We start from the raw sequence: 72,089 nt of genomic DNA, 5'->3' as shown, positions 1-72,089 counted from the left end.
ACTCTGTCCAAAATTTTGCTTGTATTGCATCAGAATACAAAATTTGGGAAGGAAGAAGGCAAAACCAACTCAGACCCAGAAAACATTTAGGAAATTGCCACACAAGAAACCACAAATCAGCTGAGGCACCCAAAACAATGACAGCAAGCCAGAAGTGGAGCAAGCCAACAGCTGTGCCCTGATTGAAAAAGAACCTTCCTCTTGTGCCCTGAACTCAATACGCCAGCCTCAAAACCAAAGCTCACATCAGAAAATTCATTACAAACCATGATAAATAAGAAAAAAAGAAAAAAGCCAAAGAAATGCAAGAGTCCTTTGTGATATTTGGCAGGATTTAGACACAAAGAAACTGGCTGTTTCCAGATTCATCCCCCCCTTCCACAGACTGACTTTGGAATTCTGATTGAATTCACCTCAAGATCGCTCTCACACTCCATTTGGAGGGAATTAGAATCTGTCCCCTCAGCAGAAGCGTTCCATGTCATTTTCCAAAACACAGAATCTCATCTTGGTTGTGTTGCCTATGGATTTTTAATCCTGAATGGTAAATTTGCTGTGTTTTTTTTTTTTCTTTCATAATGGCTACTCTGTCCAAAATCTTGCTTGTATTGCATCAGAATACAAAATTTGGGAAGGAAGAAGGCAAAACCAACTCAGACCCCGAAAACATTTAGGAAATTGCCACACAAGAAACCACAAATCAGCTGAGGCACCCAAAACAATGACAGCAAGCCAGAATTGGAGCAAGCCAACAGCTGTGCCCTGATTGAAAAAGAACCTTCCTCTTGTGCCCTGAACTCAATATGCCAGCCTCAAAACCAAAGCTCACATCAGAAAATTCATTACAAACCATGATAAATAAGAAAAAAGAGAAAAAAGCCAAAAAAATGCAAGAATCCATAATGATAAAAGCCTTGATTTAGTTGCTAGGAAACCGGCTGTTCCCGGATTCATCCACCCCTCCAGCTGACTGCCTGTGGAATTCTGACTGAATTAACCTGAAAATCACAGTGAAACTCAGTTTGGAGGCCATTAATATCTGTCACCTCAGCCAAAGTGTTCCATTTTATTTTCATAAACACAAAAACTCACCTTGGTCATGTTACCTGTAGATTTCTAAGCTTCAAACACCTATTTGTTGTGTTTTTTCTTTCATAATGGCTATTCTGTACAAACTCTTCTTTACATTGCATCAGAATACAAAATTTGGGAAGGAAGAAGGCAAAGCCAACTCAGACCCTGAAAACATTTGGGAAATTGCCACACAAGAAACCACAAATCGGCTGAGGCACTCAAAACAATGACAGCAAGCCAGAAGTGGAGCAAGCCAACAGCTGTGCCCTGATTGAAAAAGAACCATCCTCTTGTGCCCTGAACTCAATATGCCAGCCTCAAAACCAAAGCTCACATCAGAAAATTCATTACAAACCATGATAAATAAGAAAAAAGAGAAAAAAGCCAAAGAAATGCAAGAATCCATAATGATATTGGGTTTGATTTAGTTGCAAGGAAACCGGCTGTTCCCAGATTCATCCACCACTAAAGCTGACTGCCTGTGGAATTCTTACTGAATTAACCTGACAATTGCAGTGAAACTCAAGATACCAAATTTCAGCTGAGGCACCCAAAACAAAGACAATAGCCAGAATTGGAGCACACTAACAGCTGTGCCCTGTTTGAAAAAGACCATTCCTCCGGTGCCCTGAACTCAAAATGCCAGCCTCAAAACCAAAGCTCACATCAGAAAATTCATTACAAACCATGATAAATAAGGGAAATGTGAAAAAGCCAAAGAAATGCAAGAGTCCTTTGTGATATTTGGCTGGATTTAGACACAAAGAAACTGGCTGTTTCCAGATTCATCCCCCCTTTCCACAGACTGACTTTGGAATTCTGATTGAATTCACCTCAAAATCGCACTCACACTCATTTGGGAGGGAATTAGAATCTGTCCCCTCAGCAGAAGCGTTCTATGTCATTTTCCAAAACACAGAAACTCATCTTGGTTGTGTTGCCTGTAGATTTCTAATCCTGAAAGGGCAATGCGCTGTGTTTTTTTTTTTTTTCTTTCTTTCATAATGGCTACTCTCCAAAATCTTGCTTGTATTGCATCAGAATACAAAATTTGGGAATAAGAAGGCAAAACCGACTCAGACCCAGAAAGCATTTAGGAAATTGCGACTCAAGAAACCACAAATCGGCTGAGGCACCCAAAACAATGACAGCAAGCCAGAATTGGAGCAAGCCAACAGCTGTGCCCTGATTGAAAAAGAACCTTCCTCTTGTGCCCTGAACTCAATATGCCAGCCTCAAAACCAAAGCTCACATCAGAAAATTCATTACAAACCATGATAAATAAGGGAAATGTGAAAAAGCCAAAGAAATGCAAGAGTCCTTTGTGATATTTGGCAGGATTTAGACACAAAGAAACTGGCTGTTTCCAGATTCATCCCCCCCTTCCACAGACTGACTTTGGAATTCTGATTGAATTCACCTCAACATCGCTCTCACACTCCATTTGGAGGGAATTAGAATCTGTCCCCTCAGCAGAAGCGTTCCATGTCATTTTCCAAAACACAGAATCTCATCTTGGTTGTGTTGCCTATGGATTTCTAATCCTGAAAGGTCAATTTGCTGTGTTTTTTTTTTTCTTTCATAATGGCTACTCTGTCCAAAATCTTGCTTGTATTGCATCAGAATACAAAATTTGGGAAGGAAGAAGGCAAAACCAACTCAGACCCCGAAAACATTTAGGAAATTGCCACACAAGAAACCACAAATCAGCTGAGGCACCCAAAACAATGACAGCAAGCCAGAAGTGGAGCAACCCAACAGCTGTGCCCTGATTGAAAAAGAACCTTCCTCTTGTGCCCTGAACTCAATATGCCAGCCTCAAAACCAAAGCTCACATCAGAAAATTCATTACAAACCATGATAAATAAGAAAAAAGAGAAAAAAGCCAAAAAAATGCAAGAATCCATAATGATATAGGGCTTGATTTAGTCGCTAGGAAACCGGCTGTTCCCGGATTCATCCACCCCTCCAGCTGACTGCCTGTGGAATTCTGACTGAATTAACCTGAAAATCACAGTGAAACTCAGTTTGGAGGCCATTAATATCTGTCACCTCAGCCAAAGTGTTCCATTTTATTTTCATAAACACAAAAACTCACCTTGGTCATGTTACCTGTAGATTTCTAAGCTTCAAACGCCTATTTGTTGTGTTTTTTCTTTCATAATGGCTATTCTGTACAAACTCTTCTTTGCATTGCATCAGAATACAAAATTTGGGAAGGAAGAAGGCAAAGCCAACTCAGACCCTGAAAACATTTGGGAAATTGCCACACAAGAAACCACAAATCGGCTGAGGCACTCAAAACAATGACAGCAAGCCAGAAGTGGAGCAAGACAACAGCTGTGCCCTGATTAAAAAGAACCATCCTCTTGTGCCCTGAACTCAATATGCCAGCCTCAAAACCAAAGCTCACATCAGAAAATTCATTACAAACCATGATAAATAAGAAAAAAGAGAAAAAAGCCAAAAAAATGCAAGAATCCATAATGATATAGGGCTTGATTTAGTTGCAAGGAAACCGGCTGTTCCCAGATTCATCCACCACTAAAGCTGACTGCCTGTGGAATTCTGACTGAATTAACCTGACAATCATAGTGAAACTCAAGAAACCAAATTTCAGCTGAGGCACCCAAAACAAAGACAATAGCCAGAATTGGAGCCCGCCAACAGCTGTGCCCTGTTTGAAAAAGACCATTCCTCCGGTGCCCTGAACTCTATATTGCAGCCTCAAAACCAAAGGTCACATCAGAAAATTCATTACAAACCATGATAAATAAGGGAAATGTGAAAAAGACAAAGAAATGCAAGAGTCCTTTGTGATATTTGGCTGGATTTAGACACAAAGAAACTGGCTGTTTCCAGATTCATCCCCCCCTTCCACAGACTGACTTTGGAATTCTGATTGAATTCACCTCAAAATCGCACTCACACTCATTTGGGAGGGAATTAGAATCTGTCCCCTCAGCAGAAGCGTTCTATGTCATTTTCCAAAACACAGAAACTCATCTTGGTTGTGTTGCCTGTAGATTTCTAATCCTGAAAGGGCAATGCGCTGTGTTTTTTTTTTTTTTTCTTTCATAATGGCTACTCTCCAAAATCTTGCTTGTATTGCATCAGAATACAAAATTTGGGAATAAGAAGGCAAAACCGACTCAGACCCAGAAAGCATTTAGGAAATTGCCACACAAGAAACCACAAATCGGCTGAGGCACCCAAAACAATGACAGCAAGCCAGAATTGGAGCAAGCCAACAGCTGTGCCCTGATTGAAAAAGAACCTTCCTCTTGTGCCCTGAACTCAATATGCCAGCCTCAAAACCAAAGCTCACATCAGAAAATTCATTACAAACCATGATAAATAAGGGAAATGTGAAAAAGCCAAAGAAATGCAAGAGTCCTTTGTGATATTTGGCAGGATTTAGACACAAAGAAACTGGCTGTTTCCAGATTCATCCCCCCCTTCCACAGACTGACTTTGGAATTCTGATTGAATTCACCTCAAAATCGCTCTCACACTCCATTTGGAGGGAATTAGAATCTGTCCCCTCAGCAGAAGCGTTCCATGTCATTTTCCAAAACACAGAATCTCACCTTGGTTGTGTTGCCTATGGATTTCTAATCCTGAAAGGTCAATTTGCTGTGTTTTTTTTTTTTTCTTTCATAATGGCTACTCTGTCCAAAATCTTGCTTGTATTGCATCAGAATACAAAAATTGGGAAGGAAGAAGGCAAAACCAACTCAGACCCAGAAAACTTTTAGGAAATTGCCACACAAGAAACCACAAATCAGCTGAGGCACCCAAAACAATGACAGCAAGCCAGAATTGGAGCAAGCCAACAGCTGTGCCCTGATTGAAAAAGAACCTTCCTCTTGTGCCCTGAACTCAATATGCCAGCCTCAAAACCAAAGCTCACATCAGAAAATTCATTACAAACCATGATAAATAAGAAAAAAGAGAAAAAAGCCAAAAAAATGCAAGAATCCATAATGATATAGGGCTTGATTTAGTCGCTAGGAAACCGGCTTTCCCGGATTCATCCACCCCTCCAGCTGACTGCCTGTGGAATTCTGACTGAATTAACCTGAAAATCACAGTGAAACTCAGTTTGGAGGCAATTAATATCTGTCACCTCAGCCAAAGTATTCCATTTTATTTTCATAAACACAAAAACTCACCTTGGTCATGTTACCTGTAGATTTCTAAGCTTCAAACACCTGTTTTTTGTGTTTTTTATTTCATAATGGCTATTCTTTACAAACTCTTCTTTGCATTGCATCAGAATACAAAATTTGGGAATAAGAAGGCAAAGCCAACTCAGACCCAGAAAACATTTAGGAAATTTCCACTCAAGAAACCAGAAATCGGCTGAGGCATCCAAAACAATGACAGCAAGCCAGAATTGGAGCAAGCCAACAGCTGTGCCCTGATTGAAAAAGAACCTTCCTCTTGTGCCCTGAACTCAGTATGCCAGACTCAAAACCAAAGCTCACATCAGAAAATTCATTACAAACCATGATAAATAAGGGAAATGTGAAAAAGCCAAAGAAATGCAAGAGTCCTTTGTGATATTTGGCAGGATTTAGGCACAAAGAAACTGGCTGTTTCCAGATTCATCCCCCCCTTCCACAGACTGACTCTGGAATTCTGATTGAATTCACCTCAAAATCGCTCTCACACTCCATTTGGAGGGAATTAGAATCTGTCCGCTCAGCAGAAGCGTTCCATGGCATTTTCCAAAACACAGAATCTCACCTTGGTTGTGTTGCCTATGGATTTCTAATCCTGAAAGGTCAATTTGCTGTGTTTTTTTTTTTCTTTCATAATGGCTACTTTGTCCAAAATCTTGCTTGTATTGCATCAGAATACAAAATTTGGGAAGGAAGAAGGCAAAGCCAACTCAGACCCCGAAAACATTTAGGAAATTGCCACACAAGAATCCACAAATCAGCTGAGGCACCCAAAACAATGACAGCAAGCCAGAAGTGGAGCAAGCCAACAGCTGTGCCCTGATTGAAAAACAACCTTCCTCTTGTGCCCTGAACTCAATATGCCAGCCTCAAAACCAAAGCTCACATCAGAAAATTCATTACAAACCATGATAAATAAGAAAAATGGAAAAAAGCCAAAAAATGCAAGAATCCATAATGATATAGGGCTTGATTTAGTCGCTAGGAAACCGGCTGTTCCCGGATTCATCCTCTGCTCCAGCTGACTGCCTGTGGAATTCTGACTGAATTAACCTGAAAATCGCAGTGAAACTCAGTTTGGAGGCAATTACTATCTGTCACCTCAGCCAAAGTGTTCCATTTTATTTTCATAAACACAAAAACTCACCTTGGTCATGTTACCTGTAGATTTCTAAGTTTCAAAAGCCTATTTGTTGTGTTTTTTTTATTTCATAATGGCTATTCTGTACAAACTCTTCTTTGCATTGCATCAGAATACAAAATTTGGGAAGGAAGAAGGCAAAGCCAACACAGACCCTGAAAACATTTGGGAAATTGCCACACAAGAAACCACAAATCGGCTGAGGCACTCAAAACAATGACAGCAAGCCAGAAGTGGAGCAAGCCAACAGCTGTGCCCTGATTGAAAAAGAACCATCCTCTTGTGCCCTGAACTCAATATGCCAGCCTCAAAACCAAAGCTCACATCAGAAAATTCATTACAAACCATGATAAATAAGAAAAAAGAGAAAAAAGCCAAAGAAATGAAAGAATCCATAATGATATTGGGTTTGATTTAGTTGCAAGGAAACCGGCTGTTCCCAGATTCATCCACCACTAAAGCTGACTGTCTGTGGAATTCTGACTGAATTAACCTGACAATCCCAGTGAAACTCAAGAAACCAAATTTCAGCTGAGGCACCCAAAACAAAGACAATAGCCAGAATTGGAGCACACCAACAGCTGTGCCCTGTTTGAAAAAGACCATTCCTCCGGTGCCCTGAACTCTATATTGCAGTCTCAAAACCAAAGCTCACATCAGAAAATTCATTACAAACCATGATAAATAAGAAAAAAGAGAAAAAAGCCAAAAAAATGCAAGAATTCATAATGATATTGGGTTTGATTTAGTTGCAAGGAAACCGGCTGTTCCCAGATTCATCCACCACTAAAGCTGACTGCCTGTGGAATTCTGACTGAATTAACCTGACAATCCCAGTGAAACTCAAGAAACCAAATTTCAGCTGAGGCACCCAAAACAAAGACAATAGCCAGAATTGGAGCACACCAACAGCTGTGCCCTGTTTGAAAAAGACCATTCCTCCGGTGCCCTGAACTCTATATTGCAGCCTCAAAACCAAAGGTCACATCAGAAAATTCATTACAAACCATGATAAATAAGGGAAATGTGAAAAAGACAAGGAAATGCAAGAGTCCTTTTTGATATTTGGCTGGATTTAGACACAAAGAAACTGGCTGTTTCCAGATTCATCCCCCCCTTCCACAGACTGACTCTGGAATTCTGATTGAATTCACCTCAAAATCACACTCACACTCATTTGTGAGGGAATTAGAATCTGTCCCCTCAGCAGAAGCGTTCTATGTCATTTTCCAAAACACAGAAACTCATCTTGGTTGTGTTGCCTGTAGATTTCTAATCCTGAAAGGGCAATGCGCTGTGTTTTTTTTTTTCTTTCTTTCATAATGGCTGCTCTCCAAAATCTTGCTTGTATAGCATCAGAATACAAAATTTGGGAATAAGAAGGCAAAACCGACTCAGACCCAGAAAACATTTAGGAAATTGGCACTCAAGAAACCACAAATCGGCTGAGGCACCCAAAACAATGACAGCAAGCCAGAATTGGAGCAAGCCAACAGCTGTGCCCTGATTGAAAAAGAACCTTCCTCTTGTGCCCTGAACTCAATATGCCAGCCTCAAAACCAAAGCTCACATCAGAAAATTCATTACAAACCATGATAAATAAGAAAAAAAGAAAAAAGCCAAAGAAATGCAAGAGTCCTTTGTGATATTTGGCAGGATTTAGACACAAAGAAACTGGCTGTTTCCAGATTCATCCCCCCCTTCCACAGACTGACTTTGGAATTCTGATTGAATTCACCTCAACATCGCTCTCACACTCCATTTGGAGGGAATTAGAATCTGTCACCTCAGCAGAAGCGTTCCATGTCATTTTCCAAAACACAGAATCTCATCTTGGTTGTGTTGCCTATGGATTTCTAATCCTGAAAGGTCAATTTGCTGTGTTTTTTTTTTTTTCTTTCATAATGGCTACTCTGTCCAAAATCTTGCTTGTATTGCATCAGAATACAAAATTTGGGAAGGAAGAAGGCAAAACCAACTGAGACCCCGAAAACATTTAGGAAATTGCCACACAAGAAACCACAAATCAGCTGAGGCACCCAAAACAATGACAGCAAGCCAGAATTGGAGCAAGCCAACAGCTGTGCCCTGATTGAAAAAGAACCTTCCTCTTGTGCCCTGAACTCAATACGCCAGCCTCAAAACCAAAGCTCACATCAGAAAATTCATTACAAACCATGATAAATAAGAAAAAAGAGAAAAAAGCGAAAGAAATGCAAGAATCCATAATAATATAGGGCTTGATTTAGTCGCTTGGCAACCGGCTGTTCCCGGATTCATCCACCCCTCCAGCTGACTGCCTGTGGAATTCTGACTGAATTAACCTGAAAATCACTGTGAAACTCAGTTTGGAGGCAGTTAATATCTGTCACCTCAGCCAAAGTGTTACATTTTTTTTTCCAAAACACAAAAACTCACCTTGGTCATGTTACCTGTAGATTTCTAAGCTTCAAATGCCTATTTGTTGTGTTTTTTATTTCATAATGGCTACTCTATACAAACTCTTCTTTGCATTGCATCAGAATACAAAATTTGGGAAGGAAGAAGGCAAAGCCAACTCAGACCCTGAAAACATTTGGGAAATTGCCACACAAGAAACCACAAATCGGCTGAGGCACTCAAAACAATGACAGCAAGCCAGAAGTGGAGCAAGCCAACAGCTGTGCCCTGATTGAAAAAGAACCATCCTCTTGTGCCCTGAACTCCATATTGCAGCCTCAAAACCAAAGCTCACATCAGAAAATTCATTACAAACCATGATAAATAAGAAAAAAGTGAAAAAGCCAAAGAAATGCAAGAATCCATAATGATATTGGGTTTGATTTAGTTGCAAGGAAACTGGCTGTTCCCAGATTCATCCACCACTAAAGCTGACTGCCTGTGGAATTCTGACTGAATTAACCTGACAATCGCAATGAAACTCAAGAAACCAAATTTCAGCTGAGGCACCCAAAACAAAGACAATAGCCAGAATTGGAGCACACCAACAGCTGTGCCCTGTTTGAAAAAGACCATTCCTCCGGTGCCCTGAACTCTATATTGCAGCCTCAAAACCAAAGCTCACATCAGAAAATTCATTACAAACCATGATAAATAAGGGAAATGTGAAAAAGCCAAAGAAATGCAAGAGTCCTTTGTGATATTTGGCTGGATTTAGACACAAAGAAACTGGCTGTTTCCAGATTCATCCCCCCCTTCCACAGACTGACTCTGGAATTCTGATTGAATTCACCTCAATATCGCACTCACACTCATTTTGGAGGGAATTAGAATCTGTCCCCTCAGCAGAAGCGTTCTATGTCATTTTCCAAAACACAGAAACTCATCTTGGTTGTGTTGCCTGTAGATTTCTAATCCTGAAATGGCAATGCGCTGTGTTTTTTTTTTTCTTTCATAATGGCTACTCTCCAAAATCTTGCTTGTATTGCATCAGAATACAAAATTTGGGAATAGGAAGGCAAAACCGACTCAGACCCAGAAAACATTTAGGAAATTGGCACTCAAGAAACCACAAATCGGCTGAGGCACCCAAAACAATGACAGCAAGCCAGAATTGGAGCAAGACAACAGCTGTGCCCTGGTTGAAAAAGAACCTTCCTCTTGTGCCCTGAACTCAATATGCCAGCCTCAAAACCAAAGCTCACATCAGAAAATTCATTACAAACCATGATAAATAAGAAAAAAGAGAAAAAATCCAAAAAAATGCAAGAATCCATGATGATATTGGACTTGATTTAGTCTCAAGAAAACCGAATGTTCCCGGATTCATCCACACCTCCAGCTGATGCCTGTGGAATTCTGTCTGAATTAACCTGAAAATCACAGTGAAACTCATTTTGGAGGCAATTAATATCTGTCACCTCAGCCAAAGTGTTCCATTTGATTCTCCAAAACACAAAAACTCACCTTGGTCGTGTTACCTGTAGATTTATATTCTTCAAATGCCCATTTGTAATGTTTTTTATTTCATAATGGCTACTCTGTCCAAACTCTTGTTTGTGTTGCGTCAGAATACAGAATTTGGGAATGAAGAAGGCAAAGCCAACTCAGACCCAGAAAACATTTAGGAAATTGCCACACAAGAAACCACAAATCGGCTGAGGCACCCAAAACAATGACAGCAAGCCAGAATTGAAGCAGGCCAACAGCTATGCCCTGTTTGAAAAAGACCATTCCTCCTGTGCACTGAACTCTATATTGCAGCCTCAAAACCAAAGCTCACATCAGAAAATTCATTACAAACCATGATAAAAAGAAAAAAGAGAAAGAAGCCAAAGAAATGCAAGAGTCCTTTGTGATATTGGGCTTGATTTAGTTGCAAGGAAACCAGCTGTTCCCGGATTCATCCACCCCTCCTAGCTGACTGGCTGTGGAATTCTGATTGAATTCACCTGAAAATCGCACTCACTCTCGATTTGGAGGAAATTAATATCTGCCCCTCAGTGGAAGGGTTCTATGTCATTTTCCAAAACCCAAAAACTCATCTTGGTCATGTTGCCTATGATTTCTAATCATGAAAACCCAATATGTTCTGTTTTTCAATTTCCTGATGGATCCTCGTTCTAAACCCTTGTTTGTATTGCATCAGAATACACAATTTGAAAAGGAAAAAGGCAAAACCAACTCAGACCAACAAAGCATTTAGGAAAAAGTCGCTCAAAATGAAAAATTGCCTGAGGCACCCAAAGCAATTACAGAAAGCCAGAATTGGAGAGAAACAACAGCTGTGCCCTAATTGAAAAAGACCATTCCTCTGGTTCCCTGAACTCCTTAAGCCAGCCTCAAAACCACAACCCACATCAGAAAATTTATTACAAACCATGATAAATAAGAAAATGTGAAAAATGCAAAAAAGAAAAAGAAATGCAAGAGTCCTTCGTGATATGGCGCTTGTTTTAGTACAAGGAAACCAGCTGTTTCCGGATTCATCCACCCCTCCCAGCTGACTGACTGTGGAATTCTGATTGTATTCACCTGAAAAGAGAGAACATTTATAAGTATATTGGGACTGTGGAACCTGTCATTTACCAATCACATGTTAGACTGAATCATAGACCAAATATAGGGAAGAAATCCTATGCATGTAAACCTTGTAGGAATTCATTCAGTATTAAATACCCTCCATCACAGCACTCATATTGTGGAAAACCCTCATGTGTGTAATGATTGTGTGGAAACCACTCACCAGAAGTCAGATCTCATTAGACATCAGAGAATTCACACAGGGTTGAAATCTTACAAATCTAATGACTGTGGGAAGTTCTTTGGCCAGAAGAAACACCTCATAAATCATCAGAGAATTCACACAGGTGAGAAACCTTTTGAATGTAATGACTGTGGAAAATCCTTTGGCCAGAAGGCAAACCTCATAAATCATCAGAGAATTCACACAGGTGAGAAACCTTATGAATGCAATTACTATGGAAAATCCTTTGGCCAGAAGGCAAACCTCATAAATCATCAGAGAATTCACAGAGGGGAGAAACCTTATGAATGCAATCATTGTGGAAAAGCCTTTGCTGAGAAATCAAAGCTCACAAAGCATCAGACAATTTGTACTGGGGGAAACCTTATGATTGCAATGACTGTGGAAAAACCTTTGCTGAGAAGTCAAACCTCAGAAAGTATCAGAGCCTTCACACCATGGAGAAAGCTTATAAATGAAATGACTGTGGAAAAGCCTTTGGTCCCATCCTTGCATACCAAGGATAAATCCCACTTGGTCTGGGTGGATGATCTTTCTGATGCATTGTTGGATTCAATTGGCCAGAATTCTGTTGCAGATCTTTGCATGTATGTTCATCAGGGAAATTGGTCTATAATTACTTTCTTTGTTGCACTTTTTTCAAGTTTAGGAATGAAGGTGATGTTGGCTTCATAGAAAGAATTTGGGAGAATCGCCTCTCTCTCAATTGTTTTGAATAACTTGAGAAGAATTGCAGTTAGTGCTTTAAATGTCTGTTAGAATTCAGCAGTGAAGCCTTCCAGTTTTGGGGTTTTCTTGGTAGTGATGGTCTTTATTACTGGTATCATTTCCATCTGGTTATGTGTGTGTTTAGGTTTTCTATATCTTTGTTGCTCAATTTAGGTAGGTTTTATGGATGGAAGGATGGTGGAAAGCCTCTTTGCTGTACCTCATAACTCATAAGATATCAGAGTATCCACACAGGGAATTTTCTACTTGACCTTTTTGTGCAAGTTATATCTCATGAAATATTAGAGAATTCACCAAGGGGAGAAATGCATGAATATAATACATGTGAATAGCCTTTGTGGTGCAAATCAGACCTCATCAAACATAAAAGAATTCTCATGGGGAGCAATTTTATGAATGTAATGACTCAGAGCCTTTTACCATAATTCAGCCCTCATTGTACATCATCAAATTCATATAGGGAAAAACTCCTTTGAAAGTAAAATCCCTTTAATTAGAAGCCATACCTCATAAGACAACAGGGAATTCACATGGGAGAGAAACCTTATGGGTGTAATGAGTGTTGGAAAGCTCTGCCCAAATCTCTCCTTATATCAGAATGCACAACATATATATCTAATGAATGAAATAAATGTGAGAAAGTCATTTCACATAGGTAATGCCTCATAATCCATCATGGAATTTGAACAAGGGAGAGACCTTAACAATATAATGAATGTGGAAGAGCTTTTCTCCAAAATTCATGTAAGTATTGTGACAAAACCTTTTGCTGGAAATCACATCCTATCCAACAGAGACTCATGTAAAGGAGAAAGCTTATAAATATTATTAGAGTCAGAAGTCAATGGTACATCAGAGAATTGACACAGGTGGTTTCTTAGGCGTATACTGATTGTGCAAAAACATTTTCTTTATTTCAGGCTTGTATAGACACAGAATTCACAAAAGGTGATAGTCTTTGCATGCTGTAAATACAATAAAACCTTTAGCCAGAAATTAGACATCAACAGACTTCAGAGAATTCATAAGGAACAAAAGTCTATGCAATGAATTTGGAAAATGTATTTCTGTTATAAATCAGTCTTCAATTCCCATGAATAGACTCACAAATGAGAAAACATGCATGCATAGAAAAGTTTTGTACCATAAATTATCTCTAGATGGTAAACTAATATATCACACAAAAGAAATATCATGAGTGTAATGGAATTGGGAAACCCTTTGCTATAAGGCAGATTTCCAGAAAGCTTAGCAAGATTACAGAAAAGTCTCTGAAAATGTAACATGTCTGAAAGATTTGTTGGCATCACAAACTGGAGGATAGCTCAAGTGCATGTGTTTTTGTGCCTGGCATCCAAATTGATATCTCTTTTTCTTTGATGAATTCCTTGTTTATTTATTTAGCAGATTTAGAGACAAAGGATTCCTGTCCATTGATTTACTACTATATGCCCACAATTGCCATGGTAAAGTATATGGCAAAAACTGAGTGCTGGGGGCTGTGAATCTGATTCATCACTGATAACATTGAAGACATTGGTTCCTGGTTCTTATGCTGCTATGCATGGAAATGTTTCTCTAATTTCATTTTCAAATAGTTCATTGTTAATATAAAGAAATGCTTCTAATTTTTAAAATTTCATTGAAATAATTTGTGATTAATGTGTCCTAGTCATGCATTATTACAGGGTGTAGTGCAATATTTGCACACATTTATGCAGTAAAAAGTGATCAAGCTAAGCAACTACAGTTTTATTAAGTTTTTAAAGAGTTATTTATTTGAAAGACAGAGTTACAGAGAGAAGTAGCAGCAGAGAGAGAGAGAGGTCTTCCTCTGCCGGTTCACTCCCCAGATGGCCACAATGGCCGGAGCTCTGCCAATCTGATTCCAGGAACCAGGAGCTTCTTCCAGATCTCCCACTTGGGTGCAGGGACCCAAGGACTTGGGCCATCTTCTACTGCTTTCCCAGGCCATAGCAGAGAGTTGAATCAGAAGAGGAGCAGCCAGGACTAGAACTGGTACCCACATGGGATGCTGGTGCTTCAGGCCAGGGTGTTAGCCCACTGTGCCACAATGCTGGCCCCCAAGCAACTACAGTTTCTAATTCTTCTCCATGATTTGAGACTACCAGCTCCTCTCCTTCAGTTCTTTACACAGAACCTAATATGGTTGAATGTAGTCATCTCATTATATTATGGAACACCAGAAGTTCTTTCTGCCTCTTTGATTTTTGATACCTATTATCCAATCCCCCTCTATCCCTAGCTGCTTCCCTTCTCAGCCTCTAGTAATCACAGTTCTGTGTTCAGATCCATTATTTTCTTTCACTTCCACATGCGACAAGGACCAGGTGACATTTGTGTTCCTGCTTCTGTCTTATTTCAATTAATTTAATAATATTTTGTTCTTTTTTTGTATCTAAAAGAGGTTGCCCTGTCCATTGTTTTTCACTGATGGACAGCTAGATTGGTTTCAAATCCTGGCTGCAGTGAACTGTGTTATAGTGGCTGTGTTATGGGAAAATTGCTGTATCTTTGATATGCTCTCCTCCTTTCCTTCTAATAAAATTTCCTTATTCTATATAGCCAAGAGCAAGATAACTCTCACATGGTAGGTCAATTTTTATCTTAGTTTAATTTTTGTTATTTATTTGAAAGAGTTACAATAGAGGTAGAGACACAGAGAGGTCCTCCATTAGCTGGTTCGCTCTACAGATGACTACAAAGGCCAGAGTTATGCCATTCTGAAACCTGGAGACAGGAGCTTCCTCTGGGTCTCCCACATGGGTGAATGGGCCCAAGGACTTGGGCCATCTTCTACTGCTATCCCAGGAGATAGCAGAGAGCAGTATTGGAAGAAGAGCAGCTGGAACTAGAACTGGCACCCAAATGGGATGCTGGCCCTTCAGGCCAGGGCTTTAACTCACTGCACAACAGCGCCAGCCCCAATTTTTATCCTTTTTAAGGAATGACCATACTGTTCTGCATAACATCTGTACTAACTTGTGTTTTCACCCACCATATATGATGGTTTTCTTTTCCCATGTGCTCTCTAGCATTCGTTATTTTTTATCAGTTTGGCATAAAAATGATATAGTATTGTTCATGTTTTTGTGTATTTTGAAATCAGTTAATTTGTTTATTAAATCTTTATTATTTGAAAGGTGGATTTAGAGAGAGAGGGAAAGACATAGATAGCTTTCATCTGCTGGCTCACACCCCAGAGAGTTTCAACAGTTGAGCCTGGGGCATGCTGGAGTCAGGAGCTTCATCCAAGTCTCCCACATGAGTGGCAAGGACCTGAGTCCTTCGTCCATCTTCTGCTGGTTTCCCAGGTGTTTAGCAGTGAGCTAAATTGGAAGTGGAGATTCCTAAACTCAAAGTGGAACTCAGATGTTATGCTGGCCTCACAGATTGCAGCTTTCCCCACTTGGCCACAATGCCAGCCCCTCTATCAATTTAATTCCTCAAAAATAGCTCAGTAATGTTGGCATCTATCTCATTTTGTTTTTTCTCTGTTATTATTCAACTTATTGATGTCTTATTTTTGTTCACATTATTCCTCTCAATTGCTCTACCTGAGGTGAGTAGGGCTGCTGTGTTGCTTAAATGAAGTGTATGCTTTAGATTACTCATTTAATGAGTGCATGTCATTCACATAGCACTTCACTGAAGTTCTACTATGTCCCAAATCCTCTTCTAGGCACAGAATTTAGACCACTTTTCTCTTAGGCCCAGATCTTGCCTTTAACATACTACTTGGAATTTAGTAGCTCATGAAATCTGCAGACTGCATAAATGAATGAATATTTTGAGGGCTGTGCTTTTGTGGAGGAACTTCATAGGAGACCGAAGGAATAAAATAAATCAAAAGTATCCACAGTATATAGAATGTATACTATTTTACAAGTCACAGAGAAGAAGAAGAAGAAGGAAAGTAGTAAGACTAGAAAGTTTGTGGCAAGACTAACAGGCGCTGGTCAAGAACTTAATAAGCACATTAGGAAAGCAGTAAGGTTTCTTTTTTTTTTTTTTTTTGAGGAAAAGTTTTTATTTCTAGTGATGAAATTGGCTACAGAACATTATGAAAGTTTAAAAATACAAAGAGAAATTGTCTATAATTAATAGATTCAAAATTTGACAATCAGTGAATATCATTATTAGTCATTACCAACAACAGTTATTGATTTGAAAGGCAGAGTGACAGGAAGAGGGAACCACTGCTTCACTCCCCAGACACTTGCAATAGCCAAAGCTTGACCAAGCCAAAACCAGGAACTGGGAATTCATTCTGGATGTCCCATTTGGGTGCAGGGACCCAAGCACTTCTGCCATCCTCCGTCTCCTCCCAGGGTGCACACTAGCAGAAACTTGCCTCAAAGCAGAGAAGCTACCACTCAAGCCAGACATTTGTATATGGGATGTGGGTGTGTGGTGGTGATAGCAAGCCCTCATAGATAAAAAAAAAAAGACAAAGTTATTTCTATGCCAAGGAAATTACTCTGTAGTCTTTCTCTTATAAACTACGTATTGCTGAACCTAGATAATTTTTCCTTTATTTAACAATGACATGAAAATGTCAGTTGAGTTGGCTTTCCTGAAGACCTTGTTTCTTGAATATTAGTGGCTAGTTGAGATAAATTCTTTTCATCTCTTTCTCGCTTCGGCAGCACATGTGCTCGCTTCGGCAGCACATATACTAAAATTGGAACGATACAGAGAAGATTAGCATGCCCCTGCGCAGTAAGGTTTCTTTACCTCCCTGTAGACTCTGCTCTCCAGAGGTGAACAGGGTCCTCTAAACCCACTTGCTGCACACACAAACACCTGAGTGTTGTATTCTCCCACAGGTGTTGGAGACTGATATGGTGTTCTGATTTATATTTACATAATGGCTAGTGACATCGGGCATATTCACATGTTTTGACCATGTACATTTCTTCTGAGAAATGTCTATTCAGATCCTTGCCTGTTTCTTCACTGTATTTTTTGGAGTTTTTCCAATTCATGTAAATGTTCTGGAAATCTGTAAACATTCAGAGTTTTAATTTTTCCTGCCATCTGTTCATTGTATCTACACTCTGATGTTTACTTTGTTGTGAAGAAGTATCTTAGTTGGATATACTCAAATGTCTCTGTTTTTATTTTTGTGACTATTGCTATTGGAATCTTACCCAAAAGCTATTGTGTGTTGACAATATTTAGAGTTTCCCTATGTTTACTTGGGTTTGGGTCTTATGATTACATTTTAATTCACTGTGAGTTCACTTTCACATAGTGTAAGAGATGTTGGAGTCTCTTTTCAGGCTTCTACATATGGATAATCAAGTTCCTCTGCACCACTTGTGAAAGAGATTCTTCTTTCTCCAGTTCATTTTAGTTCCTTTGTTAAATATGAGTTGCTGGTAGAAATTTGGGTTTATTTCTATGCTACCAAGTCTTTTCCATTGAACTATGTGTCTGTTATTATATCAGTGCTAACACTTCTTTTTTTTTTTTTTTTTTTTTTTTTTTTTTTTTTTTGCAGTATATTTATTTGAAAGGCAGAGTTACAGAGAGGTAGAGGCAGAGAGAGAGAGAGGTCTTCCATCCACTGGTTTACTCCCCAAATGGCCACAATGGCCGGAGCTCTGTTGATCTGAATCCAAGTGTCAGGAGCTTCTTCCAGGTCTCTATGCAGGTGCAGGGGCCCAAAGACTTTGGCCATTTTCTACTTTTTTCTCAGGCTATACCAGAGAGGGGTATAAGAAGTGGAGCAGCTGGGAAACATACTGGCACCCATATGAGATGCCAGCACTGCAGACGGTGACTTTACCTGCTTTGTCATAGTGCTGACCCCTGTAATATGTCTTAAAATATGGTGTGATGTCTCCAGCTTTTTTTTGCTTTATAATATTGCTTTAGATGTTAAGCATCTCTCATGTTTCTATGTGAATTTTAGCATCATTTTTTCTAGCTCTGAGAACATCGTTGGTATGTTGATTGGGATTGCATTGAATTTGCAAATTGCTTTTGGTAGTATGGATATTTTGGTATTATTCTTCCCATTCACAAACATAAGTTTTCTGTGAGACTGTCAAAAAGCCTTGACAAAAATTGGACTTTATTACACAAAAATTCATCACTTTTTGGGATCATTTAAATCCATAATTTTGCACTAATATTTGATAAATAATTAAAGACTTTGAGCATTTTAGTAGGAGAAATTAAAATATTTATCAATTTATTCAAATATTGTTTAGATGTGATATTCAAATATTGTTTAGAGCCATTGTCTATATTCCCTCTAAATTACGATCTTTTTGCTTTTTGCCTGTTAAACTTGTCCCTTGATTCAAGAACCCTTTTTAATGTAATGTAAACTGAAAATGTCATTTCATAAGCTAAAAAAAATGACAAAGAAGGAAAAAGAAGGGAGGGAGGTTGAGTATATAATTATGTTCTCCGAATTTTTTCTATAAAACATATTGAATCATTTAAAAGCTAATGAAAATTAAACTCAAAATTGGACCATTATGACCAATATTTAAAACAAGTGATTAAAAACTGTAGATGTCTTCAATTTTGATTATCATTCTTCTTTAGAATATCTGAAAGAAATCCGGCTTCTCACTTTAAAATATACCAGTGTGTTAGAATTCAGTATTAAATGACTTTGTTTAAAAGTTTTATTTAATCTATTGCTTTAAGTAGTAATACTATGGCCATTGTAAAACAAAATCCTTATCATTTTTCATAAAACAGGAAGGGCCTTTAAAACATCATCACTAAAAATATTAAGAGACCTAAAATATAACATTCTTAAAACCCAAGTGATACCATTCAAAATTTTCAAATATGCAGGGATAGTTCATGTCAAGTAACTAAATAATTGTTAAGTGTATATATGGAATAGCTTCTATAAATTCTTTTGGCAAGGGCTGGCACTGTGCCATAGTGGGTGAGGCTGCCACCTGCAGTGCTGGTATTCCATAGGGGCATCAGTTCAAGACCTGGCTGCTCCACTTCCTATCCAGCTCTCTGCTATGGCCTGGGAAACACTATAAAATGGTACAAGTCCTTGGGCCCCTGCAACTGCATAGGAGACCAGGAAGAGGCTCCTGGTTCCTGCCTTCCAGTCAGCACAGCTGCAGCCATGGAGGCCAACTGTGGAGTGAACCAGTGAATGGAAGACCACTCTCTCTGCCTCTCCTTCTCTCTCTGTGTAATTCTGACTTTCAAATAATATAAATAAATCTTTAAAAAATTCTTTTGGCAAATAGATGAAGCTATTTGTTATACATTTCAAATAAATAGCAAACATACTAGAAAAATATATTGAATAAAATTTAAGCAACTCATAGCTATACACAGAAATTTCTCACCATAACAACATAGCAACCACTAAATTTCCAAATTCAATTTTCCACAACTTAGAATCTTTAACTCCAGAAGGAGTACAAAATTGACAGAACAGTGGCCTATGTATCAGGATACCTAATGCTAATACAGAATTATCCCTGCCACAACTTACCTATGTGACCTTGAACAATTCACTTTACTTCTCTGGGCTTGGCATTTAGCATCCTCATGTGATAAAGGAGGCTTGGATAAGATCAGTTGTACTCTATCTTGAGACTTCAATGATCTCTCAGTTTCCAAACAGGCACCTTAAGGGAAAGTAAACCTTTAGATCAAAGCTTACATTTTTAAATATAAATATATTTTAAACTGTTTCTACAACTAGTACAAAACAACACATTCAAATGTGTACCATGCCACTTTTCAATATTTGGGAATAATTAATGCATCATTTTAGAGCATTGTCTTGAGGCCAGTGCTGTGGTGTAGCTAGTAAAGCCACTGCATGCAGTGGGGGCATCCCATATGGAGGCCGGTTCAAGTCCAGGCTGCTCCATTTTCCATTCAGCTGTCTGCTATAGCCTGGGAGAGCAGTAGGAAGTTGGCCCAAGTCCTTGGGCCCCTGAATCTGCATGGGAGACCCTGAAGAGGTCCTGGCTCCTGGTTTCAGATTGGCATATCTCTGACCTTTTAGGTCATCTGGGGAGTGAAAAAGCAGATGGAGGAACTCTCTCTCTTCCTCTTGTTCACTATCTGTGTAACTCGGACTTCCAAATAAATAAATAAATAAATCTTTTAAAAAATCAAAAGAATATTGTCTGGCACACAGTGAACCACTAAGTACAAGATATTATTAGTAATATTAGATTGAAATATTGAAATAAACTAGGCAATAAGCCTTAAGATGCAAATTAATACCAAGAAATATAATCTCAAATTTCTGTGTTCAACAAGGTAGTCTCTTTTCACTACTAACTTTATACTAAATAAGATATTTTGATATTTTGTTAAGAGTAAATTTATCGGGGGCCAGCGCCGTGGCTCACTTGGTTAATTCTCCACCTGTGGTGCTGGTATCCCTTATGGGCAAAGTGTTCTAGTCCTGGTAGCTCCTCTTTCAGTCCAGCTTTCTGCTATGGCCCGGGAAGGCAGTAGAGGATGGCCCAAGTGCTTGGGCCCTGCACCCGGATGGGAGACCAGGAGAAAGCACCTGACTCCTGGCTTTGGATGGGCACAGCTCCAACTGTGGCAGCCATCTGGGGACTGAACCAATGGAAGGAAGGCCTTTCTGATTTCTCACTGTATATAACTCTACCTGTCAAATAAAAAAAATTATTAGTTTTTCATAAAAACTGCAGTATTGAAAAAGTTCTAAAATCCCTCTAATTCTAAATGTCTGTGACTGCTAACTCATTAGCACATATTGCATTCTTTACATCTGGGTAATCATGATAATTCACTTTTAAATGATTAACAGATCTGCTGTTATATATAAATACATGCTTTTCCGAAAATCATACAATAAGCAGGCTACATACTTTACTTCAAGTAGAACTGCCATATCCAGTCCTACAATTGTAAATAAGACAGTTTCAATTGTTCAGCATTATCAATTATAAATTCCAATCGTGTAGCAATACTCATAAGAATTTAGGGGGCTGATGCTGTGGAGTAGCAAGTAGAGCTGTGGCTTGCAGTGCTGACATTCCAATTGGGTGCCAGTTCAAGTCCTGGCTACTCAAATTACTATCCATCTTTTTAGGCAAGTAAGACTTACTATCCAGCAGTAGAGGATGGCCCAGGCCCTTGGGCTCCTGCACCTGCATAGGAGACCCAAAAGAAGCTGCTGGCTCCTGGCTTTGGATTGGCAGAGCTCCAGCCATTGTGGCCAAATGGGGAGTGAACCAGTGGTTGGAAGACTGCTCTCTCTCTCTCCTTCTCTGTGTAACTCTGATTTTCAAGTAAAATAAATGAATTTTTTTAAAAAAAGGATGAAATAAAAAGGAAGATGAAGATTACAAAATTGTTTAAATTTTTAATAAATATAAATTTCCAAAGTACAGCTTTTGGATTACAGTGGCTTCCCCTCCCCCAAAACATCCCTCCCACCCATAATCCTCCTATTTCCTGCTTCCTCTCCCATCCCAGAAGATTACAAAATTGTATGAAGGACATTTGTACAGTAAACAAATATACTGATTTCCAATGCAATATTTGAATACTTGAAGCAGGAACGCTAAGTACTTCTTTGCCAAAATAACATGTTTTCTCCAGTGTAAAACCCATTTGCCATCCCAATACAAAAAGGGATTTGGGGCAAGAAGGAAAAAAGAAGTCCACACATGCAGAAATTTTAAGCAAAACAAAATAGAGAATGTATTTAGTTTCATGTAAATCACATGAGAATTAATAGTATTCTACCAATTTGCAACAAATATTTTTAACTTTAATGAATGAATGAATTTTCAGTTACATAGCAGGAAACTTCTACCCTCTCCCATAAAACTGAAAGAGAAACTTTTTAAAAGTAAAAACTGATGAAAGAATTCTGCAATACATGTTAATGTTAAGTAGCCCAGCAGAGTTTATTTAGAAATACAAACACACACACAGAAAATAAATACATTAAAATCTTACTGAATAGGTCAGTAATAGTTCAGGATCCAATATGTGTGCAAAAGATTCTGGATTTCCCAGTCACTTTGTATAGGAAATGATGTGCTTTGCTATGTAGCATGTAAGTTTAGATTCCTGAACACCTCCACTTTGCTTCTTACCCTGAATCCCAGCAAATACAGGAACACAGCTGTTGAGTCATTCATTTTCTGGATTTGGGAATATCAAAGAATTAATGAGTATAGAAAGTTGTACAGCAAAGACCAAGAATATCCAAGGGAGGTCAGGAAAATCAATTGAACAAGTCAAAATACTATGAATGTATACTGAATGCTCTGTTTTTAATATGTCTTACTTACCTAAAAAGACATGAGGGCTATTGCTCTCTCTCTCTTAATACAACTAAGGAGAAGATATCACCAATGCTCAAGAAAAATGAATACACAGCAGAGCTAATACAAAATCCCCAAATTCCAAAATAGAAAAACTGGATATGCACTCCTTACACACACCCTGAAGTGGCAATGAAGTAGAACAAATCTAAAATTAGAAAAAAATATTTTTTAAAAGATTTATTTATTTATTTGAAAGTCAGAGTTGCACAGAGAGAGGCAGAGAAGAGAGAGGGGTCTTCCATCCACTGGTTCTCTCCCCAGTTGGCTGCAATGGCCAGAGTTGTGCCAATCCAAAGCCAGGAGCAAGGAGCTTCTTCCAGGTCTCCCACATGGGTGCAGGGGCCCAGGACTTGGGCCATCTTCTACTGCTTTCCCAGGCTATAGCAGAGATCTGGATCCATATGAGCTGCCAGCACTGCAAGTGGTGGCTCTACCCACTATGCCACACCGCTGGCCCCGAAAATTCTTGTCAAATTAAGAACATTTAACCTTTGTTTTAGAGTGCATTATTAAAATATCTAAACTGGGGGAATACATAATTTCTTTCTTTAGAAATCAGAAGAGAAAAAGAACACTTCAAGCCTACTGTGACACCACACAGAAGGAATGGAGAATCATGATCTCAATTAGCCTAGGGACAGAATAAAAGGGAGGGAAATAGGAACAACAGAATTAAGATGAATAAGCTTTGACAGCTGAGGGAATCTGAATGTAAAGAAAAGGCATGCAGTTAACTGAAACAATAGAGATAATTCTGAGAGGAAAAAACATTGTTAAGTCATATTAATGGGGCCAGAGCTGTGACTTAGTAAAGTAAAAAAAAAAAATCTAAAATTTGTTTTTAAATTATATAATTAAAAAAGATAAAAAAAGATGTTCAATCTTAAGTCTCTACAGCATAAGATATACATCAATTTTCCCAGGTTCTATTTGCATTTATTAACAAAGTTTCATGGGTGTAATCACTAAAGTGGCTCCAATAAGTCTTTTTATAAAAATTATTTTTTATTTTGACAGGCAGAGTGGACAGTGAGAGAGACAGAGAGAAAGGTCTTCCTTTTTCTGTTGGTTTACCCCCTAGTGACCGCTGCGGCCAGTGTGCTGCGGCTGGCACATGGCGCTGATCCAAAGCCAGGAGCCAAGTGCTTCCTCCTGGTCTCCCATGCAGGTACGGGGCCCAAGCACTTTGGCCATCCTCCATTGCACTCCTGGGCCATAGCAGAGAGCTGGACTGGAAGTGGAGCAACTGGGACAGAATCTGGCTCTCCCAGCAGGACTAGAACTTGGTGTGCCTGCACCGCAGGTGGAGGATTAGCTTATTGAGCCATGGAGCCTGCCTCCAATAAGTCTTAACCTGGGATGCAACTAAATTTAACAAGGATACTCAATAGGAATTTTAGAAGAATTCCAAAATATGTATCAGAATAAAAATAAATACTTTACTTGGTACATCTCATTTTAACTATACTATTGTCTAAATTTCCAAATGTCAGATGTACTAAAAAAATCCCCAAAGCAGCAGAGTTGGTCCGACATGATGAGGAATAAAATAAAGAAAATGAGAATTCGCAGATCCCAGATTAAAATAACCAAGAAGGCCCAATAAAAGAAAACTCAATGTCTTCATACACTAACATTTATTACCTCAGATTTATTTAACAAAAAGGTGATTATTCCAGCTACATCCCATTAGGTAGCCCAATTTTACCTGCTAAATCCATTTAAAAAAAGCACCTCATGATATATTACTAAAATCATATTGCTATATGCCATCCACCATGTCCACTGTACCTTATACCTAATGTTAACAGATCTGATGAAAATCAGTAGATAAATGATGTGTCTTAACCACGTGTGGGAAATGTCTTTTGTTCAACGTTTTTCCAAAAACCCCTCAGTCTCAGTTTGCCTTCACATTGAAAAGACACTTCTGAGGTTTACTAATCAGTCCAGCTTCTTCGGGCCTCCCTCCAATGAAAGGGGCTAAAATCCATCAAAATAAACTCTAGGCACTGTCCTTGTGCTCCCAGTGACTTTTTCACTCTAGGGGCTCACAAACCTTCTAAATTCTTTAGATCACCTGTGCTGTCCATTAGTTCTCAAAGACTATGATGCAAGTAATTTCCCCTCTTGGAACCTTGTTATTAACTGTGCTGTATGAGAAATGAAGTCTCCTACACACCTTGTGCTTACGATTCTCCAAACCATGTTGCCTGCTAGGACTTTGGCCATGAATATAGGACAGCAATACCTGAACATGATTACTGAGATCTCCTTAATAAAGGATAGACTGGGGCCAGCACTGTGGTGCAGTGGTGTAATCCTTTACCTGCAGTGCTGGCACCCCATATGAGCACCAGTTCTAGTCCCCATTTCTCCTTTTCCCATCCAGCTCTCTGCAATAGCCTGGGAAAGCAGTAGAAGCTGTTCCAAGTGCTTTGGTCCCTGCCAAAATGTGGGAGACCTGGAAGCTCCTAGCTCAGATTGGCCCAGCTGCAGACATTGCAGTCATTAGGGGAGTAAATGAGCATATGGAAGACCTTTCTCTCTGTCTCTTCCTCTCACTGTCTGTAAGTACACCTGTCAAATACGTAAATAAATTCTATATATATATATATTTACATTTATTTATATATATTTATGTATATAAATATATTCATATATAAAATATATTATGCTTTATCATATATTATATAATATATAATAATTATAAACAGATAATATTATATAATTTATTATAACTATTATATATATCATATATATATATTATTGAGATGACTTCAATAGCCAGAGTGTGGCCAGGTTGAAGCCAGGAGCTCCTCCTCCAATGTGTGTGGCAGCAACCCAGGCACTTGGACCATCTTTCACTGGTTTTTCAATCCATTGGTATGGAGCTGGATCAGAAATAATTATATATTTATATATAAATAAATTCATATATAATATTTATATATAATTATATATTATATATTTATGATAATTATATGTAATTCTATATTATGTATAGAAATATATAATATATATTATAATATATAAATATATATATGATGGATCAAAATGCGGCATTCTCCATTTGGCAGAAGAGACAGGCTCCAATATCTACTGTCTATGTCAGTATGTCAGTATAATGCAGGAGGTAACCCCTCTACCAAATAAGAAAAGCTATTTCAGTTCAGCTGGACATCATTCTGCTGACTGTTGACCTTATTACTGTTAGTCTGGATGCTTTCATTGGTTGCAATCCAGAGACCCAATTTTCCCATAGATATAAACATCAGCAAACATGAAAATTTGGTAAGAAAAGCTTAAACTGAGAGTTATGATTAATAACTATTTTAACAAAATTTCTCAGAACCCATCTAATCCAAACCTTGGACAATTGGGAGCTGTTGTACTTGGCCCACCCATAATTGAAATGGATTCTAAATCCTTCAACTGCAAGGAGAGTATCATAGACATTAATGCTCCAAACGGATCCAGTTCCCTGCTAATGTGTCTGGAAAAGCAGCACAGGGTGACTCAAATATTGGGGCTCCTGCACCCATGTGAGAGACCTGGAAGAAGCCCCTGGCTCCTGATATCAGTCTGGCCTAGCCACAGTCACTGCAGCCATTTGAGGAGCGAACAAACCAGGAGGAAGATCCATCTCTCCCACTCTCTCTTTCTAGTGCTGCCTTTCAAATTCATAAATAGACCTTTAAGAAAGTCGATCACTTCAATAAATTTGTCATTGCTCAGTCATGATTACTTTTACTACCTTAAATTCTTTTTCAAAAGATTTATTTATTGGAAAGGCAGAAAGAGGAGCTGGTGGTTGTGGTGCAGTGGACAAAGTTGCTATCTGTTACATTGGCATCCTCTACGTGCACCAGTTCAAGTACCAGCTATTCCATTTCTGATCCAGCTCCTTACCAATGGACTGAAAAAGCAGGGAAAGTTGGCCCAAGTGGCTGGGATGCTGCCACACACATCGGAGGAAAAGCTCCTGGCTTCAACCTGGCCACACTCTGGCTATTAAAGTCATCTCAAAAATGAATTAGGTGGTGGAAGATTTCTGTCTCTCCCTCTCTCTGTAACTCTTTCAAATAAGTAATTAAATATTTTAATATGATAAAAAATGGCAGAGAGACACAGAGACAAAGAGAGAAGGAAAGAGAAGCAGAGAGATCTCCCATCTGCTGGTTCACTTTCTATATGGCTACCACTGTGCAAGACCAGGTTTCAAGTCCCCATTGAGGTTACAGTTCTCCAAATTAGATGACAAGAAGGAAAGAATTTGAGCTATTATCCATTGCTTCCCAGGGATATTAACATGAAACTGATTTGGAAGTGGAGTACCCAAAACTCAGATTAGCACTGCAATATATGATGCGGGCATCTGTTGTGATGGTTAACAAATTGGAAAACCTAGAGGAAAAATCAACAGATTCCTGGACATACACAATATACCAAAATTGAGTCATGAAGACACATAGAAAAGCTAAACAAATCAAAAACCAAGACAGAGATTGGATGAGTAATAAAGACCCTCCCAACAAGGAAAAGTCCAGGATCAGACAGCCTCACTATTGAATTCTACAAGTCTTTTAAAGAACTAATGATTCTCAAACTATTCAACACAATTGAAAGAGAGACAATCCTCTCAAACTCCTTCTATTAATCTGACAATGACTCATTCTATCATTTATTTATACATAATGTTGAGAAAATCAGAAGTATTTGTTAGGACTTCTGCTAAAATGCACTAGATTTATAATTTTTAAATACATCTTTCCTAGATGTAATGCAGTCCTTTGCTACTTTAGAGTATCAGAAATTTAAAATGTTGGACTGGTGCTGTGGTGGAGCAGGTTAACACCCTCGCCTGAAGCTCCAGCATCCCATATGGGGGCCGGTTCAATACTCAGCTGCTCCACTTCTGATCCTGCTCTCTGCTATGGCCTGGCAAAGTAGTAGAAGATGGCCCAAGTCCTTGGGCCCCTGTACCGATCTGGGAGACCTGGAACTAGCTCCTGGCTCCTGGCATCGGATCAGCACAGCTATGGCAGTTGCAATCAATTAGGGAGTGAACATCAGACGGAAGACCTCCCTCTTTCTCTCTGGTTCTCCTCTCTGTCTGTAACTCGACTTGTAAATAAATAAATAAATAAATCTTTAAAACAATTAAGAAATTTAAAAAGGGAAAAGTTTTTAAAAAATGTATTTCTTTATTGTGAGGCAGAGTGACAGATATAGAGAGGAAGAGAAAGAGAGGTCTGCTATCCACTGGTTCCCCCCTAAATGGCCAGAATGGCTGGAGCTGGGCCGATCTGAAGCCAGGTGCCAGAAGCCAGGAGCCAGCAGCTTCCTCCAGGTCTCTCACATGGGTGCAGGGGCCCAAGCACTCAGGGCATATTCCACTGCATTCCTAGGCCATTAGCAAAGAGCTGGATTGGAAGTGCAGGAGCAGGGACTCAAACTGGTGCCCATGTGGGATGTTGGTGCTGCAGGTGGATGCTTAATCTACTATGCCACAGAATGGGCCCAGGGAAAGGTTTTAGGAAGACATCTTTCATGTAGACTAGGCTGCAATATTGCAAGGTAAGGTTTAGCTTTTATTTCCACACATCAGTATTCATCTTTTAGCAACTATAAATACTGAATATCATACATATAGACATAAATATAGGTAACTGCAGATTTTGTTGTCATTCTTTCTAATTCTCTTTTAATGTCTGCTAATAGGCCATCTTATGGATTATTATATTGATGTTATCTGTACACAACCATCAGGCATTTCCACTGTTGAATGTGTTTATGTGTACAGGTAGTTTTGTTTGTGTGTACATGAATGCACATTTGATGGAGATAGCACTGACAGTAATAATGTGAGAAATCCTAATGCTGATTTCAAACTTTCTATCCTCCGCAGAGATGGCTGTCATTGAAGTAGACCACAGGACCCCTTTGCTGTTGTGGACTGAAATGTGCCTCCCTAAAACTCAAACACTGAAGTGCTAACCACCAACATAACTCTACCTGAAGAAAGTGCTTTTAAGCAGATCAAATGATAGATGTGTCTGTCACATCAGAGAAGGGCTTCTGGAAAAATCGAGCCTATTAGCACCTTGATCTGATATTTTCAAGCTCTACAACTCTGAGAAGTAAAATTCCATGATTTAAATCATATTCTCTGTGGTATTTTCTTAGCAAATTAATATATCCTCATTTCTGCTAGCATTTTCTGCTGTCATCTAGAAGGTCCTCGTGATTAGCAGAGAAATATAGAAAGTAAAAACTATGATTTTAGATTACCAAGTACCTACTAACATAAAAAAAAAAAGATATCCCAGAAGCAACCTACTACCATCCTCCAGGACCCAGAAAAAAAAAAAAAAAAACAGGAATGAGTCAAGTTGTGGGGCAGTAGAAAAGTGAATAATGAAAGATCACAGCAGAAGTAAATAAGGAAGGGTTTGATGCTGTGGTGTAGTAGGTTAATGCCTTGTCCTGCTGTGCATGTATCCCATATGTTGTTGCTCGAAGACCAGGTTCTCCACTTCCAATCCAGCTCCCTACTAATGCACCTGGGAAATTGGTGGAAGATGGACCATGTTCTTGGGTGCTGGCACCCACATGAGAGACTTGGAAGAAGCATCTGGCCTTTCAAATAAAGAAATCTTAAAAAAAATAGAAGCAGTGTTAGCACTGTTGGAAAAACAGACACATAGTTCAATGGAAAAAATAGGCAGCTGAAATAAACTGACTTTTCTACAGCCAACCCCTATTTAATAAAGGAAAGAAAACAAACAGGAGAAAGAAGAATCCCCTTAGCAAATGGTTTAAAGGAAAGTGATTATCCATATGTAGAAGCCTGAAAAGATACCCCAACACCTCATACACTATGTAAAAGCAAGTCAAGGTTAATTAAAAGTCTAAATATAAAACCAAAACCTTGAGAGCTTGTTTTGAGGTTCTAGCAGGGGAGCGCAGCTACTCGTATACCCTTGACCGAAGACAGGTCCTCCTCTAGCGGGGAAGGTCGTCCTCTTCGACCCAGCATGCAGCTTCAGGAGGGACGCACATGGAGTGGTGAGGGAGGAAGGGGACACCCGCCTAGCCAGCCAGATCAGCCGAATCAACCCTGGCGATCAATGGGGTGACAGATGTCGCAGCCAGATCGCCCTCACATCCTGAGTTCATGCCGGAGCTGAGGGAAGGAAGCAATGCCGTCGGATCTGGCCGCTCTGCGGGAGTCTGAGGAACAACTCACACCAGGTGGCCGCCGTTCCGTCGTCATGGGTAAAGGAGACCCCAACAAGCCAAGGGGCAAAATGTCCTCCTATGCCTTCTTCGTGCAGACGTGCCGGGAAGAGCACAAGAAGAAACACCCTGACTCTTCGGTCAATTTCGCAGAATTCTCTAAGAAATGCTCGGAGAGATGGAAGACCATGTCTGCAAAGGAAAAGTCCAAGTTTGAAGATATGGCAAAAAGTGAAAAAGCTCGTTATGACAGGGAGATGAAAAATTACGTTCCTCCCAAGGGTGATAAGAAGGGAAAGAAAAAGGATCCCAATGCTCCTAAAAGACCACCATCTGCCTTCTTTCTCTTTTGCTCTGAACATCGCCCAAAGATCAAAAGTGAACACCCTGGCCTGTCCATTGGGGACACTGCAAAAAAATTGGGTGAGATGCGGTCTGAACACTCAGCCAAAGATAAACAACCATATGAACAGAAAGCAGCTAAGCTAAAGGAGAAATATGAAAAGGATATTGCTGCATACCGTGCCAAGGGCAAAAGTGAAGCGGGAAAGAAGGGCCCTGGTAGGCCCACAGGCTCAAACAAGAAGAATGAACCTGAAGATGTGGAGGAAGAAGAGGAAGAAGAAGAAGATGAAGATGATGAGGAAGAGGATGAAGATGAAGAATAAATGGCTATCCTGTAATGATGAGTGTGGAGTGTGCGTGTGTGCTCAGGCAGTTGTTTTGCTAAGAATGTGAATTCAAGTGCAGCTCAATATTAGCTTCAGTATAAAAAAACTGTACAGATTTTTGTATAGCTGATAAGATTCTTTGTAGAGAAAATACTTTTTTTAAAAAATGCAGGTTGTAGCTTTTTGAGGGGCTACTACATACAGTTAGATTTTAAAGCTTCTGATGTTGAATGTTCCTAAATATTTAATGGTTTCTTTAATTTCTTGACTTGTGTATGGTAGCGCAGCAAAGTTGTAGGAATTAGTATCATTTGTAAATTTGGATTTTTTGTTAGGATGTTGCATTCTGTGTTGTTTTTTTAAAAAAAAATTTGTAATAAAATTATGTATGTTAAAAAAAAAACCCAAAACCTAAGTAAACATATGAGAAACTGTAAAACATTAGCAGAGACAACAGTTTGCATAAGATTCCAAAAGCACAAGTAACAAAAATAAAATATACAAATTTGAGCATATCAAATTAAGATACATCTTCACAACAAAGTAATCAACAGAGTGAAGATACAATGGACGGAATGGCAGGAAACATTGAAAACTCTGACTATGACAAAAGATTGATAGCCAGAACATACATATATAGAACTGGAAAAACTCCAAACAAGAAGCAAAATGTACACGTAAGAAATGGGCAATGATCAGAATAGATGTTTCTCAGAAGAAGAAATCTCAATTGTCAAGACATAGATGAACATGCCCAATATCACTAGCCATTAAGGAAATGTAAATCAAAACCAATAGCAGACTCCATCTGTGGGAGAAGACAATGCTTGGGTTTTCATTTGTGCAACAAGTGGGTTTAGAGGACCCTGTTCACCATTAGAGGGCAGAGTCTACATGGAAGTAAAGAATCCTTAATACTTTCCTAATGGGAGAAGAGGAAGCCTGAGACCTCGCAAGCGGGAAGTGGTCCAGAAACTGCTCAGGTGTGGGTGTAGGTGGCTGAGCAACAGGCAGTCCTGCCTTGATTCCCCACAAAGATACAGGGGAAACCCTTCTGGATGGAGCAGGCGTGAATCGGAGGACCTACTGGGAGAACAAGGTCGCCCACCGCGCGGAAGCCAAGTCGCGGGACCCAGACGCAGAAGCCCCAGGGTCTGCGCGACAGTGCTCCAAGGGGAGTGCATGCCACACAGACAACAGCGGGGAGACTTGGGACGCTCAGGGCTCCGAGTCCACACATCGGCGCTGGAAGGGGAGGTGAGCTCAATAACCCGAGACATTGGTGGGGAAACGGGGGTCAGAATCTAGAGGGGGGCCGGAAAGTGCAGCAAACTCACTACCGGAAAGAAGGAAAAAAAAAAAAGCTTTGGGGTTTCTCTTCCCCCTAACCTTGCAAAGGTTACAAGGCTGCAAGGCTTGAAGAATTCCCAAGAGACAAAGAGCAGGCCTCCTCTTTGGATTTACATATCAATGGGGGAGAGTTAAGGAACTGAGTCACTACAATTCAGTAGCCTAGCCAACCCAGTGGGAGTCCAGAGGAGCCAAAGACTGGAAGCTAAATACCATCAATTCTGCACAGCCCTGCCCTGCGGTGTTACTTACCCCCTGAATGAATAAAATAAATAAATAAATAAAAAGAGAGAGATTTACCACGCATAACCTGAGGGTGTCACCTTTGCACACCCTTAACCAGGAAGAACCAGGCAGAGCTCTCAGGCCGCACCCATCTCAAGCCTCCAAGGCTCCTCCAACAGCAGGCAGTCCACTTAACACAGACACAGTATAAAAAAAAAAAAAAAAGAAAAAAAACGCACAGTGACGCAAGAAGAATTAACTATGCCGAGCAACAAACACAGAAATAGAGGGAGCAAGATCAACGATGACACTATGATGCCTCCAAATAAGCAAAACACCCCAAGCCAAGAGTATGAAGATGATGAGATAGAAGAAATGCAAGATACGGATTTCAAAAAATTTATGATAAGAACATTTAGAAGTTTTCAAAAGCAAATCCTTGAACTACAGAAATCCTTAATGGACAAGATTGAAAATCTCTCTCGTGAAAATGAAATTTTAAGGAAGAGTCAAAATGAAACTCAGAAACTAGTAGAACAGGAAAGTGTAATAGTCAAGAGAAATCAAAATGAAATGAAGAGCTCAATAGATCAAATGACAAACACATTAGAAAGCCTTAAAAACAGAATGGGTGAAGCAGAAAAGAGAATATCGGACTTAGAAGATAGAGCACAGGAAAACATACAGTCAAACCAAAGAAAAGAAGAGGAAATTAGAAACCTAAAAAATATTGTTGGGAATCTACAGGATACTATTAAAAAAACCAACATTCGAGTTCTAGGAGTTCCTGAAGGCATGGAGAGAGAGAAAGGATTGGAAGGCCTTTTTAGTGAGATACTAGCAGAGAACTTTCCAGGTTTGGAGAAGGACAGAGATATCCTAGTACAGGAAGCTCATAGAACCCCCAATAAACATGACCAAAAGAGATCCTCACCACGACACGTGGTAATTAAACTTACCACAGTGAAACATAAAGAAAAGATCCTAAAATGTGCAAGAGAGAAACGTCAGATTACTCTCAGAGGATCTCCAATCAGACTCACAGCTGACTTCTCATCAGAAACCCTACAAGCTAGGAGGGAATGGCGAGACATAGCACAGGTGCTAAGAGAGAAAAATTGCCAGCCCAGAATATTATATCCTGCCAAGCTCTCATTTGTGAATGAAGGTGAAATAAAAACCTTTCATAGCAAACAGAAATTGAAAGACTTTGTGGCCACTCGTCCGGCCCTGCAAAAGATACTTAAAGATGTGCTACACTCAGAAACACAGAAACACGGCCATCAATATGAAAGAAGGGAAAGGAAGAACACCTACCAGTAAAAGAGCATGGGAAGCTCAAAGCATATACTAGAAAATATTTCCGGGAAAATGGCAGGGCAAAGTCACTACGTATCAATTGTCACATTGAACATTAACGGTCTGAATTCTTCAGTTAAAAGACACCGTTTGGCTGACTGGCTCACAGAACACAACCCAACTATTTGTTGCCTACAAGAAACACATCTCTCTAACAAAGAGGCATGCAGACTGAAAGTGAAAGGTTGGAAAAAGATATTCCATGCCAACAGAAACCAAAAAAAAAGCAGGTGTAGCCATATTAATATCAGACAAAATAAACTTTAATACAAAAACTGTTAAGAGAGACAAAGAGGGACACTATATAATGATTAAGGGTTCAATTCAACAGGAAGATGTAACTATTATAAATGTATATGCACCTAATTACAGGGCACCGGTCTATTTAAAAGATATGTTAAGGGACTTAAAGGGAGATTTAGATTCCAATACAATAGTACTGGGGGACTTCAATACTCCACTCTCAGAAATAGACAGATCATCTGGACAGAAGATCAACAAGGAAACAGCAGATTTAATTGACACTATTGTCCAAATGGATCTAACAGATATCTACAGAACTTTCAACCCTACATCTACAGACTTCACATTCTTCTCAGCAGCGCATGGAACCTTCTCTAAGATTGATCACATACTAGGCCATAAAGCAAGTCTCAGCAAATTTAAAAGAATTAGAATCATACCATGCAGCTTCTCAGACCACAGTGGGATGAAGCTGGAAATTAGCAACTCAGGAAACCCCAGAAAGTATGCAAACACATGGAGACTGAACAACATGCTCCTGAATGAACACTGGGTCATTCAAGAAATCAAAAGAGAAATCAAAAACTTTCTGGAAGTAAATGAAGACAACAACACAACATATCAAAACTTATGGGATACAGCAAAAGCAGTATTGAGAGGCAAATTTATAGCAATAGGTGCCTACATCAAGAAATTGGAAAGGTACCAAATAAATGAGCTTTCAGCGCACCTCAAGGACCTAGAAAAACTGCAGCAAACCAAACCCAAATCTAGAAGGAGAAGAGAAATAATTAAAACCAGAGAAGAAATTAACAGGATTGAATCCAAAAAAACATTACAAAAAATCAGCCAAGCGAGAAGCTGGTTTTTTGAAAAAATAAACAAAATTGACACCCCATTGGCCCAACTAACTAAAAAAAAGAAGAGAAAAGACCCAAATCAATAAAATCAGAGATGAAAAAGGAAACGTAACAACAGACACCACAGAAATAAAAAAGAATCATCAGAAATTACTACAAGGACCTGTATGCCAGCAAACAGGAAAACCTATCAGAAATGGATAGATTCCTGGACACATGCAATCTACCAAAATTGAACCATGAAGACATCGAAAACCTAAATAGACCCATAACTGAAACAGAAATTGAAACAGTAATAAAGGCCCTCCCAACAAAGAAAAGCCCAGGACCAGATGGATTCACTGCTGAATTCTACCAGACATTTAAAGAAGAACTAATCCCATTTCTTCTCAAACTATTCAGAACAATCGAAGAAGAGGGAATCCTCCCAAATTCTTTCTATGAAGCCAGCATCACCTTAATCCCTAAGCCAGAGAAAGATGCAGCACTGAAAGAGAATTACAGACCAATATCCCTGATGAACATAGATGCAAAAATCCTCAATAAAATTCTGGCCAATAGAATACAACAACACATCAGGAAAATCATCCACCCAGACCAAGTGGGATTCATCCCTGGTATGCAGGGATGGTTCAACATTCGCAAATCAATCAATGTGATTCACCACATTAACAGACTGCAGAAGAAAAACCATATGGTTATCTCAATTGATGCAGAGAAAGCATTTGATAAAATTCAACACCCTTTCATGATGAAAACTCTAAGCAAATTGGGTATAGAAGGAACATTCCTCAATATAATCAAAGCAATTTATAAAAAACCCACAGCCAGCATCCTATTGAATGGGGAAAAGTTGGAAGCATTTCCACTGAAATCTGGCACCAGGCAGGGATGCCCACTCTCACCACTGCTATTTAACATAGTTCTGGAAGTTTTAGCCAGAGCCATCAGACAAGAAAAAGAAATCAAAGGAATACAAATCAAGAAGGAAGAAGTCAAACTATCCCTCTTTGCAGACGACATGATTCTGTACTTAAAGGATCCAAAGAACTCTACTAAGAGACTATTGGAACTCATAGAGGAGTTTGGCAAAGTGGCAGGATATAAAATCAATGCACAAAAATCAACAGCCTTTGTATACACAAGTAATGCCATGACTGAGAAAGGACTGCTAAGATCAATCCCATTCACAATAGCTACAAAAACAATCAAATACCTTGGAATAAACTTAACCAAGGACGTTAAAGATCTCTACGATGAAAATTACAAAACCTTAAAGAAAGAAATAGAAGAGGATACCAAAAAATGGAAAAATCTTCCATGCTCATGGATTGGAAGAATCAACATCATCAAAATGTCCATTCTCCCAAAAGCAATTTATACATTCAATGCAATCCCAATCAAGATACCAAAGACATTCTTCGCAGATCTAGAAAAAATGATGCTGAAATTCATATGGAGGCACAAGAGACCTCGAATAGCTAAAGCAATCTTGTACAACAAAAACAAAGCCGGAGGCATCACAATACCAGACTTCAGGACATACTACAGGGCAGTTGTAATCAAAACAGCATGGTACTGGTACAGAAACAGATGGATAGACCAATGGAACAGAATTGAAACACCAGAAATCAATCCAAACACCTACAGCCAACTTATATTTGATCAAGGATCTAAAACTAATTCCTGGAGCAAGAACAGTCTATTCAATAAATGGTGCTGGGAAAACTGGATTTCCACGTGCAGAAGCATGAAGCAAGACCCCTACCTTACACCTTACACAAAAATCCACTCAACGTGGATTAAAGACCTAAATCTACGTCCTGACACCATTAAGTTATTAGAGAACATTGGAGAAACCCTTCAAGATATTGGCACAGGCAAAGAATTTCTGGAAAAGACCCGGGAGGCACAGACAGTCAAAGCCAAAATCAACTATTGGGATTGCATCAAATTGAGAAGTTTCTGTACTGCAAAAGAAACAGTCAGGAGAGTGAAGAGACAACCGACAGAATGGGAAAAAATATTTGCAAACTATGCAACAGATAAAGGGTTAATAACCAGAATCTACAAAGAGATCAAGAAACTCCACAAAAACAAAACCAACAACCCACTTAAGAGATGGGCCAAGAACCTCAATAGACATTTTTCAAAAGAGGAAATCCAAATGGCCAACAGGCACATGAAAAAATGTTCAAGGTCACTAGCAATCAGGGAAATGCAAATCAAAAGCACAATGAGGTTTCACCTCACCCCGGTTAGAATGGCTCACATACAGAAATCTACCAACAACAGATGCTGGCGAGGATGTGGGGAAAAAGGGACACTAACCCACTGTTGGTGGGAATGCAAACTGGTCAAGCCACTATGGAAATCAGTCTGGAGATTCCTCAGAAACCGTTCGACCCAGCCATCCCACTCCTTGGAATTTACCCAAAGGAGTTTAAATTGATAAACAAAAAAGCGGTCTGCACCCTAATGTTTATTGCAGCACAATTCACAATAGCCAAGACCTGGAACCAACCTAAATGCCCATCATTGGTAGACTGGATAAAGAAATTATGGGATATGTATTCTTTAGAATACTATACCGCAGTAAGAAACAACGAAATCCAGTCATTTGCAACAAAATGGAGGAATCTGGAACACATCATGCTGAGTGAAGTAAGCCAGTCCCAAAGGGACAAATACCATATGTTCTCCCTGATCAGTGACAACTGACTGAACACCAAAAAGGAAACCTCCTGAAGTGAAATGGACACTATGAGAAATGGTGACTTGATCAGCATAGCCCTGACTGCTAATGGACAACTTAATACATTATCCCTCATAGTATTTTTTTTTGTCTGTTCTACTTAATATGACTGGTTTAATTCTGTAATTATCACACAGTTATTCTTAAGTGTTGAAAATTAACTGAAATGTGATCCCTGTTAAACATAAAAGTGGGAATAAGAGAGGGAAGAGATGTATAATTTGGGGCATGCTCGGGCTGACTTGCCCCAATTGGTAGAGTTGGAAACATACCAGGGGATTCCAATTCAATCCCATCAAGGTGGCATGTGCCAATGCCATCTCACTATTCCAAGTGATCAATTTCAGTTCACAATTGATCATAATGAAAGGACTAAGAGTCAAAGGGAGCACATAAACAAGTCTAGTATCTGCTAACACTAACCGATAGAATAAATAAAGGGGAGAGTGATCTAACATGGGAAGTGAGATACTCAGCAGACTCATAGAATGGCGATGTCCTAAATAGCACTCTGGCCTCAGAATCAGCCCTAAAGGCACTCGCATCTGGCTGAAAAGCCCATGAGAGTATTTCAGGCATGGAAAGCCAAGACACTCTGGCAAAAAGATCTCTGTGAGTGAGATCCCAGTGGAAAGAACAGGTCTTCAAAGAGGGAGGTGCCTTTCTCTGAAGGGAGGAGAGAACCTCCACTTTGACTATGACCTTGTCTAAACAAGATAAGAGTCGGAGAACTCAAGGGGCTTCCATAACCTTGGAAACTCATGACTGGTGCAAAGGGAGATTACTGATGCCATAAACAGGAGTGTCAATTTGTAAAGTCAACAACAGGAGTCACTGTGCACTTACTCCTCATGTAGGATCTCTGTCCTTAATGTGCTGTACACTGAGGCTTAATGCTATAACGACTACTCAAACAGTATATTTCACTTTGTGTTTCTATGGGGGTGCAAACGATTGAAATCTTTACTTAATGTACACTAAACTGATCTTCTGTAAAAAAAAAAAAAAGAAATTATCAATTCCCAACTTGACTCTCACTGGGATTAAACATGACAATAGGTCTGATCTGATTTCATCATCATTTAAAAAAAAAATCATCTATTATTTTTCACTTTATGTTTCTGTGTGGGAACAAACTGTTGAAATCCTTACTTAAGGTATACTAAGCTGATCTTCTGTATATTAAGATAATCAAAAATGAATCTTGATGTGAATGGAAGGGGAGAGGGAGTGGGAAAGGGGAGGGTTGTGGGTGGGAGGGACGGTATGGGGGGGAAAGCCATTGTAACCCATGAGTCGTACTTTGGAAATTTATATTCATTAAATAAAAGATAAAAAAAGAAAATAAAAAAAATAAAAAAAATACTTTCCTAATGGGCTTGTTGAATTCTTGACTAGTGCCTATTACCTTTGCCACAACCTTTCCAGTCTCACTACTTTCCTTCTTCTTCCTCTTCTCTATAGCTTGCAAAAACAGTATATCTTCTATATACGGAGGATACTTTTGTTTTGTTTTATTCCTTCTGTCTCATGATGTTCCTCTAAGAAATCACAACCCTCCAAATATTCATTCATTTATGCAGTCTGCAGTTTTCATGGGCTACTACATGGCAAAGTACTAGGTTAAAGGAAAGGTATAGGTCAGGAACTGAGCAAAGTTCACAATGATGTAGTATTATCTGGGGAAATGAACCTGATGGAAGACATATCTCTATCTCTCTCTCTCTCTATCTCTCTCTCTCTCTGTCTCTCCTTCTCTCTCTGTGTAGCTCTGATTTTCAAATAAATAAATAAATCTTTAAAAACTAACTAAATAAATATACTAATAACCTGGTGGCAACACCTTTCTATAAGAACATGTGAAGCACTCAAACACAGTTTGTCCCAGAAAGTCAGCCATAGTTTTCAAGGGCACATCTTCTACTCCATTTGTGGACATCTCTGAGTGGAGTAAGGGGCACTTATTTCTTCCCCTCTTCTTTCTTACCACTCTCACAGTTATAACTTCTATTGATGCTTCCACAGAGCAGTCTTTATGAAATTGTAGAACTAATATCCTCCCATTTTAAAAATGTCATGGGTTTAACCACAGAACCCAAAATAAGACAATTAACTGACCTTCTTAATTACACAGTGTGGAATGTAAGATTCTCAGTGGATCACTGGGTAACTGTAAAGTACTGGGCAGAGAAAAAGATGTTACTTATCTGTATTTATGATGTTGTAATTCTCCACTTTATGCAAACTCAGATTAAAAGGGCTCCAGTTAGTGGGCAACACTGTTGCATAGTGGGTAAAGCTACTGCCTGCAGTGTCAGCATCCTATATGGGTGCCGGTTGGGATCCTGGCTGCTGCACTTCCCATCCAGCTCTCTGCTGTGGCCTGGGAAAACAGTAGAAGATGGCCCAAATCCCTCATCTCCTGCACCCACCTATGAGACCTGGACAAAGCTCCTGGCTTCTGGTTGTGGATCCAAACAGCTCCAACCATTGATTTCTGTTTCTACCACTCTGTAACTCTGCCTTTCAAATAAATAAATAATTATTTTAAAAAACAGCTTCATCCCAGAAGAAGCTCCTGGCTTCAGACTGGCACAGCTCCAGCTGTTGCTGCCAATTGGGGAGTGAACCATCGGACAGAAGACGTCTCTCTCTCTTTCTCTCTCTCTCCTCTCTCTGTGTAACTCTTTCAAATGAATAAATAAATCTTTAAAAAAGTAGCTCCAGTTATTGACAACACAGTAGACTTGCATTAATTTTAGTTCCCTTCTCACTTTGCAAAGGGATCAGCGTCAGGTCAAAACAGTTGACAGCCTTGCTAACAGGAGAAGAAATAGCTGAAGACAGAAAATGAAAAGCAGCCAAATAAATCATCAAAGAAAGAGAAGTGGACCACATCCAACACAAACCTTTAAAAGTGGATGCTCACAATTAACGAGTGAAACAGCTGCCCACTGAAATCTTATCTAGGGAGGGAAGATGTCCTAAGTTCTGCTTCTGTAAACTCCAGTCATAAATCTATCCTAATAAATCTGTCCCCGGCATCTCTTTTACAAACATACTGGACCCACTGACCATTGGAAATGTGGACCTAAGTCATGAAGGCTGCCATTTAAACCCACCAATGCTGTAACAGCTAAGAAACTTGAATTTGATGCACAATTCTCAGGAAATCATTCCAGCTGAGCCTAGGGCCATTAATAGAAACTCCTTGGATCCTCCACTGTCTCTGTGCCTGTTTGAAAGAAGGGAGTTTTCCCACCCCAGGTTTCTGGAACAGCTTCAAATTCCACATTGGAAAAGTCTGATAATTAATACTTGAGAGGGATCAATGCACACTTCACACTGCTCCCCACCAGGAAGATGAGGTGCAGGATGAGAGCAGTGGGGCAGAACCTAGTCAGATCCTCCTGCCCACCCCTCTGCTGCCCCAGGCTCCCTGCTGAAGGCCACCCAGACCCACCCTGCAGGAACCAGTCCAGTAAACATCAAGAGGCCTGGCCAGACTGCATTCTGAGACCACCCACAGTGGGAACCCAGCTTATTTAACTGTGGAGAGCTGGAGTCTTTCTGCCTTCCTTCCCTGCGTGTGCATGTTCCCAGAATGCTGCCCCCTCTCTCCTGTAACCACTAAATAAAGCGCATTAGGGACAGTTTGGGTGAGGTCCTGCAGGAGAGATTCCAGGCACTGGGAGCCTGGGAAGTGGAGGTGGGAGACAGAACAGCCCGGGTCCCAGTCCTGACCTCGGGGGAAGCTGCCATGATCTATGGCTCCCTGGCACCCACCCTTCTCCCACACATGTCCTGCCCCTTCCTGCATGCCAAACCTGCAGCAGAAAGTCCCTGGAGGAGGTACCCTTTCTTCTGGACACACGGGGAGCGATTCGGGGAGTGGCGGGAAGAGACTCCCTGGTAAGTGGGACCCACAGGTGAATGATGAAGAGGGAAGATGCAGCAGGAGGCAGGCTTGGGGTGAGCACTTGGAAACTCCCTGGGATCGCACGTGCAGAGCAGGAGATGCAGTAAATGCCAGAGAAGGAGAAGCACAGCCCCCAGGGCTGACCCTGATCAGGGAATGAACTCCCTCTGTTCCAACTCAGGCCCCAGGGAATGGCAGCAGCATGCACATGTGCACAGGCATTCAGAAGGCATAATACATCTGAGCTCCTGGGAACTCTGGGAAATGGAGTACAGGCCACATCATCCATAGAGACACCAGCTGGCCCTCCCAAAGGCTGTAGTCAGGGGTGGGTGCCCACAACCAGAGGGCCTTTGCTTTTATTCAGTCCCTCCTTCCTTTCCTTCCCCCCACCAAAATCTCAGGGATCAGTTGCTTTCTTCCTTTCCTGAATCAAATCTGAAAGAGTGACACTCACTGCTGCTAACTGACCCCAAATCCTGGCTCCCTCATAACCTCTGTCTCTTCCAGAAAAATCTTATTTACTACTTTGGCCCTAGAAATCATAAATGACTATGATAGAATGTAGCTTTTAACAGAGGTGTAGAAGGCATGGTTTAATATCCAGTTTTGAGAATACAATTTTCATTTGTGTTTTATTGATGTTTATAGTTCTTTTAAGATTTATTGATTTATTTGGAAGTCAGAGTTACAGAGAAGGAGAGGCAGAGACAGAGAGAGAGAGAGAGGTTTACCATCTGCTGGTTCACTCCCCAATTGGCAGCAGCAGCACAGCACCGACCCCTTATAGTTCTTTTCAAATCATTTTACACTGTCGTTTTATTCATCTAGTACAGAGACAGAAGAATGGACACAGAGCTAACATAGCTGCGTATTCAAAGAGACAGGTTAAGGGTTTAAATGCCTTATATCATAGCATTTATACCTTAGATTAATTCTGGGGACAGTATTATCTGGAGTTTACAAAATAGAAACTGAATGGAAAGAGCTTAGAAAAGCATGGTGTTTTTTAATATCATAAAAAAGTCTAAGTTAAAGGCCAATCAAGGGGCCAGCACTGTGGCATAGCATGTAAAGCATTGACATTCCATATGGGTGGAGGTTGAACCCGGCTACTCTGCTTTCGATCCAACTCTCTGCTATGGCCAGGGAAAGCGGTGGAAGATGGCCCAAGTCCTTGGGCAGCTGCATCTGTGTGGGAGACCCAGAAGAAGCTCCTGACTGCTGGCATTGGAGCTGTACAGCTCCAGCCATTGTGACCAATTGGTGAGTGAACCAAAAGATGGAAGATGCTTCTCTCTCTCTCTCTCTCTCCCCTTCCTCTCTGTGTAACTGTGACTTTCAAATAAATAAATAACTGTTTTTTAGAATGTCAATCAATATATAATACTAGCTTAAAGATATTTCTTTTGTCTTGTGTCTCAGTTTTTAAAATCTGATTTATCAAATGGAAAAATGTGAGAGAGATGAAGAGTACCTACAAAAATAATTTACTGTAATTATTTACTGTAATAATTTACTGTAATGATGTACTGTAATTTATGGTAATAATGTACTGTAAAGAACCACATAGGATTATAACTTGTCTAGAAAACAAAGGAGATTCAAAGTTGCTATTTTTCATGGTTATTTGTTCTTATTTTTAATATCAAGATAGTATATAAATATTATGCACTCCTAGGTATTTGTGTGTTGTTTGATATGTTTTATTTTTTAATCAGAAATTCAAAGAGATAACTGGGTAACATGGAGTTCTGTGTTTCTGATTACTTCTCTCAATTAGAGATCATGGGATTAGAGTTAGTGCTAGATTAAGAATGCTTCAATCTTTATCCACTGACTTCACCCCAGCATTTACTATGTTAAACAATATTCTTTGGGTAGATGGCTCTTTCTTGCCAGACTGTAAACTTCATGGGGTCTAGAAACATATTTGCTTTGACACTAAAACTCAGCATCTTGACAGTCAGTCTTTTAGTTGAATAAATACATGATATACAAAATAAATATTTCTGCCCCTCAAGAACTGCCTAAGAGAGAAGAAAATAGAAATCAATTTGATGACTCTCAGTATTAGGTGAATATATAATTTGTCGTTCTGACATAAGCCTTGTCATAAAAAGGGCATATGAATAAATCACACAGAGTTGAAGTGTATGAACACCTAGGGCCAAGTGGATTAAAAGTTCAGCCTAGCTATGTAAGGCATTCCATGTCAATAGGAGAGGAAGGAGGAAGAGGGGAGGGAGTGTAGGTGGGAAGGTGGTTATGGTGGGAAGAATCACCATGCTCATTACTTAGCAGCAAAGAGAGAATCTGTGATCATTTGTTGCTTAAGAAAGGGTGATAGGCATTATTTAATTATAATGCAGGCATCAGTGTTCTTCTGTCTCTGAAATAGGAAGTCTATAACTCAGAATTCCTTGCTGTTTCATCAAAAACAATTCAAAACAAAAACCTAATTAAGCATAAGTGGAAGTTACGCATTAGAAGTCTATTCCAATCTCTAGGAGGTTCAGGGGTTGGAAAATTCATCTAAAATCTTGCTGAAAAATGTCCCACACATTTTCCATGAACACTACCCTTAAGCATAAGCTTTTTTTAAAAAAAAAGATTTATTTATTTGAAAGTCAGAATTACAGAGAGAGGAGAGGCAGAGAGAGAGAGAGAGAGAGAGAATCGTCCATCTGCTGGTTTACTCCCCAATTGGATGCAATGGCCAGAGCAGAGCTGATCCAAAGCCAGGAGCTAGGAGCTTCTTCCAGGTCTCCCATGTGGGTTCAGGGGTCCAAGGACATGGGCCATTTTCTACTGCTTTCTCATGCCACAGCACACCTGGATTGGAAGTGGAGCAGGCTGGACTCCAACCGGTGACCATATGGGATGCTGGCACTGCAGGAGGCAGCCTCACCTGCTATACCACAGCACCAGCCCCCATAAGCCCTATCTTCTGCAGAACCAGCACCCCAGACACCAGCCACCACATGGCATCCCATGGCACATTCAACCCTGGCAATGTTCTGCAGCTCTTGCTCCTCTCCACTTTCACTGGAAGAATCTGCAACTCCTTGTTTTCATGCAAGTAATTCTGATTCAGATGATGCCCCTGACACAATTGGCTGGCAAGTGCCATGGCATGTGTCCACGGCCTAGCTAAATGCAAAGCTGGAACATTTCACTGCCATGGTGAGACACGGACTCCATCTAATGAAGTAGGGGATTTTTCAGGGAGTCTAGAGAATCAAATATGACAAAATGACAAATCTTAACCAAAGAGTGCCGTGGTACAGATGAAGAGAACCCAAAACGTATTTTTCTATCTTTTCTTTTCTGAGTTAAGTGCCTAAAAACAAAGCCAATGAGGGTTAAACAGACCCATTCTGAAAATTCCTTAACATCTTCATTTTCATCCAAATTAATATATTACTTGAAGGAAATAAATTTTACATAAATGAAAATGCAGCACCACAGACAATTGTACAGAACATAGCCCTTCAGTTAGCTTCAAACCATCTGGGTGCATTAATGTGTTCTTCCAGAACCCAAGCTGCAGTACAATAGAACCACAGCCTCTGACATTCCTCCTCCACCCTGATGGATCTTGGGTTTTCCTCCCACCTCCCCTCTCCTGTGAATACATCAGTAGCAGGACAAATGGAATCCAAAGATACGATGATGTTATTTAACATGGAATAAACATAGTGTTTTAGTCAGTACAATCCTCAATACTACAATAATAATTCCGAGTTCACTGATTATGAAAGTAAGTATATGAAATCTATTCCTAAGTAATCACACCATCGAGAGCTGAATGTAGACTTTCAGAGGGAAAGAAACAGAGAATTGTGTAGAGATGTGTATCTCTATAATACAGATCTACCGCTGTACTTTATAGACAGTACACCATGTTTGTATTTTCTTGTTTTTTGTGTTTTTTTTTTTTTGCAGTCTGGAATAGTTTATTACATCCAGCTTGTCACTTTGGAAATTTTATGATTAGACACTAATATACAACAAATTTTGAATCCTTACAGACAATATAGAGCACCCTAGGCCCTCCCAAGGGCAGAAAACAGACCAAGAGCTCATAGACTAGCTGCAACTGCAAGAAGCAGATGAAGATATCGTCAGAAAGATACATATTCCTGCAGTGTGGCTGCTGAGCAGTTCTGCCCTTATGGATCTCATCTCTGTTTCAGATCATTAAAGAAAGTTACATGCTTTCTGACATTTCTAAAGATTTCAATAATGAGAATCTAATATATGTTCACTATGCTAAGAGCTTCAGAACAGCCCAAAGATGTGGGCCATCTATTGCTTTCCCAGGCCATAGCAGAGAGCTGGATCAGAAGAGGAGCAGCTGGGACTAGAACCGGAGCCCATATGGGATGCTGGCACTTGAGACCAGTGCTTTAACCTGCTGTGCCACAGCACTGGCCACAACGTAGTATTTCTAATAGAAGAGATGGTTAAGTCATTAACTCCTCTAAAATACAAGTTAAGTATTAGTTTTGAAACTCTGATTCATTCATGAGAAAAACAAAAGGTTAATTTTCACTCTTTGCTTCTGGGTATGTAAATTTTCTTCTAAGAAATTAATCATGACTTTTACATTTCAGACCCTATTATGAGTAAGTAGAGAATATTGTGGGGTCATACGCTCATTCTATCAAAGGAACATTTCTCCAATTAAAGAAAACATTATGGGCATCCCATATGGGCACTGGTTTGAGTCCTTGCTGCTCCACTTCTGATCTAGCTCCTGGCTATGTCCTGAGAAAGCAGTAGAAAATGTCCCAAGTGCTTGGGCCCATGCACATGCATGGGAGAACTTGAAGCTTTTAGCTCCTGGCTTCAGATCAGCGCAGCTCCAGCCATTGCAACCAGCTGGGGAGTAAACCATCAGATGGAAGACCTCTCTCTCTCTCTCTCTCTCTCTCTCTCTGTGTGTGTGTGTGTGGGTGGGTGGGTGTTTGTAACTCTTTCAAATAAATAAACAAATCTTTAAAAAAAAAAGCCAGGGGTCAGGGAAATTTCATCGAGGTCTCTCGCTTGGGTGCAAGACTCAAGGATTTCTACCATATTCTACTGTTTTCCCAGTATGTTTTCAGAGACCTGCATCAGAAGTAGAACATGCAATGGTGCCCATAGAGGATGCTAGTGCTGCAGGTGTTGCTATAACCCATTTTGTCACAGTGCTGGCCCTGTAACAATTTTTAATTCCTAGGAATTAACAGGGAAGAAAGAAGTATGGCAGGATACCTTTTTTAAAAAAAAATATTTTATTCATTTGAAAAAGTTATATGGAGAGGTAGAGAGTGAGCTGATCAGAAGCCAGGAGCCAGGAGCTTTTTCTGGGTCTCCACATGAGCAAAAGGGCCCAAGGACTTGGGCCATCCTATAATGTTTTCCCAGGTGCATTAGCAGGAGGCTGGACTGGAAGTGGAGCAGCTGGGACTCTACCAGCACTCATATGGGATGCCTGTATTTCAGGCCAGGGCTTTAACCTGATGTGCCATAGTGCTAGCTCCAACAGGTGACCTTTTACGCTCAATAATCTCTTCTTGGTATTGGCAGCAGTTTGTAATTTTTTGTTTATTTGCCTTCTTCTTAATCTATATTTTTAAAAAAATTACAAAAAGTTCCAGCACCCTGAGAACCTCCATCACAAGGGCATACCATCAGATGTTTGTCCAGAAAAGGGTGGTGTAGATGCAACGTGGAAAATGCAAGGTGAGTTGATTCATCTTTCTCAGGCTGTGGTTTCCATGGGCAACTTTTACAACCAACTGCCTTATTTGTTCCTCTTCCACAGAGTGGAAAACACGTTAAGTCATCCTATTTAGCCAAAAGCCAGTGGCAGCACTTCAATATGTCATCAATCCAGGGCCAGCGTTGTGGCACAAAGGAGTAAGTTGCCAACTGCAACAGCAGCATTCCTTATGGCACTGCTTTGAGACTCACCTCCTTCACTTCTCGTCCAGCTCTTTGCTTGGGAAAGCAGCAAAGATTGCCCAAGTGTTTGGGTTCCTGCACCCCCATGGGGGACTGGAGCAGACTTCCAGGGTCCTGGCTTCGGCCTGGCTCAGCCCCAGCTTTTGTGGCCATCTGGAAGTGAGCCAGCAGATGAAAGATAGATCTCTCTCTCTCTCTCTCTCTCTCTCTTCCTTTTACCTAAACATACATTATATACATAAATGAAGATGCATCAATGTAGCAACTTTTTGAGGAAAAGTCTTCTGATTATTGCAGGTACTGTCTCAATGCATAAAAATATTCAGACACAAAAATTATAAACTGATTTATATTTATATTTCTCAACCACATACTTTTCAGAAAAAATTGTCTGCCACTCAGCATCAGGTATCAGTCTGAAAACATTCATTAAAAAATCAAGTAATTTAACTAAACACAAAAACCTCTAGTATAGGCTGCATATAAACCAGTGGCTTCCATGGGTATACACAGATTGATTTTTGTTAATTTACAGGGATCACTGCACTTCCCTGGCACGGAGCTGTCTGAAGAGTTTAAACACTGATGGGTGTGGCATTATTTCTGATATTTGCTTATTATCCAGAGTGCATTTATTCAATATCTATCATGAACTCCACACTCTATATATAAATCTATTTCAAATATGTTGATATTTAATGGTACTTACACACTTAAAAACTGAGCTAATCCTCCTAACTTCTCTCTGGAATAGCTATGCCTTTGACATTGCCTTTTTTCACACATATGGAAATGCATATATGCTTCTGTATGGTACTTCAGAATTTATAAAAGGCTTTTCAGGTAAAATTTACATAACATCATGTGAAAGTGGCCAAAGGACACAGTCTTCTCATTACAGAGGGGAGAGGTATGAAGTCACTCTCTGAACAGTTACTCAGATTCTGTCAATCAGGTTCAGAACCTTATTAGGTATCAGATACACATCTAGATTTTTTCCCTACTGTCTCTTTGTCAGAATTCCCAGCTTATGAGTGAACTTCAGTCTGAATGAATGCTAATATTCAAGGTTCTAAGTGAAAAAATTACTGAGGTTTGTATTGGTGAGGAAAGCATGTATCTAAATGTTACTTGTATTTAATAATAAGTATTGAATCATATGAAACTGAATATAAGATTATGCAAATTTTTAAGATAAAGAGCATATATTTAAAACCACATTCTTACATTTTGCAAACGTGTTGAAACAGCTTACTGGAGCATGTGTTTGGCATAGTGGTAAAGCCTTCCACATCCCAGTCAGAATTCTCAGGGCTCAAGCCCTAGCCCTGCTTCTGCTTCTGGCTTCCTGCTAACAGAACCCTGGGAGGCAGCAGCTGATGGCTCAAGTACTTGAGTCCCTGCCACCTGTGTGGGAGACCCACACTGAGTTCCTGGCTTCAGCCTGACCCAGCTCTGGTTGGTGCAGACATTTGAGGAATGAGCAATAAATGGAAGGGCTCTCTCTGCCTTGCAAAGAAACAAAAATAACTATACAGACATTTCCTTAAGGTGTCTTGCTCACTTTTAAATGATTTCCCTTTTCACAGTAAAATGCCTTACTGTCCTCTTTAGTTACAATGCATGTTTTGCTCTCCATGTCCACTCCTGAGCTCCAAGTACTGGCAGCTCACCCTAGCATGCTGACTGGTTCCAATGTTCAAGTACTCATCTCCCATTCTCTTTTGGTGGGTCTACCAGAAAGAAAGGAGAGTATCTACAGTAGTTAATATCTTACTGTGGCTCTTGCTGTCCACCTGCAGGCCTGAAGGATGATCAGCTGAATACACACTGTGATGTTCTGGACGTAGTTTCCAAACTTCAGTCACTTTGCAGTGGAGGGACTCTGTCCTCGTCAATCACCTGAAAGCCTGCAGGAGTAGGGAGAAGCTGTGTTTGAAGAATTCACAAATACAGTGCATTGAAGCCAACCACTACCACCCCCACCACACCCCTACTTCAGGTTCTGGAAAATCCCAAACCAGGAGTTTGGGACCAGCAGTGGTTCAGGAGGTGACCTCAACTCCTTACTCTGAACAGCTCCAAAGTGCCTGGTGCACCCAGCGGGAGCTCAGCGCCTCGACCTCCCACCCTCCTGCCCTTGCCACCAGGACGCCCAGCTCCCAGAGCCTCCAGGAGGCCTGCAGCAGACCAGCAGGTCCAGGCGCGCTGGGTTGTGCATCCAGAGCAAACCCAAAATACAGGCCCAGCTCAAGTGTCACCTCCCCACAAAGTCTCTGTATCCTACTCCCTCCCGGAAGGCTGCGGGCCAGCACTCAGAACTGGGAGTCGCGGCATTTGGGGTTCACCCATGCTCCCATGAAGGAAGATGCCCCCATGGGAACCCCACTCCACCTGTGGGCAGGGCTGGGGAAGGAGGGCTGAGTAAGCCTCCACCCTAGGACTGCAGCCTGGGAAAGTCCAGGGCCCCAGCGCCCTTGCCGGGCATGGGGTCTCACTAAGTGTGCTCTGAGCCAGGGCCTCAGCCATCAGCAGCTCTCTTGCTTCCAGAATCTGCTGCAGGACAGCTCAGGCTCCACCCAGCGGGGAACCTGGGGCCAATCCTTCCTGCCCTGGGGCAGGACCAGTGCTGCCAGACCCGCCCCATGTAGGCTGGCTATAAAGGCGGTGGTCATTGTTGGGCAGCTGGTAGTTGCCACCTCTCCCGCTGGCCCTGCTGGCTGAGGCTTGCAGCACGTGCTGCGCTTGGGGAAGTAATGAAGGCCAAGTCTCATCAGGAAAACCAAGTGCGCGGTGCTGATTTACTCACTGACACAGCATCTGTGTGGTCTGTATGGGCAGACAGGGGGAAGGGTTTCGTAGGAGGGCGCTGTTGGCACACTGGGCCTCATGCAGCTGCCTGCTATAGGCATCCAGGGCAGCAGAGTCCTGCAGGGTCCCTAGAGTCCTGGCCATGCTGTGCCTTCCATCATCCACCCTCCTGCACTGATGCTGGGGGAAGTGCTTCTGCGGTTGATATCTCATTTGAATCCATGGTCATTTTCTCATGATGGGCTGATCTCACACAGTGACAATCATGGGACAAATCACTGTTCTGCAGCATCTTCCTACCAGGAGCATTGCAGGTAGACAGGGGGCCACGGGTGACCAATGGAACCTCCTGTGCATGGTCTCTGGCCCATCCAGGACTAAAGGTGGAAAGGGAAGGAGAGGAGTAGGCTCAAGGCAGTACTGCTGCAGGTTCCATCAGGTGCAAAATGTCTCCCAATTGTGATTAACCTTGCAGGGAAACTGTCTCCATTTGTGGGCCAGAGACAGCATCTGCCTTATTAGCTGTGCAGTGTATTGATAATTAAAATTTGGGCAGTCCTATCTTTAGTGCTCACAGCATAGTTACATTCTGAGGAACTGATGAAACTGCTTAGTACTTCGGGGCTGAGTGTAATATTAGGTGGGTAAGCCTGTTGTTGGCTTTTGGTTTATAGCTATTGGGCGACTTTATTTGGTAAAAATGCTTTCAGGCTCAGTAGTGTATTCAAGGATGACCACTTACTGAATTGTCTTTTTTTTTTTTTTTTTTTTTGTAAGAAGAAGAGTACTGAAGACCGGGTTGAGCTACCTATGGCAAAACTCCACCATTCCTGGGAAGGCCACAATTGGCAAGAAAAGCAGGTAGCAAGCTTTCATCAAGTAAGTTGAGATTCCTGTGTTTGCAATCTGAAGAGCTCACTGCTGAGCTGGGAGGGGAACTGCTCTGAGTACAACTCATTAGAGAACTGCTCTTGCAGACCTTCCCCGAAGGAAGCACTGTTGTGGTCAGAAGCATTCCAGGAGCTGCTGGCCAGCAATTGTGAATTAGGCTTGAATTGAATCCATTGCAAGTATCACAAGAGTGCAGAAAGGCTGTGTCCTCAAATCAGCAGCTCAACAGGGAGAATTTGACTTAACCTAGAAGGTCTGTTTATCTCCGCTTATTTTGCAGCATATTCACACCAGGTGGGGAAGATAAATCACCCTTCAGCTCTGCAATGGCAGTGCTCTTGGTTGAGGCTGAGGATGCTTTTCATTGCATGCAGTATTTGCAAGAGACTTAGTTCCCTGAGGATTTATGCCTCTCCTGTAAATACATTTTTGGCACTAAAACAAACTGAAGTATTTCTGTTTTAGTAGTATGGAACCAATGAAGTATTTTGCCTACAGGCATCTTTGTCTTTAAAGAGCTAAATCCGCAGGATTACAGGATTGAGTAAAAACGAGAATAGCTAATCCTAGTACTAGAAAAGTACAAGGGATTATTTCATCATTAGCTTCCTCATATTCCTCATGTTTCTTTTTATTTTTCTGCCTGCTCTTCCCTACATACAGATGGTCTGGCTGTATTGGAGGCTTTTCTAAAAACTGAATTCTGTGAAGAAAATATAGGCTACTGGCTGGCTTGTGAAAACTTCCAAGAAAGATCCACCCACCCCAGAAGCCATCCTTATATGCAAGAAAAATATATACACTCTTCTTAGAAAAAGGCCCAAAAGAGGTAAGACACAATTCCTCATTTCAGCATAAAGAGTACACTCTTGACATCAAGATGCAACAAAAGAAGTAAAGACATAAGACTAAAGCAAGGGCCAGGGAATCTGAAAAGCTTCCTCTCCTGGTATCCTGTCTTTCAAATAAGTCTCCCCAGACCTGGCAGGTGGAGCTCATCACACATTACCGCTTCTAATTTTCACTTTCAAAGAGCAGAGCCCCCTTCTCTAACAAAGGATAATGAGTGATCTTTGTTTCAGATGAACATGCTTTCAAACCAGAACTCTTATTATCCAAAATATAAAAGAAGCTATGACTCCCAGCTTTACAACTGCCTGGAAAAGGGTGTATTACTTGATGGAGAATAACTTTTTGAAGTTGTATTTATTTGCAAGGCATAGTTACAGAGAGAAAAAGAGAGGAAACACAGAGGTCCATCTGCTGACTCACTCCCTAAATGGCCACAATGGCCAGGGCTGGGCCAGGCTGAAGCCAGCAGCTTCCTCCAGGTCTCCCATGTGGGGGCAGAGGACCAAGTGCTTGGGACATTCTCTGCTGCTTTACCCAGCAAGGAGCTAGGGAAGAAGTAGAGCAGCTGGGAGTCAAACTGGCATCCATGTGGGATGTTAGTGCTGCATGCAGCAGTGTAACTTGCTATGCCACAACACCAGCCCCCAGAAAGAACTCTTATCCCTGGTCTTTCTTTTGAGTCAGAATGCTACCAGGATTTGTGTTGAAAACCACAGATCACCACAGAACCCCATGAGAAGAAAAAGGAGTCCCAGAGTAGAGGACATGTTCTGTTTCCTACGGCAGAAGTTTTTGACTGCCAGAGACGAACATTCAGTTCAGCCTGGGTGTTTGGGAAACATCCCTCACAACTGTTGATTCCAGTTCAGGTAGTAAATCAGGAAGCTGGTGACTATCCAGGAGATGCCTGTATCAGAACAGCTTCCACCACCATGAAGACACAGGCAGGAAATACATGGTCTGAGTGGGGTGGGTCTCACTGGAAAAGCAGGACTCTGAGATGGAAGATAATGCAATGGAATGCTGTTGTTCCAGACTCACTTAAAATCAATAGGTCTGGGATTCTGTGGCCTTAGCTACCTAGCTCTACATCTTTCCTTAAATCCATCCATATTACCACATGGTTTTAGTTCTAGGTTTTAAGTCCAAACTAATGTAACATGTTTATTATGTAGAATCATCCATTCTATTGTTGTGTATTGCTGAAGCTGAAGTGATGTTTGAATTGTTAAATGGTATATAAAATAGTGAGTGCTCATGTGTAGAAAACCACAGTGGCTGTTCCAGTGCCAAAAACTCTTGAAGGCAGTTAAGCTTTGAAGTGGTCTTTGAATATTTGAATACATTTATTTTGATAACTAATGTCATTGAATACTCAGAGTCCAGGTGTGAGTTGATTTGATTTTGGTAACTGGAAATATGACCAACATAAGATCTTTGTAGTAGAGAAGAAGCATGCATTACTGAATCTGTTCAGGGATCACAAAGTGACCTGAATTGACCAGTTTGGGGTGGAAATACCTGAGGCACCACTGGAGCCTGGGCCGGGCTGCTGTGGGTGGGGCAGAAGGAGAGGGGAGATGCCTGGGACCTGCGGGCCAAGGCTGCAGGTGTTCCTATTGGCCCCTGGTCACCCGTGGGGCCTCAGACCCTCTCACAATGGAACCGCACATGCACCTCAGATCGTTTTTACCCCTAATTCCACTTTAAAGAAAAGTTTATCAAGGCTGGCACCATGGTTTGGGGGTGCAACCAGAACTGCAAGGCCTGCATCACAGTTGCTGATTCAAATCCCTGCCGCCCAAATTCCTGTCCCACTCCAGCCAACAGGTGCAGTGGTGATGGACAGGTGCTTGGACCCCACACCACATGGGAGAACTGGAAGGGGGCTCATCGGCCTTCAGCCTCACCCAAACATTGGGGGATCAAACCAGCAGATGGAAGACCCCTGTCTCTATGCCTTTCAAATAAATCTCTTAAAATAAATAAAAAAGAAATGCAAAAATAAAAAAAGAACCAGCTAAATAGAAGTGAACTGTATGGAGACAAACACCAATATTACATTACTCAACTCTCCACTGCTCCAATGAACAAAGAAGACAAATAAGAGGGATATAGGCCTCCCCTTTTTTGTTATGCTTCCCTTGGTTCTAACTAGCATGGGCTTCCAGAAAATGCACAAGGAATCCATTCTCTTCTGTGGTCAATACATGATCTCAGAATTTCCCTTATTCATTTGCCTAACAGATTTTGATTATGTTACTCTAAGGAAAGGGAAGGCAACAAAACTGCCCTTTTCCCCCATTTTAAAAATCTATTATTTATTTGAAAGGCAGAGTTACAAAGAAGTGGTAGAGACAGATCTTCCATCTGCTGGTTCACTTCCCAAATTGACCTCAGCTGAGCCAATCTAAAGCCAGGTGCTTCTTGCAGGCCTCCCACATGAATGCAGTGGTTCAAGCACTTGGGCCACCTTCTGATGCTTTCCCAGGCACATTAGCAGGGAGCTAGATTGTAGGTGGAGCAGCTGGGACTTGAATCAGCACCCATATGGGATGCTGGCACAGCAGGCCATGGCTTTACCCACTGTGTTGGTACTGTGTGTGTTTGTGTGTGTGTATGTATTTTTATTTCAAAGACTCATTTATTTATTTGAAAGGCAAGGTTAGAGAGGGAGAGACATAAGAAAAGAGATCTTTCAACCTCTGGTTCACTCCCCAAATGTCCACAACAGCAGAGGCTGGGCCAAGCCAAAGCCTGGAGGCTGAACAGCAGATAATCTTTAGTTATTAATTTAAAATGAATAGGCTGTAGCTGGTGCTGTGGCATATAAGGTGAAGCCACCACCTGCAGTGCTGGCATCCCCTATGGGCACTGGTTCATATCCCAGCTGCTCTGCTTCTAATCTAGCTCCCTGCTAATGTGCCTGGGAAAGCAGCAGGAGATGGCCCAAATACTTGGGCCCCTGAATCCATGTGGGAGAACTGGAAGAAGCACCTGGCTTTGGATTAGCCCAGCTCCAGCTGCTTGCAGCCACGTGGGGAGTAAAACAGCAGACAGAACATCTCTGTCTATTTCTGTGTCTCTCTCTATAATTCTGTCTTTCAAATTAATAAATAAATCTTTAAAAAGGGTTTATTAACATATACTATAATCCAATCCAGGAACAGTAAGAGAAGCATTAAATATTGCTACCTATATTTTTATTTATTTTTTTATTTTTAAATTTTTTAAACTTTTATTTAGTAAATATAATTTTCCAAAGTACAGTTTATGGATTACAAAGGCTTCCCCCCCATAACTTCCCTCCCAACAGCACCCCTCCCATCTCCCACTCCCTCTCCCATTCCATTCATATCAAGATTAATTTTCAATTATCTTTATACACAGAAGATCGATTTAGTTTATATTCAGTTAAGATTTCATCAGTTTGCAGAACACAGAACATAAAGTGTAAAATACTGTTTGAGTACTAGTTATAGCATTACTTCACATTGGACAACACATTAAGGACAGAGATCCCACATAAGGAGTAAGCACACAGTTATTCCTGTTGTTGACTTAACAATCTGACACTCTTGTTTATGGCATCCGAAATCTCCCTGGGCTCTAGTCATGAGTTGCCAAGGCTATGGAAGCCTCTTGAGTTCACTGAGTTCAATCTTACTTAGACAAGGTCATAGTCAAAGTGGAAGTTCTCTCCTCCCTTCAGAGAAAGGTACCTCCTTCTTTGATGGCCTGTTCTTTCTACTGGGATCTCACTCACAGAGATCTTTTATTTAGGTCCTTTTTTTTTTCTTTTTTGCCAGAGTGGCTTTCTGCTGCTCCTCCGCACGCGGAGGAGCCACACCGGACCGGACGCTTGTTGTTCCCTTTTTTTACAAGTCCTTTCTATAGTAAAGTAAGAATAAGTAAACAGCAAACTCCCAAAGCAAGAATGAGTAGAGAGAAGTGAGAAAGAATGAAGTAACGAACTTCCCCGCGAACTCTCCAATGCACTCTCCAACCAACCCACACCACCATGCCATCTCTCTCCTCCTATATAGTCCTCTCCACCAATCCGTGCTCTGCTACCCACACGCCGAGCGCGCCACTCTCCTCCAATCAGGAGCGGCTCTTGCAGCTTATCAAGTTGGTAAGGGGCAGCTGGGTAGAATCTGTACGCTCCTCTCCCAGCACCACATTGTGGGAGAGCAGATGCATAGAATAAGTCTTAATTCCAGTAACAGTATAGTCCGAGTTGCTCCCCACAGATCCCCCTTTCTTTTTAATTTTTTGGCGTTGATACGCGCCTGTGTAAAGTTCAGCGTGATCTTCATGCTATTGACTGTCTTGTTTGTCATGCTACTTCAGAGTTCCTTGAAAAATGTCCCATATTCAAGATCCCAGGGATTGGTTATTCATTGTTTTTCTTCCTCAAATAGAGTTTTTTTCTTCTAGCTCTTCTGCTGGTAGGTTTACCAACCGAATTCTTCTCTCAGGGGTCCATATTGGTTGTGCCGCACCCTGTGGAAAAAAACAAACGGCGCCTTTCCATTGGTTGTCCTGTAAATCCTTCCACATTATCCACTGTATTGATTCCTTATCAGCTGATTGAGCATGCATTTCTGCAGGTGTTTTACCGTTCTTTTTCTTGTTCAAAAAATTAATTGTATAAAGAGCTAGGGCCAAGGCATCCTTGTTGGATGTGGCCATTTCCCCTATTCCCCCTTTTTGTTTAATTATTAAATTTTTTAAATATAAGTGAGTGCGTTCTACCACAGCTTGCCCTTGTGGATTGTATGGAATACTGGTAATATGGGAGATTCCGAATTCTTTCAAAAATGCAGCAAAACGAGTTGATGTATACGCTGGGCCGTTATCCATTTTGATCACATGAGGAACTCCCCAGGCTGCAAAAGCCTGCAAGCAGTGTTGGATTACTTGTTGTACTCCTTCTTTATTCATGGCTGTGGCCATAACTACACCTGAATATGTATCTACAGTGACGTGAACACAGCTTTGTCGCCCAAAAGAGGGGATATGTGTAACGTCCATCTGCCAGATATGTCCTGGTTTAAGGCCACGGGGATTGGCTCCCGCAGGAATCTTTGGAACTATGGTAACAACGCACTTTTCACAGGATCTAATAATATCTTCTGCTTGCTTGCAGGGAATATTAAATTTAAAACTTAAAGTGTGGGTGTTAACATGCCATTTAGAGTGATATTCTTTAGCTTGTTCCAAAGCGGTGCATGCAAGCAAGAATCTTGAATAATGATCTGCCATCATGTTTCCTCGAGTAAGTGGGCCAGGTAAATTAGAATGAGCTCTTATGTGGCCTATGTAAATAGCATGCTCTCTTTGATTTAATAACCCCTGAATTTCACTTAAATAAGAATAGACTGAGGAGGATTTAAGAATAAGGCACTGTGTAGCAAGCATCTGAACTGCATTCACCACATATGCACTATCAGACAAAATATTCATGGGTGCGCTCTCTCTGCGTAATACTGTTGCGATAATAGCTAATTCTGCATGTTGTGGAGAAGGGGATGCTGTTAAGACAAAATATCGTTGATTGTTAAATATAGCTGTTCCTGTTCCGCCTTTAGCTCCATCCGTAAATATGGTAACTGCCCCTTGAATTGGATCCCTTCGCACCTTCTGCACCCGTTTTATTGAAACCTGTGTGCAGAAGTTAACAAATGGATGGCGAGGGTAGTGATTGTCAATCTCTATTTGTAGAATGAGAACTATGTATGCCCATTGCCAGCATTCCCTTGTAAAGGCTTCTACTGCCTCTTGAGCAAAGGGAACTACACATCGCTTTGGAGTCTTCCCCGCCATTTCTGTCACCTTTTTTATTGCTGTTAATATCAAATCAGCCACTGCTATGCCTTGGGTGTATAGTACACGCGGTGCATGTGAATGTGGGTATACAAACAACAAGGGTTCTCCTTGCCAAATGACTGCGAAGGGATACAGCTGTTCCATAAAAATTAATATTTCTAGGGCTTGTTGTGGATCACATCTTTCCATCTGCATTGCTTTAATTTGTTTTTCGATTTTCTGTAACGCCAAGCGGGCTTCTTTTGTCAATCTACGAGGGGAATCAAGCTGGGCATCTCCTTCTAAAATATTGAATAATGGCATCATATCTTCGGTGGTTAATTTACAATAGGGCCTCAACCAATTTAAATTGCCACATAATTTTTGGAAGTCATTAAGGGTCTGCAACCCATCTATTGCAATTTCAAATTCTAATGGGGTCACCTTTTCAGAAGTTACTTTAAGCCCTAAGTACTGTACTACTTCCCCTTTTTGTATCTTCTCTGGCGCTACTTGTAACCCAACTTTTTCCAAATATAATAGCAGCAGCTTATATGCTTCCATAAGGTGACTTTCACTTTCAGCCGTTATTAACAAGTCATCCATGTAGTGTAAAATTTGTACTTTTGGGCACTGTTGTCGAACCGGCTCTACTGCCTGGTCAACATATAGCTGGCATATGGCAGGACTGTTAGTCATTCCTTGGGGAAGCACCTTCCATTCATATCTTTTGTCGGGACCTTGATGATTAATGGAAGGTACGGTGAAAGCAAACCTCTGAATGTCTTGTTCATGTAGAGGTATGCTAAAAAAGCAGTCCTTCAGATCGAGTACTATTAATGGCCAATGCTTTGGGATCATAGTAGGAACCGGGAGTCCAGGTTGTAATGCCCCCATGGGTTGCATCTGCTGATTAACAGCCCGTAAATCATGCAACAACTGGTATTTCCCCGATTTTTTCTTTATCACGAATACTGGCGTATTCCATGGGGAGGTTGATGGTTGCAAATGGCCTGCCTCTAATTGTTGTAACACTATATCATTTACCGCAGCCAACTTTTCCTGGGTAAGGGGCCACTGTGGTATCCACTTTGGCTTGTTGTCCAGCCATGACAATGGTAGCGGCTGCATCTCAGTGGCCCCCACGAAAAACCCGTGTCCTGTCTTTTAAAATCGCCTTTGGGCTGGGCTAGGTCCCTTCTGCCTTCTCTGGAGCCTAATCCTCTCTCCTGATATCCCTTTTTATACATAATACGCCGTCCTGTAGAACTCTCCAATTGGTCCTCATTTGTTAATGTCAGTCCCAATTGTTCTAAAATGTCTCTTCCCCATAATGTGATGGGGAGTGCACTAACATAAGGTTGCACATTTCCCTTGTTCCCTTCTTGATCCTGCCAATGAAGCACCTGAGCACTTCTTGATGGTGTCATGGCCGCACCTAGGCCTACTAAAGTATTATCTCCTGGCTGAAGGGGCCATGACTTCGGCCAATCATTTTCTGAAATTATACTTACATCTGCACCTGTATCTAGCAGGCCCTGAATCGACTTTCCTCTAATGGTTAAGGTCCACAGAGGTCGATCTGCTAAAGATAGGGACAAGGCTGTAAATTTCTCCCCTTGGGGTCCATGAACATCCTGCGCTCCAATCATGATCAGCATTTGAGCCACAGGTTCTTCTGGCTTGATTTGAATAATACCCTTTGTAGATTGTATTAGCACTTTTAACTTATCAAAAGGTAATTGAATGACTCCGGTAATGACCATTAGGCCTCTTAAAGCATTTGTTTCTTTTCCTATGATTATTCCAAGTCCCTTATGCTCCGCTGAAATTGTTTCTGCCCTCACCTCTATGGCTTGTGGCCCCATTTGAGGTGTTAGTACCGAATATTCGGTGGCTCGTAACTCTGCGCAGTAAATATTTGGTTTTTGTATTGTTGGGACCGTGGCACCCACCAATTGTTTTGGCCCCAGGGTGCAGGGGCCCACATTCCGTTTTTTTGCTGTTGTCCATATACACCTGATCTTCTTATGGGGCCCGGCTCATTTGGCATCCTCAGGGGATTGCCTGCGCTATTCATTTTAAAGTAACATTCACTGACCCAATGATTCCCTCTTCTACAGCGTGGGCAAAGGCCTGGTCTTCTCGAGTTCTCTATGCCCTGCCGATCTCGGGCTGGAAATTTCACCCTACATTCCCTCATTAGATGCCCTTCTCAACCACATCTAAAGCATATTCGTCCCCTCATGTTCTGTCTAAATTGTCGGGTTACAGCTACTGCAGCATGTGATCCAGAAGCTACATCATCCATGACATCCCTACAGATTTTCAAAAAGGTAGGGATGTCTTTATGCTGCCATGGTCTAAGAGCTTCACGACATGTTTTATTGGCCTGTTCATACGCCAATCTTCTGACTAAGGGCATTGCTTCTTCCACAGTTTCAAAAATGTTTCCTGCTGCTTCCATTAATCTGTTCACGAAGTCAGCATAAGGTTCAGTAGGGCCCTGTACTATCTTAGTTAGGCTGTGTCTTATTTCTCCTTTTCTGGGTATCACCTTCCAGGCTCTTCTTGCTATCTCTCTCACTTGTAAGAGGACAGCTGTTGGTAATCGGGCCTGCTCATCAGGATTGGCAAATCGCCCTTCTCCATTTAACATTTCCTCATCCCATGCTTGATTCCCTGCTTGATAGTTCTGCTTTGAATATTCTCGCGCGAATTCTTTATAAGCAGCTAACCATAAGAGGAAGTCACCCCCACCCAACACCGCCTTTACTAAGTTTCTCCAATCCTCGGGTATTAGGCCTTGCTGCCCAATGTTATCAAGGATTGCCTGAGTGTAACTTGCATGGGGCCCATACAATTGTACTGATTGTTGCAACTCTTTAAGTAATTTATGGTCAAGAGGTGTCCAACCCCTGTTTTCCTGTTGATCCTGAATTACAGGAAACACCTGGCCTGGTTCCTGGTACTGCTCCCAAGCAGGTTTTCTATAAACAGCTCCCCTTTGCTTGCTTTCGGTTCTCGGCCTTTCTATCTCCTCCTGCATACCTACTCCCTCCATCACTCCTTTTTCCTCCTCCCACTCTTCTTCAATCTCATGTGGAAAAAAGGGGCTTTTCTTTACAGGAGGAAACTTTGGTAGTACTAATGGGCGATACCGGGGTGGTGATTCATCCTTTATGGTTGAATTTGCCAGCCTTGTAGGGCCAGGATATATTCTTGGCATCTCTCTCGGGGGCGAGGTTCCCTCTTCAGCTTCCTTCTCCCCCACGTAAGCTTCCTGGCTCTCTAAATCCTTCTTTGATTTTCTTCTCACCTGTTCATTACAATAGCTGCTCTCCTGGCTGCCCTGCCATAATTCTTCCTGCAATTCACTCCCCTCATTAAGCAACAACTCGATCCCTTCCGTGGGGTCCTGAAGCACCTGATCAACGAGTTGCCACAGCTTCAGCACTTCTATCGATTCCCCAGCCTCGCGTAATTTCCATCCCACCTGCCTCCACTGCTGTAGAAACCAGGGGGACATCTCCACAACTGCTCTTACGAATGCATGAATTTTCCTCCCCCCTCGTTTCCCTCGCTTAGAAGAAAAGCTGCGAGGAGGTGGGGAGTAGGAAGAGAGAGAAACCACATTCAGCCCACAATGGATGATCTTTAGGGAGAAATAGAGAATGGTGCCTAGCAGGAGGAAGAGGTAGCCAGTGGGCAAAGAGTAGCCAAAGAACTCCATTGTCTGTACCGTCTGTGACATGTTGGAGCGGTGGGCGTAATGGAAGACTGAGTCTCCCAGACGTTCCCAGTTAATACCTCTTTCCTAGCTTCTAATTTTCTTCCCCCACGGCTTTTTTCCTGGGTTCTAACTAGCTTTTCACCGGCACTCTTTCCATCTGGCCTTCCCCTAGGCTCTTTGCTAGTCTCTCTCTCCGGTAATTTCCCACTTCTTCCCGTTTTTTCCCTCCTAGGTTTCCTATCTGAGTCACGGCACCATTTGCTGCTCCTCCGCACGCGGAGGAGCCACACCAGACCGGACGCTTGTTGTTCCCTTTTTTAACAAGTCCTTTCTATAGTAAAGTAAGAATAAGTAAACAGCGAACTCCCAAAGCAAGAATGAGTAGAGAGAAGTGAGAAAGAATGAAGTAACGAACTTCCCCGCGAACTCTCCAACGCACTCTCCAACCAACCCACACCACCATGCCATCTCTCTCCTCCTATATAGTCCTCTCCACCAATCCGTGCTCTGCTACTCACATGCTGAGCCCGCCGCTCTCCTCCAATCAGGAGCGGCTCTTGCAGCTTATCAAGTTGGTAAGGGGCAGCTGGGTAGAAGCTGTACGCTCCTCTCCCAGCGCCACATTGTGGGAGAGCAGATGCATAGAATAAGTCTTAATTCCAGTAACAGTATAGTCCGAGTTGCTCCCCACAGCTTTCCATACCTAAAATACTCTCATGGGCTCTTCAGCCAGATCTGAGTGCCTTAAGGGCTGATTCTGAGGCCAGAGTGCTGTTTAGGACATCTACTATTCTACGAGACTGCTGTGTATCGCACTTCCCATGCTACCTATATTTTATATAGTCTAAGTATTGTATAAACTAAAATATACAACACTAGGAGTATGCTATCAGTAATTACACTACCAATCTCAGTGATTATAAATAAGAATTTTAGCAACTATACTGATTCTGAACAGTGATTCAATGTTTCTGTTTTTAAATTTAAAAATGCCCATGAACTTGAATGTTTCTGTGTAGCTCCTAATAGAACTACAAGCCTTAGAAGTTCTATGCTGTTTAGCATTTCATCTTCAGTGCCAACTTGATTATTACACTGCCAGTTTATAAAACACTTCACAGTCATGTGAACCTTACCATAAGATAGGACTGTGTAGAATAAATCCTTTAACTACAAAGACAATCTTATCTCACAAGGGAGGAAGATCCAGAGGGGTCAAATGACTTGCTAATGTCACTTAGCTCTGTTGGCACAGAAACAAGGAAAGCTCTCAGCTTCCTGCCACCTCCCCTTACACCACCTGCCTCAACTAGACGAGCCTGTAATTTTAAGGATGCTCAGGTCCCATGAGTTTAAATGAATTTTTCAAGGTTACATGACAAGTACCAAAGCCAGAAGCAAAAATTATTGCTTCCATCTTTCTCTTCCTTGTCCACAATGGAAGTTTGATGTACACTTATGCATTATTCAAATATCATTTACAACCAAGAAGCATTATTTTTCCCCAAAAATAACAATGACACTACTTTTTCCATTGAGGAAGTTATTTTAATGGATGATGCAAACATACTTGTTTTGTTTTTTACTTTGAGATGCAAAGAAATGAACAAGTAGACAGAGAAGTGGTATTCACCCTCTAGTTAACTGCTGAAATGTCCACAGCGGTCAGTGCTGGCCCAGGAGCAGGGAACCTAATCATCTGAACCATCACTTGCTAGCTACCAGGGTCTACATTATCTGAAAGTTGGAGTCAGGGGCTGGAACCGGGAATCAAACCCAAAAACTCCAATGTGGGACACAGACATCTGAACCATAAGGCTGCACCCTGGCTTCCAGACTTGTTTTTTCACCAGTCCTCTGAAAAGGAAAGTTAATTACAACTTGAAATCCAAGACTCTGGAGTCCTCAGGTGTGTGTGTCTATGCATGAGAGTTAGTTGGGTAGATCAAGAGTCTGCAGTTTAGAGAGAACAGAAGAGTGAAACATGTGTCAGAGGATGTCAGCATTGGAGAGGTGGCTGTGCTCTAGTCAGAGGCTGAGGAGGACAAGTCCACAGAGAGCAGCAGCACCAAGGGAGAATGCTATACTAGCAAGTAAGGAGAAAAAATGTTGAAAAATAAATATGTGAAAAGGATTTATTTATCTGGAAGATGGAGTTATAAAGAAGGAGAGACAGGGAGGGGGAGAGAGAGATCTTCCATCTGCAGGTCAACCCACCAAATGGACACAATGTCTGGGACTGGGTCAGATCAAAGCCAGGATCTGGAACTCCACCCAAGTCTCCCTCATGGGTGGCAGGGACTCAAGAACTTGGGTTGTCTGCTGCTTTCTCAGATGCATTGCCAGAGAGCTGGATGGGAAGTACAGCAGCTGAGACACAAACAGTGGCCATATGGGATGCCAGCATCAGTGGCAACAGATTATCCTAATGCATCACAACACTGGCTCCAACAAATGAACTTAGGTAAACAAGTCCAAATGCCAGGGAAACATCAGATAAAATGCCAAGGATGAGCATTGTGGTGCAGCAGGGTAAACCACTACTTAGGAGGCATACCTCATTCTTAAGTATGAGGATGTCTTTTAACCACTTTTGTACAAGAGAGTACAAGCCAGAACACCATAGCATCTTCCAGATTCGGCACTGCCTGTTCTCAGGGGGCCCCCCACAAACTCCTGTGCTTCCCCTGGGCAGTTTGTTTTGGCTGAAGCCAGCCAGAACCCTGGGGTCATTGGAGTAGGAAATGGGATTAAAGGATTTCATGCTGCAAAACTGCTCCAAGCCAGTTTTTTCACTGAGAGACAGAGACCCAGAATGACCTCCCCGGAGCTCACAAGACCATGCCTGGACACCTGCCAGGGAAAAAGTTGGAAAAAAAAATCCAGATTCTGGAATCTTCTGGAACATTCTAGAATATTCTAGAATTTTCCCAGAATGTCCTAGAGATTTTGTAGGATGTTCCAGAATGTTCCAAAATGCCACCTAGTTATCCTAGGGGGATTCTGGGATGCAGGTCTGAGTGGAAATTCCCCAGCCAGGTGCAGCGGGTGTCCTGGTGCTGTGCCCAGCCCGGCTGACATTTACACAGCGCACATAGCCTAAGCACCTGCACACATGGGAGGGGAGTCAAGGGGGTGTGGCCACTCCAGGACATCCTGTGCTGATCTCTGGGGGCCGTAGTAATTTCCAGCCCATCAGAAGAGGTTCTCGGCCCCCCAAGATGGTCACTGGGCAATCTGGAATGTTCTAGGACATTCTACAAAAATCTAGAAATACTGAGAACATTCTAAAAAATTCCAGGACCCCCAAAGACTTTCACTGCATGTTCTGGGAACATTCTAGAAAATTCTGAGAATATTCACCATTGTTTCTAGAACATTTCTAAAACCCCAATGATGCCTACCTGGTGTTCAGGAAAAATTCCAAGAACATTCTGGAAACATTCTGGAAAAATTTCTGAGAGCATTCTTGAAAATTCTGAGTGTATTCTAGAACGTTTTAGTAAATTCTATGACCCCCGAAGACACTCAGCAGGTATTCTAGAAAAAGTTCTAAGAACATTCTAGAAAGTTCTAAAAAAAAAACTCCATAAAATTCTAGAATATTCTAAGACCTGAGAAACACTCGCCTAGTGTCCTTGAAACATTCTAGAAAATTCTGGAAAATCCCTAGCCCCAGAGAATCCATAATGGAAGCTCATGGAAGCTCCTGGGACATTCTGGAATGCCCCGGGACCTCATCCCATCCCAGTGCCACCTGGATGTTTGCACAACCTCAGCCCTGCCCACTTCTCCCAAGCCCTGGCTATAAAGAGATGCCTGGTAGCAGCCGGTTCCAGACGACGAAAAGACGATGATGATGAAGGCTCTCATTCTTGCCCTTGTGGTGGGCGTGGCCTGTGCCCAGGTATCAATTACTCGCATCATTTGTGCAATGTTCCATAATGTCCTAGAATGTTCCAGAATGTTCCAGATGATTGCAATAGACTCTCTAGCAGGCCCTACGGGAGCAACTGGAATGTTCCAGAATATTCCAGGATGTTCTAGAACACATCCAGACAATTCTACAATGTTCTAGAATGTTCCAGAATCTTTCCAATTTTGTTTCTAACAATTCTAGGATGTTCTGGAATGTTCTAGAATCTCTCCCCCAGAATATTACAGAACATTCTGGAATGTTACAGACAGTCCCAGTAGACTCTAGCAGGACCTAGGGAAGCATCCAGAGTGTTCCAGAAAAATTCCATAATGTTCTAGAATGTTCCAGAATGTTCTAGAAAATGCCTCTGGAACGTCCCAGCATGCCCCAGGATGTCCCAGCATGCTCCACAATGCCCTGAAACATTCCACCATGTTCCAGCATGCCCTGGCACACCCTGAATGCCCACCTCTCCCCCTGAAGTTGAAGGCCAGAACTACTTCAAGTTCCTGGTGCAGGAGAATGGCCACATCTTCTTTCTCAATCAGAATGTGGGCACCGATGGCACTGCCACCTGCGTCACCCTTACTGCTGGTGAGCCCCCTGCACACACATGTGGATACAGCCAGCACCTGCTAGAAAGAGAGTCTGACCCTGACTGTATACACAGACCCTGAGTGTATGCAACCAGTCCAGAGCTTGACCCTGACTGTATACATGGATCCTGAGTGTATACAGTCGGCTCCTACTAGGGACACACATTGCAACCTGAAAGCCTGACCCTGCTGTATACAGTTAGCACCCACTAGAGAGAGATACATTCTGACCGTGACCGTATACAATCAGTGCCTACTATGCAGAATAACTTTGACCCTGGTGCATCCTAGAGGGGCTTGGCCAGCTGTATACTGGTGGCACACACTAGAGAGAGAGCCTGACCCTGGCTGTGTTCAGGCAGCACCTACTAAATACAAGATCCTCAACCCCAGCACACCCTAGAGGGGGGCTCGGCCAGCTGTATACAGTCAGTGCATACTAAGTAGATCCCATCCTGTCCGGGGTGGGCTTGGCTGACTGTATACAGTCAGCACCCACTAGATGGGGCAAGCACATACAGTCAGCACCTACTAGATATCTGGGGCAGGTTTTGCTGAATGTATACAGTCAGTGCTTACTGAACAGAACCATCCCAGCCCCATCCTATCCTGGATGATTTTGGTTGACTGTATACAGTCAGCACACACTAGAAGGAGCCATCCTGACTGTGACTGTATACAGTTGGTGCAGACCCAGTGGTAGTTAGTGGGCACCCTCTAGACAGAGGCACCCTCGGTGTACACAGCACGGAGCCCATGCTGCCTGAGGTGCGTCTGGCTGGCTGTATACAGTCAGCGCCCACTAGACAGGGCAAGTGTATACAGCTGGCGCCACCCACAGCCCAGGACCAGGAGCTGAGCGATAAGCACCTGGCACAGTTCTTGGTGTTAATGAAGGAGAACGGGATCCCCGGGGGAACATGGAGTGTGTGGCCAGCATGGGTGAGCTGGGGGTGTGGCCAGTGTGGAGGGTTCATGGCCAGGATGGGCATGGCTGTCACGAGTGAGCCAGGGGTGTGGCCAGGGTGGAGGCATGGCTGTGAGCTGGGGGCATGGCTGACATGGATGAGAATCAGGTGTGGTCTGGGTGGAGGGGAATGAACTGGTGGGTGTGGCCTGGGTGGAACATTCCAGGGGGTTCCAGAAAAATCTAGAAAACTCTAGAACGTTCCATGGAGCCACCAGGCCATCCCATGCTGACTCAGCCAATTTCTCCTCCCTGACAGACACCTGTCCCCAGTGATGATGCTGACGCCCAGGTGAGCAGTGTGGTGCCAGCCAGTCCTCACACCTTCCCAGGGGAACATTCTAGAGTGTTTCCGAAATATCCCAGAATGTTCTAGATGTTCAGGCAACAGGAATATTCTGGAACATTCCAGAGCATTCTGCGACATTTCCAGAATGCTCCACATTTTTTTTCTCCTCCCCAACAGGTAAAAAGCCAACGTCTCCCTGCCCCTCACTTGCAATCTCTGCTGGAAGCTTCTGGAATGTTCTGGGATGTTTTCAGAATGTTCCAGAATGTTCTGGAATGTCCCATAAGCCTCTGTCCCCAGCTTGCTCTCAGTTTCTCTTTCTCATTGATGTCATAAACTGATTGCACACGACTGTGGATTCTGTGGTCTCTCTGGAATGCTCCCACATCTGGCTCCCAGAGGCCCTTGGGGCCCCCATGTCTGGCTCAGAATCCCCTGGGAGAAACCATGCCCTCACTTCTGGCTCCCAGAAACCCCTAGGTCCCCTACTCCAGCGCCATCTTCCCCACCACCCACACCTTGTGGGAACATTGGGTTGGGGATCAGGACTATCAATCACCATAGCCCTGCCCATTTCCAGGCCCCAAGCCTGCACCAGGGGCTGCATTGGTGTCTCTAAAGCTCCATACAGGTCTCCATCTGGGTCTCAAAGGCTCCATATGGGTCCCCAGGGGCTCCATATGGGTCTCTAGGGCTTCATCCGGGTCTCCAGAGCTCTATCCAAGTCCCCATGGCTCCATCCATATCTCCAGGGGCTCCATCCAGATCTCTAAGGCTCCATCCAGGTCTCTAGCAGGTGCATGGGCCCACCAGGAGCTCCATCCAGGTCTCTAGGGCTCCATCTGGGTCTCGGGGGCTACAACCAGTTCTCTAACAGGTGCACAGGGCTCCATCCGGGTCCCCATGGCTCCATCCATATCTCTAGAGGCTCCATCTGAGTCTCTAGCAGGTGCCTGGGGCTCCCAGGAGCCCCATCTGGGTCTTTAGGGCTCCATCTGGGTCTCCAGGGGCTGCATCTGGGTCTCTAACAAGTGCACAGGGGCTCCATCTGAGTCTCTAGGGGCTCCATCTGGGTCTCCAGGGATCCATCCAGGTCTCTAAGGCTCCATCTGGGTCCCCAAGGCTCTACCCATATCTCTAGGGGCTCGATCTGGGTCTCTAGGGGCTCCATCCAGATCTCTAACAGGTGCATTGGGCTCCAAGGAGCTCCATCCAGGTCTCTAGGGCTCCATCTGGGTCTCTAGCAAGTGCCTGGGGCTCCCAGGAGCTCCATCCAGGTCTTTAAGGCTCCATCCAAGTCTGCAGGAGCTCCATCTGGGTCTCCAGGGATTCATCCAGGTCTCTAAGGCTCCATCTGGGTCCCCAAGGCTCTACCCATATCTCTAGGGGCTCCATCTGGGTCTCTAGAGGCTCCATCTGGGTCTCTAGCAGGTGCCGGGGGCTCCCAGGAGCTCCTTCCAGGTCTTTAGGGCTCCATCCAGGTCTCCAGGGGCTCCATCTGGGTATCTAGGGGCTCCATACAGGTCTCCAGGGCTCCATTGGGTCTCCAGGGGTTGCATCCAGGTCTCTAGCAAGTGCACCGGGCCTCCATCTGGGTCCCCAGGGCTTCATCCAGGTCCCCAGCAGGTGCCCAGGGCCCCCAGGAGCTCCATTTCCAGTCCAGCTGGAACCCTCCCCCCAAAGCTGGGGACCCCCAAGGCACCTGGGCCAGAACCGTGGAAAATGCAGAGACTGTGGGAACATGGCTAGGCAACTCCATGAAGGCATCCTCCACGCCTCTGGCTTTCTCTCGTTGCTACGCAACCCCGTGCAGGCTTGCCCGGGGCTGCGGGGCTTAACCCAGTTGCTAGGCAATCCCTCAAAGGTGCGTTCAGGGCCTCTGGCTTAAGCAAGTTGCTAGGCAATCCCACTCATGCACACTAATTATTTAATTATTTTTTAAATTAATTTTAAAAGAATTTTAATGAATTTTTTTTTTTATTTTTTGACAGGCAGAGTGGGCAGCGAGAGAGTGAGACAGAGAGAAAGGTCTTCCTTTGCCATTGGTTCACCCTCCAATGGCTGCTGCCGCCAGCGCGCTGCGGCCAGTGCACCACGCTGATCCGATGGCAGGCGCCAGGTACTTCTCCTGGTCTCCCATGGGGTGCAGGGCCCAAGCACTTGGGCCATCCTCCACTGCACTCCTGGGCCACAGCAGAGAGATGGACTGGAAGAGGGGCAACTGGGACAGAATCCGGTGCCCCGACTGGGACTAGAACCCGGTGTGCTGGTGCTGAAAGGCGGAGGATCAGCCTAGTGTGCCGCGGCGCCGGCCAATTTTAATGAATTTTTAAATGGAATTTGAATGTCTTTTTACATTTTTAATTTTTACTTAATTTTTAATTTTTAATGAATTTTTAAATGAAATTTTTAAGAAATGTATTTTTAGATTTTCTGATGACAGCCATATTGGAGTCTGGCAAATTCTCGTTCTGACATCAGCAGCAGAATGTTGGATCCTGGCAAATTCTCATTATGACAGGAATGACAGGCATCTTGGAGGCTGGCAAATTTTTCTGACAGGAGTGGCAGCCATGTTGGAGTCTGGCAGTGTGTTTTCTGATGTCAGTGGTGGCCATCTTGGATTCTGGCAATTGTTTTGACAGGAGCTATAGCCATATTGGATCCTGACAAAATTTCTCTGACAAAAACTCAAGGGAGTCCCTGTAAGAAAAGGTGTCTTTCGGACCCAGGACCAATTTGCTGAGAGAAACTTGTATGAGAATTAAAATGTTTTTCCTGAGTGACAGGTCTATTCTGAGTGATGGACAGGTTTCTGAGTGATGGACAAGGGTGACTGGGTGATGGACAGGTGTCCCCGCCAAGAGCCCTGGGACCCCCAGAGACCCTCAGAGACCCCCAGAGATGCTGAAAGACCCTGAGAGAACCCCAGAGACAACTGGGACCCACAGAGACCCCCAGGGACCAACAGAGACCCTCTGGGAAGTGACTATAAGAACCTGGAAGTACACCAGAAGTACCCAAAAATGGGTATAAACAGAACCAAAGTGACTGAAAATGGGTATACAATGGCCGGAAGTGGACCGGAAGTGACTTAGGAACCCAGAAGTAGACTAAAGTGAGTCTGAGAACCCTGAAGTGACATAAATTAGCTGGAAGTTAGTGACTGTAGGAATCGGGAAGTTGACTGGAATTGACTCTGGGAATGCAGAAGTGGACTGGAAGTGGGTCTAGAATGACCAGAAGTGGGTTTAGGAAATTGAAAGTGGACCAGAAATGAATGCAAAGAGGGGAGGGAAGGAAGGAAGGGATGAGTCATGCTGAGACTCCTGCTGAGTCATCAGGAAATTCTGCTGAATCATCACTAGCACACACCTTGTGAGCCATCATTATACATACCCACTTAATCCTCATTATCCCAGACCTGGTGAGTCATTGAGAAACTTCTGCTGAGTCACCATTTTATACCTGCTGAGTCATTATTACCTACCAGGCATCCTTACCCACAAAGGTAGACAACTACACCTGCCAAGTCATACTCTTAGGCCAGTGAGTCGCACTTCTAAAATTGCTGAATCATGCTTCCAGACCTCCTGAGTTGTGCTTCTAAACTTGGTGAGTCATGCTTCAAACATGAACCCTAACCCAAATCCCATCCCCACCCTAACCTTGACATCAAACCTAACCTGCTGAGTCATGGCACCAGGCCAGCTGAGTCATGCTTCTACCCCTAAATCTAACCCAAGGTTGCAACGAAGGAAGGAGGGGCCCCTTGCACCTGCTGGGACTGGATGGAGGTCCTGAGCACCCCATGCACCTGCTGGAAACCAGGATGGAGCCCCTGGGGACCCAAATTGAGCTCTGGAGACCCAGATGGAGCACTGAAGAACCAGATGGAGCCATGGAAACCCAGATGAGGCTCCTAGAGACTGTATGGATCCCTGTGCACCTGCTAGAGACCCAGATGGAGCCCTAGAGACCTGGACGGAGGCCCCGGCACTTGGATGGAGGACCTGGGGACTTGGCTGGTGGCCTGGAGACCCGGATGGAGACCAGGAGATCTGTATGAAGGCCCTAGAGACTGAATGGAGCCCTGGGGACCCAGATGGGGCAATGTATACCTGCTAGAGACTAGGATGGAGCTGCTGGGGACCACCCTATCTCTCAGGACCCCTTGACAGGGCTCAGGTCTCTAAAGAGAACATGTGGGGACCAGGGAGGTGGTAATGATGAGTCAGCAGAAATTTCATGATGACTCAGAAGGTATGGTAATGATGACCCAGCAGAAATTTCATGATGACTCAGCATAAATGGATGGTGCTGACTCAGGAGCGAGGAAATGGATGGACAGGAGGAAGTGGTGGCCCTTTGTGAACTTCTGGCTGTGGGAGACCCTGAGGAAGTGTGCTCCCAGCACTGAAGGATGCAGGATCTCTGTACTTGCGAACTCCAGATAGCTGGGTCTGGGGAGAGTGCAGGGGTGACCTGCGCAGGCCCTGCTGCAGCCACCCTGGGACCTTGAGGCCAACCCATGGGTGCCACAGGGCCCCTCAGGGTCTCTCCCAGCCAGTGCTGTGCCAATCCTCCCTTCTTATCTCTGGCTCTCAACTGATTCTGGGATTTTTCCAACCCGGAGGTGGGGGCACCAGACCAGAGGTCAGGGAATGGTGGGGGGTGAGGGCCACCAGGTGCCCCGTGCACCCTGTGGGAGCCAACCCATGACCCCACCACATGGCTGTGGAGGAAGGCTGGCTGCAGGGTTTCTGGAGGCCCCAGGGCTGGGAGTGAACCCTGGTACACATGACTGCTAGAGGGCACAGAGAATGCAGCTACTCCCCCTCAGTGTGGGGTGACCCTGGCACTTCCCTGCCAAGGGTGGAAGCAGATGCTGAGCTAGTCTTAGAGCACTGCTCTCTCCAGTCCTGTTATCCATGGGTTCTCAGTCTGGGAAG

At 42.3% G+C, this 72,089-nt stretch overlaps 2 pseudogenes; both read left to right on the top strand.

The window, feature by feature from the left end:
- Positions 1-17,012: 17,012 nt before the first annotated feature.
- LOC138848287 (U6 spliceosomal RNA) lies at positions 17,013-17,080 on the top strand (annotated as a pseudogene).
- A 12,677-nt stretch (positions 17,081-29,757) lies between these two features.
- Positions 29,758-30,880, top strand: LOC138848286 (high mobility group protein B2 pseudogene; annotated as a pseudogene).
- The last annotated feature ends 41,209 nt before the right edge of the window (positions 30,881-72,089 follow it).

This window comes from Oryctolagus cuniculus, unplaced genomic scaffold (genome assembly GCF_964237555.1).
Source record: "Oryctolagus cuniculus unplaced genomic scaffold, mOryCun1.1 SCAFFOLD_84, whole genome shotgun sequence".
In the NCBI taxonomy this organism is placed as follows: Eukaryota; Metazoa; Chordata; class Mammalia; order Lagomorpha; family Leporidae; genus Oryctolagus; species Oryctolagus cuniculus.
The sequence above is the reverse complement of the archived record's forward strand: the minus strand, read 5'-3'. Positions and strand labels throughout refer to the sequence as shown.